Source organism: Thalia democratica, chromosome 3 (assembly GCF_965202585.1).
Source record: "Thalia democratica chromosome 3, ktThaDemo2.hap1.1, whole genome shotgun sequence".
Classification (NCBI taxonomy): domain Eukaryota; kingdom Metazoa; phylum Chordata; class Thaliacea; order Salpida; family Salpidae; genus Thalia; species Thalia democratica.
Window position 1 is genome coordinate 56,693,732 of NC_139167.1, and position 72,089 is coordinate 56,765,820.

A 72,089-nucleotide genomic window follows, 5' to 3' on the forward strand; every position below is an offset into this window, starting at 1 on the left:
AATTTCAGTATTTGTATAACAATTTAAGTATTGTTTGTAGTCGTTTAAATTTACAGTATAATTTTTGATTTAAACATGATTATTTTTTACGTATACATGTTTTAAAAGTTCACTGTCTAAAATCTTTTAATTTTTTATATTATTTTATTTTTAGGCATAAGTGTAGGTTACAATATTTTTTGTTTAAATTAGTACTTAAGAAAAACAATTTTCTTAGAAGTGCGATTTTAAACACTTTTAATATAAAAGTTTGTTTAGTTTAAAAAATTTTTTAAAAAAGTTTTAATTTTAAATGCAAAAAGTATATTTTTAAGTCGAGAATTTATTTTAGACTATTTGTTTATTAATTTGTTAATTTACAAAAAATGCTTCTTATTACTGATCTGATGACATGTTTTTGTTAAACTTTTTCAAAAATTTAAAACATTTTTCCGGAATATTTATTATAAAAACACTTAGCTTATTGTGTTTATTAGTATGCTATCTTTTTAGCTTTTTGTCTTTTACATTCTATGCTACTTAATAAGTTATTAAAATTTATTTAAAAGTTTAATCTTTCTTTTGAAGTTGAAGCTAATGGACCTAAAATTTGTGTAATAAAAATTCTTCAAATTTCAAACTTTAAAAAACATGTTTGAAACTGTAAAAACTTAAAGTTACTTTAGGGACTATTTAAAATAGCGGTATTTAAATAATTTAAACAATTTCTAATGTAACAATCCCTTTCCATGACTTTTAAACATATTTTTTCAGAACTTTAGTTAAAAAACTGGTGATTTATTGTAGCACAACATTTTTTGCGTTACAAAGTTTTGTAAAAATATTTATTTTTTTTATGGTATTTAAAATAGATATATCTAGTTGTTTTCGGAAACTACCAAAAGTATAATACTATATAATATTACGTAATAAATGTTTATATACCTAAACCACTAACGGTTTTAATGTTTATTCTAGCTAATACATTATATTTACAATAAGTTTTGTAAAGGCAATTATTACAACATACATAATAAAGAAATACATTTATTCTGCTATTAGTATGTCGATAACGCTGTATTTTAAGCTCTTGGTTTGGTTAGCAGTTAGCTTTTGTGTTTTAAGGTCCAGCAAAAAATATACTGTAACAAACATGCATATGCTAAATAGTTAAAATGATTTATAGTTTAGAAATTTTTAACTAAGCTTTCTTTTAGCATTTAAGAGCTAAAAATTAGATTAAAAACATAAAACAATTCTAACTTAAGGTCCAGCAAAAAATATACTGTAACAAATATGCATGTGCTAAATAGTTAAGTTAGAATTTTTTTATGTTTTTAATCTAGTTTTTAGTTCTTAAATGCTAAAAGAAAGCTTAGTTAAAAATTTCTAAACTATAAATCACAAAAATAATTGTTTACAGAACGGTATACGATTCCATGATAATTTAAATTCCTAAGATGTGTTAAAGAGGCCAATCACTCAAAAAGTAAAATGTATTAAGAAATAAAGCGGTACTAGGTTAAATTAATAAGGTTATAATATTAAGAAAAATAGCTAACAGTGATTAAATAAGAGTTTTAAAAACTCTTTTAAAATATTTATTTTTCTAATTTTCATAGCTATTTTTAAAAAATGTTTAAATTTTTCAAAAACAAAAATAAATATTCATATGAACTAATTAGACCTAAATCCGCTTTTTTTACTTTTTTTGAATTATACATTCCCTTAGAGTTTTGGCCTTACAAACCTTTTTTCAATAAATTGAATTGTCGAAATTTAAATTTTCCAAATTTGAGTATTCGTGAACAACATTATCCATATGTTTAATACCACAAAGGGTTTTCGCAAAGCTACGTGATCGGTCCACTTCTTTTTATAAAATCTTTGAATGATAAAACAACAGAAATTAATAATCACAATGACATAAGTTTCTTGCAGACAATGCCGAAATGTTTAGGAAGTCAATAAAAGTTTTACAATTACCCCTATATAACTTTTAAAAATGGCTAAAAAAAAAGAAAAGTAAAATAATGAAAATTTTAGATACTTAATATCAGCATAAGGAAACCTAACCCCACTTATTTCTTAATTAATAACACTAATTTACCCTCAACTACAGTATTTAAAGGCTTAGTGATACACGTTTCTAAAAACTTAATTTTGATCATGATATACTGAATTTAATCGATACCATCATTTTAAGTATTAGAAATGAAAGTAAAATAGATTCATTCACCATTCTCGCAAAGTTATTCGTACTATATGTTTTTATTAAGCTAAAGTTTAAAACTCTATTTTTTTAAAATGTGAACAAAATTGGAACGATAGAACGAAAATAAATACGTTCAATATCCAACCGTTATCACATATCTTAGATTAATATAAAGAAATATTAAGTAAAACTAGTTTAAAGTCTCTGGAATACAGGTGATAGGAATTTGGTTTAATAACTCTTTTAAAATGTGAATATGTTTATATTAAGTATATTTAGTACAATAGTTCAGTTTTTTTTACGATTAAATATGCATTAATCACAAATAATAAGCAAATAATATTCAAATTTAACTTGAATATTATCCAGTGGCGATTTGTTTTTTAACGGAACAATGATTTTGTGGAATAGATTAAAACAAGATGTAGTTTTATGTGAGAGGGTAGAGAACTATTGTTTAAGATTTAAGGATATGATTAAAGTAAATTTTTTTTAGTAAAATTCTGTAAAAGCCAAAACAAAAATTTTAAGAACAATAAAATACTCAACAAAAAACTTACGCTCATTCTTATTGAATACTGCTATTGTCAAAAACTCGCAAAATTTTTTTTTTATTCCTGCACCATTATAAACTTAATCGTTCTATTAATTTTATTTGTTGCAAGTTTAAAGCTTCTTAACAGTTTTTAGTAGCCGACCTTGGTTATTGATTCGGCTAAATGTATAAAATGCTTAAATAGTATCTTTGTTGAGCCTTTTGCCTTAAAATGTGACTTTAACTTTGTATATCAAGTTTTTGTTTCAATTTAGTTGCATTAAAAACGTATGTTTTGAGTATTTTTATTATATTCTTTTCTTTTCTCGACTCTTTTTATTTGTTTTTTTGTTCAATTGGCTAGAATTCTGATTATTTAGTGTAGTGCTTACAACATAAAGAAATGTTAGAGTTATAAAAAATAAAGTTGAATACTTTTTTTTTTCATTGTTTAATCGTTTGCATGGTTTAAAGCAAAATAAAAATATTTTCAACCATAAATATTTAAATTATTTTATAGCATTCAGTCTAAAAAAAATTCTAACTTCATGATTGTTTATTGTAGTAAAACCATCAAAAATTAAAAGAAAAATATTTTAAGCCTCATGAAATCATCTTTTTCTCTGAGCATTTTACTAAAATACAATATTCAAGCCTTTTTTGAAGCGTTTATGCTAAACTTGTTTTTTATACATTTTGTTTGAACAACACTCAAGTAAAAAAGCGATACATTAAAATATTGAGCCAATTTTTTTTACAATATTTTACGCTGTTTTTATAATTACTAGTAATTTTTTTTATAAATTATGATAACTTTCATTAGACTTCAATTAATAGAACAGTAATCTTTAAATAAATATCTTTGTGTATAAAAAGGACCTTATAAATAGAAATATGATGTTAAAAAAATCCTTTGAGAAATCTTTAATTAATTTAGTAGTTGTTTATTATTAAATGATGAATTACCTTGATGTTGTATAACCTATAAAAATAATTAAATAACAGGTTAAACTTGTGCTTTTTTGTTTTACAATAGTAACACTTAAAACAGATATCAAACCTCTCCAAAATTAAAAAATTATAGTTTATTAAAATAAAAAAAAATGACTACGATTAAATCTAAAGGAAATTATTCTTTTAGTCAGAGAAAACGACATCAAGCTTTCTATTACTGCAGTAGATAAAAATCTAGCGAAAAGCGATGAACTAGCTACAACCAGCCAGCCTTCATTCCCTTCTGAGAGAATAAAGTCTAAAATTCCAAAGTCGAGAAAATCAGGCGGATTGTTTTCCTTTTTTAAACCCTCTAGTAGTAGTAGAGCTCCAGTAGAAGAGGTTAAAACTTTGAAATATTTGTTTATAAACTATTTACGAGTTATTTTTTAAATTATACACATTGTTTAATCTAAGAAGTATAATACTGAGAACTAAACTAGCTCATTAGGAAAATATTTTACATGTTTTCTAAAAGTATTTTAACTTACATTAAAGCAAATATTTTTTCATAGGAAGCTTGTAAAGTACAGATAATAAAAGCAAGCGCTTTTGAAATAACCCAGCGTAACTATCAGAAGAACCGAATTAAAGTACCGAGTCAGAAAGTAACAACTCAGCATGTGATGTCTATTTCGCCTGAAACATGTTTAAACATATTTATTATTTATTATAAACTAAGTTATGTTTGATGAGGTGAAATTAAACTTTAAAAAAAATAATTTATTTTTTCACTAAAACTAACTTAACTTTAAATTCATATTTCTTTTTAGTAAATGCTTTAGTTCGATTTAATTTTGCTCTAATAACTTCAAATAATTCTTAGACGCCGCAAACCGACGGGAAGCAAATAGCTTTAAGGAAAATATTACCACAAGTAAAACTGAGGTAGTTTAGTTTAAAAAAAGTTTAAAGAATAATAATACTGTTTTACACAAAAAAATAAATAAGCAGTGTGAACTGGTTTTTGAAAATCTAATGCAACCGGCTAGCAATAAGTGTTTGATGTCTAAGCATTTTAAGTAGATTTAAGAGTTGAGCATAAACTTGTTTCAGCTTTTGGTTATAAAATCAAACAAGTAAACAATTGCAGATCAAAACAGATAAGCCATTCAAAAGGACCAGGCTTCTACCTGACCGAAAAGTTAAAGCGCCTGAAACTTCAAATTTAGATGTAAGTAAAATTCTGGTTATCTAAAAAAAGTTAAGATGAACAATAAAATATTAAAAATTGTTGAAAGTCAATAATATTACAGCTGTTTTAAGAATTAGTCATACTCTGTACTAATCTTATAAAAAAATAATAAGGTACTCACTGTTCATTGAAAACTTAACAAACTGAATCTAAAAGTAACAAGTTTGTAGTAAACTAAATATTTTTCTATTAATTGCAAGCTTTATAGCACCCATAAATCAACGACATATAATAACGTTTCTTTATTTAAACATAGTGTTACCTACTAGTCATTAAATTTAAAAAACAAGCTAAAGTTGTTGCCCAACAGAACAAGAGTGAAGAAAAATCGACTTCTTCAAATGAAGAAAAAGAAAATGTGGTGAAAAAGTTCCGCAGAAGAAACGATCAGCGTTTGTCGAAGAGAAAACTCAATTACGAAGAAGACGATGGCAGCCCGGAACGCAAACTTATGCCGCTTTTTTACGGTAAATAATTTAAATTTTCAAGTTTTTTTATACAAAAGAATTGTTAAATCAACTTTAACATTTATTTCATCAAACTATATAATTTAAAAATATATTTTGGTATAACTAATCTTTATGTTTGTTTTAAATTAAAGTTTAGTCAATTATTTTCATAAAAATTTAAAAATACACAAACATTTTTTAAACTTTAGCTTCGTTGTTATAATAAGTTTCAATTATTTAACATTAGTTTTTTAATTAGCGACAAATTTGTAAGAAACTAGTAAGTTTACTCTGATAAATAACTTCTTAATTGGGATCAAAAAACTAGTAATATATAATGTTTTTCAGCTAATATAAGTGCATTACAATAATAACGTAAATAGTATTATGAATTAGTTAAATATATTTTAATGAACATAAAACAAAAAAAAAAAAAAAGACGCTAGCTTTGGTACCTAAGTTTAAGTTTAAGTTACAAGTTCATTAAACTTTATTTAAGATAATTGGTATTAAATTTCAAAAATTTTTATAAATACATAATGTTTTTTTTTCTGTTTATGAAATCTTTCAACTTATACTTTGTTTCACTAAGACATTTCAACTGAGAGTCCAAGAAGAACATCTATTTTTTTAAAACTCAAGAAAGTTTTAAACCCAAAAGCAAGCTCAAGCCGAAAAGAAAAAGTCAGTTTAAGTAATTTAAAACCAAAAATTTGTATAGATATTTTAGACTGTGTTTTCAAAATATATTTATACCTTTTCTTTTTACGTAAATTTTCTCTTTTATCTTTGAGATTACTTTATAAGTTTAACAAACCTTAATAAAGATAAAACAAGTAAAACTATTTCTCTTTATATTTGTAATTTTTAACAAATAAAATCAGGGTGAAAAATAAAAACTCTACCAAAAGGAAGAACTCGGAAGAGAAGAAATATCTAGGTTTAACATTTTACTTATAGTATCTTCAGGTTCCACAATACATAGCAACTACTTAGTGCTTGTTAGTTTTAATTTAGTTGACAGCAATTAGTTAAAAAAAAACATGAAAAAAAAATTAAACAAACTTTTATAAATTGAACTTAATCTATTTTTATGTTTTATATGCAAAAACAGTCTTTGTTAAGTAAATTTTGTATTGAATTTTTATTTTTGAAAATATAGTCGATATATATAAATGTAAGTCGATAAATATATTTGTTGTGTTTTATTTTCTTTTTTTTCCAAAACTAAGATTAATAAAATTGGTATTTTATAAAAGATAAATTTTTGAGTTTAATGTATTCTGTGTTGCCAAAATTTTAATAAAAACTTTACTTAATACAATTTTAATTTAAACTACTTTTAAACACTTTTATTGTACTTAATGCAATTTTTTATGTATTAATGTTTATGTTCGTTTAAAAACTATCAACTTGATTAAGTAATAACTATAAAGTAAAACTATTTTGGTTGCTACTATTACATATTATAGTATACTTAATAAGTTTTAAATATTAAAAAAAGTTTATGATAACAATGTCTAAAATTATACTAGGATATGTTGATTTATATTGTCGATATTTTCTTAATACATTTTTAATTGTTTCCCATGACATTAAATGTGTTTTAATGTGTTTTTTGTTATATGGTATTCAAAAATTGTTCTATATTGTTCTACAAAATCAATTAAATTAGGTGTTTTTAATAGATCACACAATATTTTTTTCTGATTATTCACAAACGGTCATTTCTAAAATCAAATCGTGTTTGAATCAAGTATAACAAACTTTTCAAAACATTAACAAACGTTTTTGTTATTTTGCTTAAATTCTAAGACCAGTTTAATAATTTATGCTTTATATTAAAATAAAAATATGTCTTTAAACAATGAGGTTTTGTTTATTTTGAAACCGCGTGATCGTTTCTTTTAATTAAAAAAATAAATAAAAGATGTTTTACTTTTTAATTCTAAGTTTCCTATTTTTTTTACATTGTAAAAAAGTATCCAACAATAGTAAAGAGTATTAAATATTTCAAATAAAAAAGAATTTTGTAAGTTAACAGTGTTATTTGTTTTACTAGCATAACATACTTCCAAAAAATGTTTATTGTTGCAAGGGGTAGAGTTTGAGACTAATGGTTTTTAAACATTGAAAAATTTAACAAATTTTATGACAAATAACTTCAAACAAAATTATTTACAAAGTATCTTTAGTTATTTAATAGTCTATTAAAACCTTCATTATTGAAAATATAATAAATATTATTCAATCGAAGTAATTTTAATGTTTCATAAGACAGTATAAATTACCCATTTAAGCAATATTTGTGTTACAAATTTATCAAATTAAACTTTATAGTATAACAAGTTTTATTGATAGTACTTAAAATCTGCAATACATTTTTATTTATTCTTACAGCAAGGTTTACTTAGTAAACTTCAAATCTTTTATTAGGTTTTGTTTTGTTTAAATGAAAAATCAACAATGCTGAAACTTATTTACTTACTTTGATGGTACAGTAACCTCTCGCATCTTTACGCACTCGTGACTTTACGCACTCTCGTTTAGTTATGCATTTTAGAATTCTAAAAAATCAAAATATAAGAATTTCAATTTCAATTCGTCAAAGTTCTTATGGCATAAAATTTAATTCCTCACAAAAAATTCGTTAATATATCTTTTATACAATGCAGGACAAGTTTATCCTTACGTGGGCAAAAGTCAAATTAAAAAAAGTTGTTGTAACATAAACAATTTTTATTAAACATTTTTCGTATATTTTATGTATTTTTTTCATAAAAAGAAATCCATTGCAGCACCAAATGCATATTTTTGTAAAAGGCTAAAGAAAAAAAAATAATATAGACACCACACTATTAACTTATTGTAAACAAGTGCTTAACTGTAAATTAAATTTGCAAAGTATCAAATAAGTCACATATAAGTAAAGACATAGATAAAGTCTACTTATTTTAAAAATTATCAAATTGTTCTACAAGTATTATTATTTTATATAAATTTAAATCCTTTTGTTTTTTTGATGTATATGTATAGTTAGATTTTTTGTTTTCATACTAAAAATAAATAAAGTAAAAAAATTGTTATAAGTAAGAAAGTACCTGGTCTGCTTTTAACTAGAAGGAATATCAAAAACAGCCATTATAGCAAGTATATTTGGTACCTCTCGCATCTTCACGATCTCTCGTATATTTATGCATCTTTTCTGGGGACACAATGTGCGTAAATAAGCGAGAGGTTACTTGTTTAAAGTTTATGTAATAAGGCAAAATATTTAATTTATATAGACCATCATAATGTCGTAATGTTTTTTACGGCGTTTTTTATTATATTTCTATCCTTCAAAATTTTTAAACACAAGCATCCTTAAAGAAAATACATGATCAAAATTTAAATTTCTCAGATTTTAAAAAATCAAGATAGCTTTAACTTTTAATGATATAGTGTTTTAGGATTTAACAGATTAATTTACATCAAATTAGGAATTTTATCTTCGTTTTAGTGAAATTAAAAGTTAAAAGGTAGAAGTGTAATTCGAAAATGTATTTTAAAATTCAGAATAAACTATTTAATTTATAATCTAGTTGTTAGAATTTAACTAAAATAATGAAAGTTTATAAAGGTTTAAAAGTTATTGTTACATGCACTTACTTAAAACAAAATGTTGTAAAGTAGGTTTTCCATTTTATTAAGCATTTATTTACTTGATAATGGCATAAACTTTTATTAAGTGTGAAGTGCTCTGCTGGCATAGCAACCCTTTCTTTCTTGTAACCTCTATAAGGTACATATTTTCATAATTACACTTACCATTCATATAGTCTTATTTTAGATTGTGTACTTTAGCACAAATGAATGATTAATTCTATTGTAACTACAGGACATTTGTAAACTTGTTAATCAGCACAAAAGCAATTTCCGATTAATTAAAACTAAATTGCTCATATTTAGCTTGAAAGTATTTAGCATGTTTATGAATAAAAAAGTTCAACATAGTAGGTTAAGGGCCTAAAAAGTATGAAATTAACTAGATAGACTTTTTAGAAAAATAACACAGTTTAGAAAGTTGAATACTAACAGTATCTTTAAAAAGTTTACGTTCAAAAATTCTCATAACCGTAAAACAAAGTGTTTAAAAGACAAACTTGAAACTAAGTAGTTAAATTATCTTAAGTTAAAGATACAATAGTGTGAATTAATCAAACAACATCTTATTCAATTAGTAAAAATCAGAGGAAACAAATGTTGCACATTTTTTTAATATCTTCAATTATAAGTAATTTCTTGTTGAATTACGACATGTTAAAACATCACTAGATTTTGTATAATGAATAACTAAAATATGATAAAGTTTTTTTTATATTTTGAAGAAAAATAATTTTGTTAATTTATTAACTGCAGAGTTTTTTTGTTCAAAGCTATGTCAGAACATAAAAATATATGCTAAATGGACATAGTTTAGTCAGCAAACATAAAATCTTATTATTGATTTTGTTAGTTTGCTTATTGTTAGTTTACTTATTTTGCAAACAACTTAGTTAAGTCAGTAAATGGTTATCTTAACTTTTAAAATAGTAGAAAAAATTATTGCATTATATTACTTCTGATAATTTATGTGTTTTTAAGTACTCAATAAGTTGATTTAGAAAATTGTAATTAAATGTAACCCGTTTAAGAGCAATAGTATTTTTTACATCTCATAAGCGTTAGTTATTTTTTAACTGTTTTATTATGCCATTACTTTTAAGCAAAACATAAAAAAATATGCATTTACTGTGATAAATAGATATTGATAGTAAACGTAGATAATTAAAAAACTTGAGCTACTTTACTTTCACTTAAAATTATAAAACTTTTCTACTACTCTGTTATACTAGTTTATTTTAATCTAGTATTGTTGCAAAAACTGTTTTACTGTTACTTATAGACATAAGAACATAAGCTACTTTAATAACATTACTATAGTTTATTAAATATAAGTTGAACGTATCATAACAAACTTGTAATAGTTGTTATGTTTAAAAAATTATTTATTTCAGTATTCAGATAGATAGTATATTGTAGTTTAATAAAAGGATCAAAAAACTTATTTTATGTTCTTTCTGAAACAAAATATTAATTTTAACCTACCTTTTTGTATAAATTAAATTTTTAGTACAACTAAAATTACTACACTTTAGATAACGAAATAGTTAAACTTTTTTTCTATACAAAGCCAAATATTTTCAAAACATACTTGGAATTGATTGAAACATTGAAAAATAAAATTAACAATTCAGTCGAAATTAATCTGTAACATGAACTAGGGGTTGGTATTGGTACTCACGTGTTTATGCTAGAAAAATATTCCATAAATTTTCCCGCAGAGCTTTTTTACTCTTCATTACGAACGCCTGAGTATCTAGTCTAAGTATAAAAACACTAGTCAATTATCACTCCAACCATTATTTTATAAGACTTCATTACAAATTTACTGTAAATTAGTTGTGTCCACCTTGCTACTTGTCGCCTTTAACTCTCCGAAGTTTCAAATTGGTTATAAAGGATTTTCCTAGATGTGAAGCTCAACTTGAATGATATCTCTTTTATGCCTTACAGGAAAAAAAACGCTAAAATTATGTATGTCAACAAAAATCAAGCCAACCTAAAAACATTATAAAACAAATTCCTAAAATAATAAATCAACGCCTAAATAAACGATCAAGCAAAGAAGAAAATTTTCTAAAGACTAAAGATGGTTATGAAAAAACAATGAAAAAATGCGGATACGACAACAAACTTAAATTTGAAAAACCTGAGCAACAACCTAATAATCAAAAACACAAAAGAAAAATAAATGTAATCTGGTACAACCCTCCTTTTAGTAATTCTGTAAAAACCAATATTGGAAGAAAATTTATAAATCTAGTCAAAAAACACTTCAATAAACAAAATCCGATAACAAATATTTTCAACAAACATAATATGCAAATAAGTTATTCGTGTACGGAAAATTTAGAGAAAATCATTAAGGCACACAACCAAAAAATTTTAAATCAAAACTCAGGAATTCAAAGTCGATGTGGCTGCGCTGGTAGCTGTAAATATAATTTAAAGGGGGTAATTGCCGTTCAGAGAACATCGTCTACAAGGCCACAGTTAACTCTGGCGTTGAGACGAGGTTCTATGTCGGCTTGTGCTCGACTCAGTTTAGATTCAGGTATGCCAATCATAAAAAATATTTTAAAGGCGGCATATATGAAAATGACACTGAACTTTCGAAGTATGTTTGTGGCTTAAAGCGCAGCGGCATTGACTTCGAAATATCCTGGGAAGTTATAAAAAGAGCACAGCCTATAGCCGACGGCAATAGCCCAATATGTAGGCTGTGTCTCAAAGAAGCATCAGCCGTTGTATATGCACTGAAAGACAAGAGATGCCTAAACAAAAGAAGCGAGTTTGTATCGTCTTGTAGACATAAAAAAAAAGTCGCTTTTAAAGTTTAACAAGTTTTAATTTCATCTTAAAATAACCTAACTTTCAATTTGCATCTTAATTTTATCTTTATCTCTTTCAATTATCTGTTCTTATATATAGTTACTCACTGAAGTTATATGAATTTTTGCTAGTTTATTGTCTGTTGGTAGATTAGTTTTTGCACAAGCCGTTTTGCATGGTTTTTAATAGTTTCAAAATTACGTCATAATCTATTTATGCAAAAAATTTTTAACTTTCATTAGTGATTTTGTTTTGTGCTTTATTTTAAACTTGTTTTGAAGCTGATAAGTGAATAGTCACAAAACTCGAGTCCTTCGAGTTTTGCATCTTTAAATACACCTTTTTTAATAATAAAGCCCTCAAGGTAGGCTCAGTGTGAAAAATTTAATTTATTAAGTTAAATAACTTAATTCTATATATATATATATACAACTGTTCAAAATTTAGGTTTAAACAGCCGACTCCTACTTTACCAAATAATTATTTTATTAATTTTAAAATACAATATATATTTAATTTAGGTCATTATGATTTTATGTATGTCGCTGTAAATTAATTATCGGTCAGTACATCGTTAGCTCAATAACAATTATGTTTTTGGTGTTTTGTTTTTTCCTTAAAGTTTAATTTTTTCCTTAAAGTTAAATTTTTTCATTTTTGATTTTTACATTTGAACTAAATCTGCTTCCTAATTCTATATAACTTTGATTCAATCATTACAAACATTCAATATATAATATGCATGTTACATCGAGTTTCTGTGACTTTTATTGCCTTCAGCGTCGTAAGTTTTATTATATTTTATTGATTTACTAACTAATGGTTAATGTTTTATTTTTGTTCATAATAGATTACATAAAAACAAAATTAATGTTCTTTACAATACAAATTAAATAACTTAAATAACCTCATTTACATTGTGACGTAATTATTAGTTGTAACGAATGTATTTTTTTCGTTAGCTAACAACAGTAAATTTTGAATTAGTTATCTTTCCTATTAACGTGAGTTGTTTGTTTATATTATGTTTTGTTGTGTAATTTAGCTTACTTTACTTATTTTAGACTTAATAATTACAAATATCATATAGTTTTATAACAGCCGGATTTAATATTAAGTATTTCACCTATTAATAAGTATTATCTGTAGAAAATATCTTATTTCAATGAAAACATGTATACACCTACTTTATTCTGTGCTTCTATTCTCTCATTACAGTAATTATTTTTTTTTTACAGAACCCAGTTGAAGTGTGTTGATTCGTTGACACACAGAAACATATGTTGGTAGAATAAAGGAAGATTACTGTATAATTTGTTTATATATATATATTCAAGCGTAATAATATATATATATATATATATTCAAGCGTTTTGAAATTGAAATCCTTTTAACTCGGTATTTAAATAAGATATCAAGCTTAAGTTAAGCTAGTTTTACTTTTTTTAAATTAAAAAACCTTTGACTAAGTATTTTCAAACAAAATACTTGTTTTATATAGAATATAAAATTTTAGAGTACTATTTCAGAATTAAATATAACCAAAAAAATAAAAATGAAAAACTTAATTTATAATTCAGTAGTGATATGTTGGTTACAATGTAAGACTAATTTAAAACTTATTTTACTTTTACTTAGAATGTTAAGAAGTAAACACTAATTTTAATAAAACTAATAAAAAGAAAACAAAATTCACTTTCGTTACCATAAATATCAAACTTTAACCAGCTAAAAGTGGCACAAATTAAAACAAACAAACGTTTAGCATAGAAACACAGCATTCTGGCAACTTTACTTTTTAGTTTAAAATATTTTGCTAGAACTTTAAAACATAGAAATATAAACAAATGCTTTCAAAATAGTAGACTAAAGTAGGTTTAACATTAATTACTTAAAATGTTTTTAAAAGGCCTAAACAATTTTTACAATTCTTTATGTTTTTTTCATTAATTACAGAAAAATTCTTAAAGTAAACTTAACCTAATAATAGGAAAGCGTTAATTTTGTCAATGTTTTTAAGTTTCAAAGGTATTTAACCACATCTAGATTGTTTATAGCGTTTTCTTTTTTTTTTTTGGCGTAACAAAAAAAGTTTATTATACAAAGTTTAATATAACAAAGATATACTAGTGTTTTTTTATTTTACCTTATTTTTTTTGCATACAAAATAAACTGTTTGGTTTTGCTAAATGTTTTTTAAAGCACAAAGTCTTATAAAAAGGTTAGATATCGCTTACAATAGCTTACGCAACATATGCTTTTTAACAAAAATTTCAAGTTAGAGCAACAACAAAATTACTTTAAGTAAAGTAATGTATGATAAAGTTGACTTTTTTATAACTATAGAAAAATTTAGTCCTTTTAAATTTACAAATCCAAAAAGTTTGTTGAAAAGTTTAGTTTTAAAAACTTCAATTGATCAACTTACAATTATAAATGTCTTGGTAGTATCAATTTTAGGTCATAAAAGTTTGTGATTATAATTTTTTTAATGCTTTTATAGTGTAACAAATTTATAGGTTCATTAATCTAATTATAATTGTTGTACTATAAATTATTGTATTTTTACTTTTTAGCTTCATAAACTAAACAACACAATTTATTAAGAAGCTGTGTTTCCAGAAGTAAAATTGATATATATATACTAATTACGAAACAAAATCTGTGTTTTTAACGAGAACATAAAGACTACGATATAACGTTTCTTTTACTTCGTTGAACAATTTTTGTTTTTAAATTAGCTTTGACAAACTGTATTTTTGACGAAGTTGATCACATAATGCTAAAAAATAAGTTTTTGAATGAAGCCTGAAAATTAAAAAATCTCAGTAGTTGTTGAAATCTATTAGCTTTTCACTCAAAATTTAAGAAAAATAACATACAAATAGTATATTTGGTAATTAAATAACAAATCGTCCTAATGTTTAAGATTTAAGCTACAATTTTATGTGTAAAAAATTTCAAATTCGAGTGGTAAAATTAAAAAAAGACGCTCTTTAAAGGTTCAAATTCAACTGTTAAGTATTTTAAATGCTAAAATACAACTTTTTCCTTCTTGTAAAATATAAAACCAAACCATCAGTTTTGTCAACTAAAACCAGTTTAGATACAAAAAGTAAATTTTATATTTAAACTATTTTGTTAAAAAACATTTGTTTAAGCTTTCAAAACACGTTTTATAAAAACTAGCAAGAAGCTTGTATTTTTCTATTAAACATAACTTCAAGAACCATAAGCATTTAAGTTCTTGTTGTTATGCAACCAAAATTTCAAGTAAATTAATAAGTCCAGTAAAGAACGGATTGATTTTTAGGGGTTACGATTGAGCTCAAACTTCGGATAAGTTTATTAAAAGATGAGTAATAAGTTAAAACTTTTCTCGAGTAGGTTTTTATAAGTTATTGGCTAAGCAAAACTCATACTAAAACTTTAAACAACCGATTATAATTAGAGAATAATTAATGTATTCAAGTTCAAAGTTAGTTTTAAAAACTTGAAGCAAACACTAGGCAGTGTCTGCATGGAGTACAGTTTATCAGTTTTGTAAAATCTAAAATCACTTTTTATCAACTAGTGCGTGAAAGACAAAATAAATAATTTTTTTTCTGAATAAAACTTTTAAGTAATAATAAAATAATCTGAAAAAATCAAAAACTTTATTTTTTTATAATACAGAAATGTCTGCTACCTTTGTTGAACTTTTTAAGTTAAGACAATTGTAAAACGTGTCATTTAAATTAATAAAATATTTATCAAGATAAATTTTGCATAATACTGTTGCCTCGTTATTTTAAATCAGTAAGATCATCTAAAAAAAAGAACTTGGAATGCATTTTATTTTATGTAAGAGCGACTTAGAAAATATAAGCAAACTAAAACAAGAGAAGCAATTTTAAAGAAACTTGAAGAAGTTTAGTGGCGATGCGTGGTTTTTTTGTTAGGGGTGCGGAAAATTTACATGACTTAAAAATTAAGTTTAATTTAATTATTTTTAAAACTAATTTGTTAAGACAAAATTACTAGAACTATAACAGTTTTTTTTTTTAATAATACATTTAACAGGTTAGTAATTTTATTTAGAAACGTTTACGATTCAACCAAACGCGACACCGCTAAAAGGGCCTATATATTTATTTCAGCTTCAACCTTGCCAAGCTTCTCTCTGAGGCCGTCTATGACGTCATTTCAGCGGTCTTTGGTGTACCGCTGCGAACACTTCTTCCCCATCATCTATTTTGGCCTCATCGGGTAAATACGGACCTTGAATTTAGCTTTTTTTACTAAAATTACCAAAGCTTGTTTATGTTATCTGTCGCTTAAAAGTTAGTATGGCTTAGTTCATGAAAACTTAAAAAATCTTTAAGACTTCGCTTTTATAACTGAAATTATTATATCTTGTATGTATACTGTCTGTGAGTTTAAAAAATGTTAAAGTATATCAAAAAAAGTTAATGCTCTTGAGTACGTTTTTTTTAATTGTATTAATCGCTTTTTATCGTTTTAGGCTTTTATTTTGTATTTTAAGAACTGTTTTCCAGCGAAACGTTGTCAAATAAACAAGTTCAAACTTAAAAAAAAATAATGTACCAAACTCTAAACACGTACCATCGTGAGAAATGCGCGAAAACTCCACGATGTAGTCCGCATGCAAATAGGTGCCAAACTTCGGCTGGTAGGCCTGCACTATCAAGTACTTTGTATTCAGCAGTTCGTCCTTGAAGGAGGAAACTTTGTTGCAGTGCCAAGATTCGACCTTGTTGATGCAGCTCACGCAGTCGTTGGGATTTTTGGCGGGAAGAGACTTTGTTCGGTAGTACAGCTTGGAGTCAACCGTTATTTCATATGTGTTGACCATTTTATTATATATTATGCTGTTACAAAAAAAATTATTAATAACAAGGTTGGAAAAGTTGTGTGAAATAAATGATAAAATTCATCAACATAGCTTTAGTTATATCAGCATTAATTTTAATTTCACCTTACTGTAGTGATAGTAAAAAAACAGATATAATGTTTTGTTTCAAGTGATTGTATTGCGTAAAGCAGAATTACATGGTAAGTAAAAAAAACTTACAAAGCCTACAAGCAAAAAATTTCGCTCTTTTTCAGCTAAAGCCGACTTTTTAAAAACAATAAATAATAATTTTTTGCTGTAAAAACTAACATTTAGGCTGCAAAATTTAAGTATTTGTCTTTAACAGCGCTCTATTACTGCTTATATTATAACACAAATGATTTAAAATAGTATTTACATACATGTTACTTCAAAACAAAAAAACTTGTAATAGTATTTATATAGTGATAACTACACTTTTTTTTAAACTATTGCAGCCCGTAGTAGATATGCTATACATACTTTGTCTTACGAGCAGGTTTTTCTTGACAAATTTGCCTTCGACGTACAAAAAACTGCCAATTCCTACACTATTTGCTATATATATCAAAAATTTTTTTGTAGTAAAAATCAGTAAAACAACATTTTAGTTACATAAAAACTAATCTACTTAAAATTATATTCAGCATTCACATTCTTCTCTATAATAACAAACGTGGCCACAAACAGCCTGCGAGTCCAAACTGGCTACTAAAGCTTTTATTTAAGCAAGCTTATTGAACCGTAAACTCTTCTTAACAACAATTAAAGTTTATAAGAATTTAATTTCAAAAAAAATTAAGTGGTAATGACTTTGTTGAAGACTTCTTTATCACGATAACTAAGTTAGCCAAAGACTTAAGTTTAGTAACATGTCACTGCCCGTTAAAGTTTGTCTACTAAATCAGACGTATTTTCACAAAACTTCACATCGACTATAAATAGAAGCTTATTTTAGGTAAACAGGTACTAGAGAAATCACTTTAAATATAATTTATTTTGTTCGATATGTATCTAAAACGTATCATTTTAAAGTCAAATAAATTTTACCGTGGTAAGAAGTTTTATCAAGGCTTAAATTTAATTGTAAAAGATTTTGTTTCTTAATATTAAAGATAATAAGGTTTTTTTTAATTTTAAATCCATTAAAGCTCAATTTTTTTGTAGGTTGTAGTTTAAAGAAAATAAACAAAATTTTAAGTAAAATGCTTAAAAAAAAATCTAGAAGAAGACTGGTGTTGAATAAGTAATAAACAAAACAAAAATTTAATTTATAACGAACCAAAAAACAATGTTAAAAGTAAAATCTAAACTCTAAATGAAAGGAATTGTAATAAAGTTTCGTAAAAGAAAAAAAATCTAAACTAAATGTGCTAATCAATTTGTTAACAACTTTACATACTGAAGTATAAACTGTAACTGTTGAAAACTATGTGCTCAAAAAACAGATGTTAAAAACAAGAAAAAACAATGATCTATTTCCGGAATTTTTCTCATTTTGTTTCGAAAAAAAAATCAACACGGCAAAAAAGTATATTAAATTCTATGTAAAAAATATTAACAAGTATAGGCGAAAATATTTTTTACTTTATCATTATCAGTAATTACAACTATTTAACTATTAAATGACCTTTCATGACTAAAAAATACAACGACAATTTGTTACTAAACAAACTAGACCAATTCTTAAACTATAAGTTAAATGTAAGCTTTTTAATCATTGAATTTTGTTAAATATACTTTATTAAATATATAAATGTATTTTGCGTTAACTTTTGACCCTTTTGACTTTGAAAAATTAATAATTAAGGCTTTTAGAAACAAGTTAGTTTGAAATTAATATCTATGCTAATTTTTGTACAAAGGTACAAACATTAAAATATACAAATTCAATTTTTTTTATGATTCTATTGTTTTCAAATAATACTAGATTAAAAACTTAAAACTTAATTGAAGAGTAAAAACAATAAAGTATTTCTTGCTTTAAAAACCTGTAAAAAAAATTTATTCATAATTAAATTTTACCAATTCTACAACTTTATAAATTAGGAAAAAGTACTAACTCAATATGCGTACAAAGGTTATGTGAAAGAAATACAAATAAAAATTAAAGTTAATTAGGCATAAACAATCATTAAAAAAACATCGTTCATTATTTGTATTTTAGTAATATTTTAAAAAAGGTGTATTCATGTTCTAAGCAAAAATTAAAAAAAAAAAGTTAAAATAATTAAGTGCACTCAAGTATAAAATAAAGAAGAAGTTAAATAAACTGGAAAACTAAAAGAAAAACTAGATTTACTGTATACACTTTTAAATAAGTTAACTTTATGAAATAGATAAACACATAAAATGTTTTTTGTTTGGCTAATGTTGCTAGAGTCATATAGCTTAAGTTGTTAGCGTGCAAAATAACAACTGTAAAAACACTTTATTTATTGAGCAAAATTAGAATAATTATATTTAATTCTGCTTTTTAAAACATTTATATACCTGTGTAAATCTTTTAAACAAAAAAATGTTTGATTTTACCTTGTAATTTATTTCTAAATAAACTATAAGTATATTTTTTGAACAAATGAATATGTTTATTCAAAAACTAAATTATATTTATTTTCAATAATTTTTTTTTAATTACACCAACAAATTAACTTGTAATTTAAACAAGCTTGTACAATTAGTGATCTTAACTTTTTATATTTACTTGGAACTTATCAAGCTGATATGCTTACAGATTAATTTTGCTAAAGCTGCATAATTATTTAAAAAAATTATTTACTATAAGTATTACTTTTGAGCTCATCATTCTTATAAGGTTATGTTCATTTTAATTTTATTAGAAAGCTAACAACTGTAATCAATAGGTTATACTAAAAATAAACAAAAATTTAGTTCCTAAATAATATGTGAGAAAAAAACAAAACAAATTTATTGAAAATATCCTCCCTCTTTTTAATGTAAATCTAATGTAGGTATAGTTTTAGTTTAAAAATTGTTATCAAATAGCTTTTAACTTATTCAGAAACTAAAAAATTATAAAAAGGGTCAAACCAAACAAGTTTTATTCTAGAACTAAATCTAATTTAAAACTGACTTATTCTGCTGATATTAACATAAGGGAAACTTTAATAAAGTTAATATAGTTTTCATAGTAAAGAAAACTTACTATCAGCTTTTAAGCATTGTCTTATTATAAAACCTTAAACTAATATTTTGAAAAAGGTTGTTTTTAAATCTATTTAAGTTACCATGATTTATGTCTATTAATATACATAGTAACTTTTACAATTTGCTCACAAAGAGTCTGAAATAAAATACTAGTTTTCATTAAATGGTGTTACTACTTTTATAAAACCAAATATAAATAGTATTGAATTTATTATAACCTTAAATAAATCATGCTTAGAACTTGAAATATTACTCTTGTAAATGAGTTGCATATTGTTGTATTAAATACATAACACTGTTTTACATAACAACTAGTAAAAAAAAATTAAGATTGTAAGTTAATCTAACTTGAATCTTTTTTTAACTTACTCAAATATAAGTGTAAAATGGTAACTTTTGTCATGTATTTAAAAAACCTATATTCTAAAATAAATATTATTTGTTTTGATTCCACAATTTTTTGCACATTTATTTGATATGATTTATCTAGATACAACAAAAATTTCTTCAGGTTTAATAACTTATAATTTGTTGCTTAATATTATTTAAAATTAAACTATAAAATTCATTGAGAAAGTTGTTTATAAATTATATCAACTATTTCAATTAAAAAAATATATTTTATTTCTACTCTCTCACTTCAGCTTAGCTGTTATTTTTAACTTTCCTCTCTACAACTAATATGGTTAAATTAAAATGCACTAAATTCATTCTCTAAAAATCTTGACATGTTATATAAAATTCTAAAAAACTAAATCAGTTTAATTAACATTTTATTTTTAGTTTAGAATATACTTAAAATAGTACTTAGGTTTTTTTTGTTAGACTTACTAAAAAAAAACTATAGTTTGTATTAAATTCATTGCTTTTTCGGTATTCAAATATAAGATAAAACACTATTTTGTTTATAATTCAAATAACTGATTTCTGAATTTTTTAAAAGCTGAAAAAAATATATTTTTGTGAAAAAAGTTTATGCACATTCTAACATACTTTTTTTAACATCAATCTTTGTAGTATTAAAAAAAACCAGAAAATTATTACCTCTTTTTAATGATTAAAATTTTAAACAAAAAAACTTTTTTAAATTAAATTAATATTACTATGTTTTTCATAGTTTAATTCTTAAACTGCTTTGACTACTATGCAAAATACTAGTATCTAAAAAGAATCTTATTTACTTTAAATTAAAAACAAAAATTAGACCTTTCACTTTGCTTTACTTTTTTGAAGTTTGTATTATTAATGTTATTCTCACTAGTGCGTGTCACTACTGAAACCATAGTCATAAATGGGTGAATTGAAAAACATGCAACTGATTTGCATATATCAAAACAAGATCTATTTTATATATAGTATCTTTCAAGTTTTAATTCTAATTCTTTAATTTGTACTACACCCGTTACTAATATTTAAGAAATATATTGACTGAAAAAGTTATCAAAATAAAAAATAACATGATTAAAATATAGCTGTTTGTAATCGGCTAACATACTTAAAGGCCAATCTGGTTTGCATATTCGGTGAGTCAGAAAAAAAACAAGCTTATTTTTCATGTTACTTTTATTTCAACTTATCAAAACTTTTTGTATTGCTTTTTAATATGTTTAGGTAAGGTGTGTTAACGATAAGGGAATCTATTAGAAATTTATATAAACTCCTAACTCAGCAAGTATGATAATCAGAATGATCTTAAAATATACTTTCCTTTGTAGTCTTATATTGATATTTACAAAATAATTGCTTGTTTTTAATAAACTGAATAAAACTAAAACAAGACTGTGTATTGATAAAATACAACAGCAATAATTAAAAGCATGTTTTTTTTTTAAACAAGTTGGTAAAGATCATTAACACAACTTAAAGTATTTATGAAAAAAAGTAAGACAAGGACCGTAATGGATAATTGTCTATTTAAATTAAATTTTAAATAAAGTATGTTAGTATAATAATTAAATTGATTTAATCCTCTTGGCATCAAATTTATATACGTCACATTGGAATGAACGATAGTGTTTTGATATTAATTATTATTCATTTACTAGCCAAATTCACTTTAGTTATTACATTTAAATTAAGTAAAAAATAAGTATGACTGTTTTTTCATTTTTTTAGTTTAATTATTAACTTACACAGTCCCTTTATATTCAGACTAAATTTAAGTATATAATGTAAGGTATGTACTAAATTTTGAACGAATTTTTTTATTAAAGATAATTATACTTGAATCATACATTTTAAAAAGATAGAAAACATCTATATACGACAAATTATAAGTTAGAATTATTTAAAGTACCAAGAGAGTTTAGTAAAAAAAATATTTGTTGATTATTTAAAGACTTAAAGAGAGCATACTTGCTTAAAAAATGTTTGAAATCTCTTTGAAAACAAACGATTTAAGTGTTTTAGCATGACTCAAAAGACGCTACTTTAAAAATAAGTTTAGTATACTTTAAACATGTATTTAATCCATTAAAAAATTACCTAACATAAATGTATAGAAACAATATATTTAATCTTAAATCTGTTTTAGTTCAGCGATATTATGAAAAAATATACTGTGGTAAAAGTAGAAGCTTTTTCTATGTTTTTTAACATACAAAAAATAACTAATAGATCTTTAAATTTTTAAACTCTGTTGTCATAAGGAATTTTATTGTATTTGATTACTACTTGCAAATTAAAATAAAACTTATTTTAAAAATTTTATAAAACTTAAAACTTCTCGAATCTGTCACTGATTCTTTTTTAAAAGATAAATGAAATGTTAAATAGTCTTGTTAAACAGTTTGATTCAAACGTCATATATAAGTATGCATGCTCTGTAGACCAAAGCATCTCCCACAGTCCCACCTATATTGGGGAGACCTCGCGTCAAATGTTTAGAAAAATGGCTGACCACAAAGGTAAGGATAAACGCAGTGCTATTTTTTATTACTTTATCCATTGTATACATTGTCAAAGCTCAAATATCGATTTTACAAGCTTTTGTGAAGTCATTAAAGTTTGTGCCCGTCGTGAGCTTTATAGTTTGGAATCAATGGTCATGGAAATATAAAAACCAAAATTAGATACGCAAGTTTCTGGAAATGGAAAGATAGCCCTTCTAACAATATATTAATTCTATTATAGTTATTAATTTATTTTGCGATCATGTTTTTTTTTAAACTTTGTAAAATCACGTCCAGAGATGTTAAAATGCTAAAAGTTACTATGGTAATTCAGCAATGAAGTGTTTTATTTTTGGTTTGTTTTAAGTTAGTAATTTCACGCTTGAGTAAACAAAGCAGAGCTTTTTAACATGTCTGATCACGTCATAATTAGTTTAATTTTTTTTTTATATCAACTGTCAAAACTGTTCGACATTTTATATATGTTTTGAAAAACAATCAGTAATATATTCGAACAGCTTTATATTTTATAAAGTTTTTAAAACTAAAAGTATATTTATGTAAAATTTCAAGTAATATTTAATTTCTTTTTAAGTAGGTGAAAAGAATACTTAAATAATATAAGATAAATAGTTTTATTGGCAAAGAAATGTATGGATTTACAATACTGATCAACTCTAAAAAAATAATATCTAACAAATAAGCTTAGTATGGTACCTTTGAACACAGAACAAAAAGTGTTGATACAGCTCAAAAACTAATTTAGGTTTGATAATAGTCTTGAGATGGGGGAATCTTAAAACAACATACTACAAATGAATTTTTAAATGCTATAAGCTCTACAAAACTTGCACAATATTGTAAAATCAAACAGAAGTTGTCAATTAATATGTAGAATTTGTTGCAAACATATTGCTTTGTATTTGCTTCTTGTACATTGATTAAAATCTACAATAGCCTAAATTTGCTGCTGTACTTTTGTCATTTTCATAGGTTTCCATTAATGAAAGTGTTGTAAAATGAGTGGGCATATTTATTTCTTTGCAGTACTAACTTTTGATTTATAAGTTGGAAGAGTTCAATAGGATACTTAAAAAAGGGTCTAGTTTAAAAGTGAATTAAAGACTATTTCATTAAAAATCTAAGTTCTTCTACAATTTATAAGCAATCATTCTCAAACTTTTTGAGTAAAAGAGTAAAATCTTAACTTAATAATTATTAGTCCTGTTGTAAAATCAAAAAAACAAAAAAAAAAAAGATTTTTCTTGAGTCATTAAACTTGTGTAAAATTTGCAAATCACTGTAAAATGAAGTTGTCAATTAATCTTTAGAATTTGTAGCTAACAAACTACTTTGTATTTGCTTTCTTGTAAATAGATTAACATCTATTAAAACCAAAATTTGCTGCCTAACTTTAGAAATTTTCTTAAGTTTACATTTGGTTAAAGTGTGTTTAAGTGAGTAGGCATGTTCAGTTCTTTTAATTTATGTTTCAGTTTCTAGATTTTAAGTTTTTAAGTTAAAGAGTTCAATATGGTACTTAAACAGGACCTAGTAAAAAAGGCAAAAAATATATAAATCAGCAAAAATCTATCTTCTTCTGCAGCTTATAAGCAGTCACTCTTAAACCTTTTAGTACAATCCTAACTTAATAAATAACAGTTCTGTTTTATAAATTAGTAAACTTTTTGAGTAAGAATTAATATTTTTTTTAAAGCTTATAATCGTTTAGTTTTCATTTATTTTAGTAGAATTTTCTTATAATGGAAGAAACATTTCCTAAAAACTTGTGGTAAAAATGAAGTAGAAGATATGTTTTGAGTAATTTTTTTTTGTAGTAAATTGACCATGAAAAAGTTTTGGTTCATTCATTTGTATCAGTAATTTTTTACAGAAATGACTATATCTCAAAGTTAATTGAAATATTTGCATTTTATAAGAAACTGACTTTAATTTAAACTTACATCTTTCTTATAAGACCCAATATTATTTGTTGTAAACAAAAGCGTAATGCTCCCCTATGACCTTAAGTTATGTTTAGGTTTAGTTGCACATTAATATGCATCGTTTTATTTTATTGTGTGTGTTTCGAAAAGTGTAGGGGTCCTTACGAATGCTTTTAAAACTCAGTTGAACAACACAAGATTGAAACCCAGTGGTCAACACTTTACAAAAAAATAATATGACATTTTGATGATTGAACAATGTTATTTATATGTCAGTAAAATAATTTAGATACTAACAACTTTCATTTTTAACTTCTTTTAAGCATATACACTAAAAATTAATTAAAACTACTTGAAAAACATTTTGTTTTTACAGTTTTATTTTTGTGCTAAACATGTTGTTCATTGTAACATTACCACTTCTCCCTTCTTGTTTATTATTGAGTTGTTTTTTGCAATTTCGTAATTGCTCTTGTAGATAAGAAAACAAGAAAAATGTGAATGTAAATGGTCATAAAAGTTAAAATTAGGGTGGAGACGTAGTTTCGATGGTCAATATTTGCAGTAGTTGGTTTAAAAAAGAGTGCTTACCATATTTTGGTTTCAGTTTGTTAATAAAATAGTTTAAAATAAAATAAAATTGATGTTCAAATTTTTGTTTCTATAAAGATTGAAAAAGCTTAAAAAAGGGTTTATAAGCAAATTATGTGTGGCTAGATGACTAAAAGATGTTTTCTGATCAAATTTATTGACCGCAGCTGTAAGTGTTAACACTTTTCTTATAGTATTATTAGTATTTATTGAATATATAAAAAAAATATGTTAGACCAAGAAAGTTTTTTATCTGCTTAATTGCAGCAATGATATACATTGGTTTGCAACACTCAGAATAGTTGAATTAAAATAAAACTTGAATAAAACTTTGAACAAAAATCACAGAGAATACTAGAATTTTGTGCAACTTTTGTTTGTGAGATAATGAAGTGTTGATAAGATAAGAAGTAACATAAAAAAAAAAATATTATTCAAAATTTTATATATTTTTAAACACATATAAAAGTATTTATATACCATTAGCAACTTATTACTCATTTTGTTTTATACTTCACAAAACTTTAAACTGTTTGCGAACCAAAAAGTTTTTCAAATTCATTTAACATTTACCACTAAAAATAGAACTAGTATAGTTTTTAAGAGCCTTGTGAAATAAAATATAAAACAAAACGAGTAATCTTTAAATAATAAGTTGCAAATGGTATATAAATATGTATAAAAACCTTCCTATAATAGTAAATATAAAGAAGTATAACATAATTATTTAAAATTTTGCACATGAGTAAAAAAACAAAAATAAAAAATAAGATAAATAAGTAAAAAAAAAGTTACTGACCAAGGGTAAGGGTTAAGAGTAATAGTGTTTGGGTAAAAAAAAAAGCTAATAAGAAATATTATAAAAAAAATGGAAAATGAACAAGTAAAAATTAAAAAAATAATTAAAAACAAATCTACCAACTAAAGATAAGGGTTAGAGGTAACAGTGTTAGTAAAAAAAAGTTTAAAAAAATAAGTTACCAACTGAGGGTAAGGGTTATGGGTAACAGTGATAGAAAAATAAAATAAATAAAAAAACTAAATTAAATTAACAAAAAAAAAAAAATTAAATAAAAAATTTCACCTGTGCAAAATTGTCTGATAGTGTAAAAGTGTCTTCATGCAAAAGTGACACTTTATGCAGTTTTGTCTTTCTGCAATTAAGTATCTGTGTGCAAAAGTATCTTTGTGAAATTTTGTACGCTTGTGCAAATTTGACACCTACCCCTTTAAAACAGTTTATATGAAAGTAATTATAAAACTATTGAAGCATTCATATTATATTTTATTTATATAAGTTTTGTTACACATATCAGAATAATCATTAGTAAGAGATTATAGTTGTTTATAATCATTTTTAGAAAATAAGTACTAAGTTACAAAGATAACAAATTAAGACCTTTGCAGGCTTACAACAAAGTCAGTCTATTTTGAGTTGTTTAGAGACAAACTTGAAACTAAATATTATTTTGTTTTTTTTTGAGATATTTAAGCTAATTTAAAGAATTTTTCAATAACTAAAGCTAGATTATTGTTATATATTAAATGAGTTATAATGAATTGATTCTATACAAATAATTTGATTTTTTATGTATTTTATTTTTTTATGCTTGTGAGTTTGATTTTAACTATTCTTTAAAAGTTTTTGCCTTGTTCCTAGCTTTACCTGTATATATAAAAAAAAGATTTATGTAAACATAAAGTATGAAAGTAAGTATTTACAGGTTTGCTCTGAGTTAAAAAGTATACAAGTGTGCATATACAAAATCAGTTTTTCTCAACATCTAAAATATTTAAAACTTCTGATAGAAATTTAGTGCAGAGCAGTCAACTAGTTTTTTCTAAAAAAACCTTGTTTAAAGTTGTATTAAAAATTTCAAATCACTAATACCTATGAGGAGTAGAACAAAACTGTTTTGCTTTTGTTTTCATTTCAAATTATCTTCTTTGCAATTAAAAGTGTACTATATGCATACTAGCTTAAAAGTAATTGTTCCAAGGACTCAAAATAATTTTTAATGTATTGTGTTTACCAAGTTTTGTTAATAATCACTCAGGGTATTTTATGCCTCAAAGATTGACTATCCTACCATAAAAGTGTCCAACAATTTTATTTAATAATAATTAATGCTGGCTTTTAAATGAAAACTACAAGTGCAAACTGAAAGATACTTTTTATAGAAAAATAAACTTTCAGTAACTAATGAGACACAGTCAGTTTTGTAAAAAGTTTTTGAAACAAAAGTATAAGAAAAAAAATTAAATGACCAATTTTATCAGACGGTTGAAAATATTACTAACATCTAATTTTTAAATTTTTTGAAAGTTATGCTAAATACTAAATCAATAGTTTTAAATGAAAAAAAAGTATAATCAAATAATTTATTAAATTAATTGTTTTTTTAATCGTATTAATTATTTAGAAATTCATAAGTCTCTTAAATTACTTTTTTTTTAATGAAAAATCAGGCTGAGAAAGTTTCGAAATGAGTACTTAATACCGTAGGAGGAAATATTATTTATATGAAATAGCATGTTTATTTTTCTCCGCTTGTGCCTTTTAAAAAGAGAATCTCATAAATTATCAAACTTAGTTTCATATATCTAAAAACTTACTTTGAGTTTAAAATAACCATTTAAAACAATTGGTTGCTAAATTATTTATAAAAAAAAATATTTTCATTTAATTTAGTTTTTAGTCTGTAATTGATTAAAATAAAGTTTTTGCTTATACTATAAAAAAAAGTTTAACCTTTATTTATTTAATAACCTACTTTTACTATCAAAGTCCAATACTTATAATGTATAATTTTAAATAATAATACTAGTGCAAATTAAACATTTTACTCACTACCAGGTTTCAGTGGCTAAACAATTTACAACCGTGTGAAGTATAACAAAATAATAAACATTTCTAAGTTAAAAAAAATTGTTCAAAAAAGTAAGTTAATTTAAAACATATCACAAACTGTTTTTTTAATTTGATAAAATTTTGTAAAAATAATCTTAAAATTTAGTTATACTTATAGTAACAAAAATCAACACTTATATTTCAGACTTATGTTACAAAAGCTCTTATGATAATGGCATCACATACTTTGAACACAACATTTCTAAAAAGATTATGGAAATTGTTTAAAATAGTTTCAAACAGGAAATCTAACTTTGTTTTTGGATCTGTTGTTGCTTTATCAGTTATTTGTTAGTTTAAGTTGTTCAGTTTTTCATTATATATATTTTTATAATACGTATATTTTTATTAGTTTTAACTTTCTTGATGTATACTGTAAAATAACTTTGCTACTCTTTAAAAAGTTGAAACTTTTGATGAGAACAATAATAATAATTTTCTAGCTTATATGTTGTATAGTTTATTTAACAAAGTTTTTAGTAGTATTAATATTGCAAGCACAATAAAGTTAAAGTTTTAAGTAAATATTTCTATCAGTTTGATATTTTGTATAACCAAAATAAGTTTTGTCTAGATTGATCCAGTATTTCACAACTAATAACTGTCATTATTTTGGTATACTTTAAAAACTGGTTTTAAACTTTTAGTTTTCATTTGAAAAAAAGCTTCAAAATTTTTATTACACTATTTCTTGACAATAATATATTAGATTTATTTTAGGCAAATACCAAAGTCCTATAAAAATAATTAACAAAAATGAAAGTTCAGAACACTATAGATTATATCAGTAATTCATAAGTTAGTCATAGGTGGTTACAGTACATAAGCTAGCAAAAAATATGTGCTCCTTTGTTAGTTAGATAAAAATATTAATAATCAAATTACTAACACTATGATATAATTGTGTATTTTTATTCAGAATAATAAGTGTTTGTAAGAGCTATCAACAGACTACGTACTTTGAACATAAGTTAATTTTTACCCCTTTAAAAATGTTTCAACTACTCATCAAAGTTTTTTCGAAAACACTGGCTTAAACTATTAATCTATTTTAAATTAAAAAAACTACAATTATAATAAACTTTACTGTTGCTTTTTGAATGAAAAGCTTTAACAAAATATTTTTACAGTACAGTTTGTAGTGTACTATGTTGGTTTGGTGCCTGCGAAATTCATCGAAGTTTTAAGCGACAAGAACAACCGTCACAAGTTCAGCGGTCTTGCAATTTACGCCAGCTGCATCATTGTTCTCAATGCTCTGGTTTGTTTCATTTCGATATTTTTATGATTTTTTTACTAACTTTAAGGTTTAAAGTTAATTAAGAGACTATATTAAAAACAAACAAGGACTTTTATTTCACACAAATATATTTCAACAAACTTTCATCAGTGTGATACAATTATAAAAAAAAAAAACTTATGTAGCCTTATAATTGCATCAGAAATTAGTAAAACAAGCTAAAAACTAAACAGAAAAGTAATTAAAGTTCTAAATAAACATAATTAAGTATAACATGAGAGCACTAATAACTAAACAAGGATAATGAATAATCAAAATATTTCTGCTAACATAACTTTAGTTATTCAAATTAATGTATATGGCTTCAGTTTTGACTAGGTCAAAAATGTTTTTACAACTTCTTTATGTTTTAAATTTCGTTTTAGTAGAGCTTTTACCACAAATTGGATTTTTAACTAAGTGTTCTGATATTGAAGATCTATTTATTGCATTTGAAGTTGCTATACTAATTGTCTTTGGCTGAATTTTAATATGTTCACTTACACACTTTGGAATGTGTTCTTTAGTTTTGGTTTCTAGGTGCCTAGAGGTTTGACCAATATAACTGTTTGAGCAACAGCATTCAAACGTGTAAACCACGCAACTTTTATGTTTGTTAGATATGAGGTCTTTACCTTTACTTGTGTTAAATAAAAGATCTTGTTTGTTTTAATCCATACAATAGCAGACTAATGTTTAAAATTTTAAGAAACTTAATTTAAACTGTTTTTGACATTACAAGCAAGAATATTGTTAATTAGTTGGAAGATTCGTTCTATTGACTTAACTTTAATTTTTAAATTTTTATGTTTCCATTTTTTAAATTAAATATTTTCAAGTAGATTCTATACATCCATGTTTTGTAATACTTTTATGTTTATAATGTATTTTAATTAGTTTTCTTAGCTGAAATTAATTAAGATAAAAAGTGCATTTATATAATTTTTGTTGTATGTTTTAAATATTTTAAACGCCACTAATAATGAAAATTTATGTTGTAATTTGATCAATGTTTTTTATAAAGACAAACTTTATGATTGAAATACTGTAAATTTTTTATTTACTGAAATTGTTTTTGTTTGTACTATTACATGCTGTTTTTGCTATGTTGTTTGCAACTTAAAACCAAAAGTGTTGCATAAATGTGTTTCAACTAGGTAATATTTTTATTTTCAATGTTGTATTCTTAACACACACTGCTAAATATATTGAGTTTTACAAACCAGTGTTTTAAATTTAATAATGTGTAAGTTTAAGTTTTGTTTTGTAAATAATTTCATGGCAATTAATTGTTATATTATGAAATATAAGTTATTTTATCTTTTTTTAAAGACTATTTGCTAAAAAAATAGTCTTTCTATAGTATACTGCTTGTATACTACTTTAATTCTTTTTTATTAGCATACGTCATACATTTTTTTTTTAATAAAAGCATAATTAAAACATGCCAAAAACATTTAACATAGTCAGGTTATAGTCAAAAACTACTTTATTCTAGTTTTTTGTTTTAATAATTAAAAAAAAAAGTACAATGTAAATAACAAACTTAAATCAGGTTAATCTAAAATATTTAATGACAATTTTGACTTTCTTCTAATTTGTTTTTCTCAAAAGTATTCGTTTAACCGTTACTAATTGCTTTCTGTCAACTCTAATTTTGTTACTTAAATTACAACAAATACCTAAAAATGTGGCTTTAAGATTGATTTTCGGTTATAAAAATATATTTTTTTAAACATTGAAAAAAGTTTTTTATTAATTTACAAGCAGACTCTTAATCTAATAATTAATAATAGTGTTTTGTTATTGCATACTTTTTGACATATTTGGTTTAAAATAGTATGTTTTTATTGATTTTTACAATTGTTTTTATTAACTTTGGTCAGCAGAAGGTTTTTTTTGCTATAAAGTGCGGCCCGCTAAAAGTTTTTTATAGCAAACTTGGCAATTTACTTCTAACAGACTGCTGACCTCTGTCTAACCAAAAGTTAAAAGTTCCCAAGAAGTTTTTTTACACAAAAATTTTTTCAAGAACTTTTTCTTGTTGAAGAGCATCTTAATTTTTTTTTTTTTTTGCTTCAGCAAAGTTTGTATATTTTAATGAAATTATTAAACTTTAATTAATTTGAGATGAATTACATGATGACAATCTTGACTATCTACTAGTTGATCTCTCTTAAGTTCAGCCACAACTCTTTGTTTTCTGTAAACTGTAATTTGTAACATGTAGTGTTCCGACAGAGTTTTCTAAATAATGCAAGGAACATTTCCTAAAAATTTAAGGTAGTTACTCAAAAAACGTAGGAGGAGACAGATTTTTAATGATTTCTAATTATTTGCCGTTATAGTTTGCGCCTCCCATAAGGATCCTGTTGTTGCCTCCAACTTTGACCGGCTATATCTCAAAAATTATTTTGAATTTTTAAATCTGTTAAAAGCGAATTAGAGCTTAGTAAAAACTATATAAAATAAGATCAAAAACCAAAAAATTGTGTTTACCCCCCTATGCCCTTAATTTACAACATTTACCTAACAGCCCTTAATTCATATATACAAAAAAAATTCCAGTTGCAGATCATAACCAAAAATAAACGAAGTAAAGTTCAACCATAACTGATTGCTTTTTCTTAAACCTTAATTTGTAACTCAATCTACAACATTTACCCATTATTAAAAACAAATTTCCAGTTGCAGAGCATACTGACGTACGCGGGCAGAATGTTGTACTTGTGCTGGAGGAGGAACATAACGGTACATTTCCACCACTTGTACTACGGCCACTTGAGCTACTACAAGCTCAACGTTATCAACGCCGACATTGATAACTGGTTTGTGTTTAAATTAGCCACAATTTGTTTTGAAAATAATACAATGGGAAAAATAAAATCAAAAGAATTATTTTTTAAATAATACTGTATTTTGTTGACAGCTATAACAATGTATTGATAATTTATTTGTGTTTAGAGTTTTAAATAGCCTATATCTTATATAAGTATAGTATTGGAAAAATTAGGATAAATTGAAACCAAGTTACTAATAATTTCATATTAAAAACTTATTGTAGTTTGTTTGACTTTTATATTTAAAAATAACATTCTGATAGCTGGATTGTATTCGTTGTGTTTAAACTTTTAAGTTTTGAATTAAAATAAATTATCGTTTACACAACAGTTTAGCTTTTCTATAACAAAACACGCAAGCACCATTCCAGTGACCAGCGGCTGACCAAAGACGTCGACGAGTTCTGCCAGAAGTGGACCGACAACCTGAAAACGCTGGTGGTCCTGCCGTTCACCATCTCCTACTACTCGTACCAGTGCTTCAGCAAGACCACGTGGATAGGCCCGGTGTCGATATACGCGTACTTTGTGGGAGGGACGCTGGTAAACAAGTGCTTGATGAACCCCGTGGTCAGGTGCGAGATCAAGCAGCAGGTCAAGGAGGGCGACTTCAGGTTGTGCTCGTAGGAAATTAACTTTGCCATTTGTTGTGTTACTTACATGTTGTACTGTTAAGGAATTCCCATAGATTTTTTAAATTTTCCCACCATCTTTGTAAACTGAATTTTTGTTCATTAATAGAATATACTACGACAGTTCATTGCTTAACTTTATTTATTTATTTTTTACTCATGACGATGACTTGTAAACGTAAAAAAAAAAACAATTAATTCATTCGCTAAACAAATTTCATATTTTGGTTAACTCTGTTCTCATACGAAAAAAAGCAATTGTTTTTGTAACCTAACTTTTTGGTTGTTTATATTGTACTATGACAGTCCAAAGCTTCTAAGAATAGTTACTAAAAGTGATAAATTAAAAAAAATGACCGTATAATGTGTTACCTCGTGCAGCAGTGATGGTTTTAACAGTATTCCACAATATTTAATATATAAATAATTAGTATTGTTTGGTAGTTTATAGAACATACTATGACATTTGATTCTTTACATTTGAAAAAAGTTAAAGTAAATATAGCGAAAATTAACAATCAAATAATTTGTTAAGTTTTATATTTGGTAGTACACAGTACTAAGAAAGTCTGTTTTATGATCGACCAGCTTGTTCAACGGTACAGTAAGGTTATTTAAACTGTATAACGCCTTAAAGTCTTTTTATAATATTATGTATTTGATTGATAAACACAACTTATTAATAATTTATTATGACGTCACAGGTATCAGCACTTACAAGTTCGTAACAACGCTGAATCAATGGCATTCTTCAGAGCTTCAAAGTTTGAGCGAGAAAAAAGTAACAAACTTTTGGGTGCTTTGTTGAAGGTTGTTATTATTTACTACTTGTTTTAAAAGACTTTAGGCGCCTTATTTCCGTGATCTGCTATTTTTACATGTAAAGCTTTAAAGTTACCTTTTGATTTAATACTAATGCTATTCAATCATATTATAGCATTTCCTTTTATTTATCGTGCAAGTAAGTACGTATGCATCAGGGTTTCCAAAACTTTTTTCAAATGGTCCCCTCTGACAAAATTTCTCAAAAAACTACCATTAAAATTGCCTAAGACCTTTTTTTGCTCTTAATCATCAAATTCGGAGTTGATCAAATCATCTAGTTTAAGTTTTAAATTATGATCTCATTCCCCTTTAGCCCCCTAAATTTATGTAATGGCCTCCAAGGGGGCCACTTGGCCTACTTTGGGAACCCTGGTTTATATATTTAGTGTTGCGTTATTAGCTTTTTTAAAGAATCAACTTAGTACCTAAACTACTTTATAACTAGTAGTACTAGTAGAAATCTTAAGTTGTTTATAACTTTACTTTTTAAAACTATTTAATTATAATAGTAAAATAATAAAAGTTTTATAGTAAAATAAAATAAGTTAACTTATTTACTTTTATAATCCAAACATTTCTCTCTCAGGTACTCAACAAGCTGTACAACAGAAAATTTTTACTGGACAGCTCAGTGCAATTGTTCAATTATTTCGGCTCCATACTCTCATACCTCGTGCTCGCAATTCCCATCTTGAACGGCAAGTACGATCACCTCACATCAGCTGAGATGGCCTCAATTATCAGCCAGGTCGGTTGTTTGTTAAAAAAAAATCAAAAAGTTATTTTGAGTTTTACTTAAGAACTTTTGTTCTATGTCAGTAAAGAAAAACAAACAAAGTTTTTAAAACAAGTAAAACAGCTATTTTTTGTTACAATATATATTAATAAAAACCTTTAGCTTTGTTTTGAACTACTAAATACTTTCTCTGAAATTTAAACTTGAGGTATATTCATATTTAATTATAAAATAAATTGTTTGAATTAATCGATATATTATCTTTTTATCACTTTATTTTTATAACAGTTTGTACTACCAACAGACCTCTTTCTTATGCATGTATCTCATCTACTGCTTCTCCCAATTGATCGCTTTATCTTCAACTCTCACACAAATCGCCACTAACACTCACAGGTTTGTTACTATTATTTTATTAGAATAAACAAAATAAAATATCTATATAAGAGATTGGCATTATTTTTATGCTAAGTCTATGAAGATCAATTTAATGAAAGTATGTTGACAGTTTATTTTGTAGTTTTTAATTTAAATACTTACTTGTTATAGTTTATTTTAAGCAAATTTTGTAAGATTAAAAAATAAATAAAAGTAATATATTGCAAAACAACCTTGGCTCACATGAAATTTGTTTTTTAGAAGTTGAACTTTTTATTTAAATAATACATGAGATAAAAGGTAAAAGTTTACACAAGATTGCAAGGGATGATTTTGAAAATAAAAGATAGCTTCAACAATTTGATTTTTAGCAATATATATTTCAGAAAACTCGACTTTCGTTTGAATATTTTTTCTTAATAAATAGCTTTCTTAAAGGTCACAGGATTGTCATGGACTAAATAGCATGAGTAAAACATAGCGCCATTACATTAAACAAAGCACTTGTTAAAGTTTTAATTGTTTCCCAAATTTTAATAAGTGTATTTGTTTTACTTTTTTCCAAAACATTAGCTTTCTCAACTTTTGTATCAAATACGGCTGCGTGACAACTTGAGCTCTGTAAATTCAAATTATTGTAAAAACTTTTGTTTTGGCGAACACACTTTAGGTTTATTTCTAAAAATATTAATATATTAAGTACTTTAACATTTCAGGTTGGGCGAGCTGTTAGAAAGAGTCGAAGAGAACAGAAAGAGAGCGAAGAGGCACCACTCGTTTCCGTCCACTCCCACGAAGAGCGAGTGCTCGGATCCTCCCCCTCCTTCTTACGACGATCTCAACAAAGACGACTTGCTGCTGCCGTTGACCTGCGACAGCTTCGAAGACTTTTACGAAAATTACAAGTTAGTGTTTTTGAGTAAGATGAATTCGGTGGTTGTACTTGGTTGGAAATTGCAGTTCACAACTGTTGAGTGAAATAAATATTGCAATTCCATTAAATTGTTCAAAAAAAGTAGTAAATAGAACAATATAAAATTTAAGAAATTATTTAGAATGTTATAAAATAGTTATTGCAAATCTATTAATTATTTCCTTAAAACATTTTATTAGTAAATAAATTGATATAAAATTTAATGTCCTTCATAATTTTGATCTTACTTCTCTGTAACAGTGTAAAATTAGTCAAACAATTTTAAACTTCAGATTCGCAATAGCTGTTTTTTTTGACCATTAAGCAAATATTTTTTAATTTTTGAACAGACCTCATGAATTTTCAAGTCAAAACATAATGTTTGTAGTTGTTATCATTTTAAATTTATTTATTTACAGTGGAGTAGACGACTTTTACCCTTCAGCTGGTCATCCCGATTTATTGTGTTCTGCGACACAGGTAAATTTTATTAAAAATATTATAACATTATTGATATGTATTTAATCAGTATAAGTCAAAAACTGTCAAAAATTTTGAAAATAAATAACAGTACTTAAATTTTAGTAATTGTCTCTTGGATCTTATAGTGTTTTAACATATCTTAAGTTTTTTATAGTTAAACACTGTTGCCAATTTTTATTACTTGGAAAACATGTATAATGATTTTAAAGAATATATTTTTAAATTTCATTAACTAAAAATATTTGAGTGAAAATAATCTAGTGTCAAGCTTGAAATACAATTTCAGCATTTTTATTTAACAAGAAAAATTTTAAAAAGTATTAATGCAAACACAGAGAATAACTATTTTTTTCTAAGTTGGAAGGTTTTTCGCTAAAAAAACTGATCAAAAATTAAACCTAAATACAATACAAAAAAAAAACATTCAAAAGCTCACTGTCGGCCTGCCGAACAAAACGGAAGACAATTTCGCGCCAGAATCAGCGAACTGTGACGAGATTATCAGTCAACTAGACTTCACCGTGCGTCGCCATGACAACGTGCTGGTGAGCGGGGAGACAGGTGCTGGCAAGTCGTCGTTGCTGAGGGTGATGGCGGGGTTGTGGAGGCCCTCCAGTGGCGGTTTCCATGCCAACGTGCAGTTTGGGGCGAGGGGTGTCGTCTACCTGCCACAAAACACCCTCCTCACCCAGGGAACACTTCTTGATCAAGTTTGTTTTAATAAAAGTTTTGAAATGTTCATTATTTAGTTGTTTATCAGTTTTAATCTGTTGCAAATTAAAAATTACAAAGTAATGGTACTTTCCAACAACTAATTACTTATTTTGAAAAATGAAAAAAAAAAATTAAGTTATTTTACAGATACCAAAAAACTACACTAGGGTTGCCACTTTACCTGGAAAAACCTTGAAAAACCTGGAATTTGGCAATTTAAGAAAAAATAACCTGGAAAAACCTGGAGTTTGAGAAATTTTGAAAAAAAAACCTGAAAAAACTGGAATTTCGAACAAATTTCACTTAAAAAACCTGAAAAACCTGGAATTTTAACAATTTTCACATGTTCAGTAGTAAAATTTCGATTTGACTCAAAAATCTATCATACAAAATAAAATTGTTGTCATCATCAAATTTTTTTTTTATTAAAAAACATATTTAAAGTAGTTTTACATTATCTTTTCATTGTTTTTATACTATTTAACACAGTTTCTTACCTTAGACTTAACTTTAAACTAAAAATAGACCCAAAAATGTTTACTTTTAAAAACCTGGAAGAAATTTGGAAAACCTTGAAAAAAATTGGAAAAAACCTGCTACACAACCCTGCTACACACTGTTTTTTTACTTAATAAAAATACAGTACGCTTAACGAAACAGGTGATTTACCCGCTTTCGAAACCGTACGCGCAACAGTCTGAAGAGGCGAACTTCGAGTTGATACGGGAGTGCGTTGAGCTCGTCGGGTTGAAAGAATGCGTGGAAAGAAACGGTGGTCTTCAGCACAGGTAGTTTATATGAACGTTTGACAAATGCACGGAGTCACATTTGCACGAGCTGTAACTGTTACAATTAAGAGCTTTTTGTAATTTAAAGAATTTTCTCTTAAAATTGCTTTCCAACTCAAAGAAGATGTTATTTATTTTTTCGATTGGATTTTTTGATTAAAGTAAAGTACAAAACTGACGCTCAAGTATTTATCCTGTTAATAAACCGATTTCTGTGTAAGTTTATTTTTTCATGTGTGGTTGAGTTTTGTGTGTGAATTTTTTTATAAAATTTTTTCAACCATCAATGAGTTAAATGCCTTTTAAATGTATGTTTGATTTTACAAATAAAATATGACTGTTAATTTTTTTTTGTTGAACTTGTACATGGATTAAGAGTTTTTAATTATACAAATTACATATGATTTGTTAAAGTATGTAAAACTTGGAATAAAATAAGAAGTAAATTATCTTTATTTTAAACTAATAATTTTATATGATTGTTTAACTAAGGTTAGTTTGGTCTTTTTATTATTACAGACGTTTAAATTGTAATTAACACTTAGCGTTTAGTAGTATTTACATTTGTAAATAAACAACTTTCACATGCTAAATAAATTAATTTAAGCCATATTTTTTAAGTGAAAAATCTTATGACCAAAGTGTATTTAGTTTCTGTAAAAAATATATCTAAGCAATTTAAAAATAAGCTGTATAATCAACTGTTCGTAGATTTTACTAGACCATTGAACTTATTTTTTACAGTAACTAACTTTTATTGTAGCTGCTTAGTTGTTTTATCAAAATAAATATCAGTGAAATTGTTATGATTTTTTTATTTTATTCTAAAAACTTGAAAGTATAAACCGATTTTTGATAAAATCCATTTTTATATTAATTAATGTAATTTATATTAATGGTTTTAAAATTTACGTTTCTCACTTGAAATCTATTCACATGCACATTATTAATGATAACATTTAGATCTGAGTTGAATTGGAAGAATGTGCTGTCGCCAGGCGAAGTTCAAAGGTTGTCGTTTGCTAGACTCTTGTATCACTCTCCCCAGTTGGCTGGTTTGTTTTATTTCGTTAGATGACATAGCAAGCTTAGAATTATTATATTTAAATAGTAAATGTGAAGGATTTTTGATAAAGTTAAGCGTTGTTTTATAACGAGTTTATTAGAAACAAAATGTTTGTATTCATCTTGTTGTACCTGAGTTTAAAATTCTAACTGGTGCATTTGAGAACAATATTATAACTTATATGTTTTTTTTTGTTTATAATAAAAATAACTATTTATAATGTATTCAAATATGATTTTTAAGAGTAAATATGAGGTAAAGTAAAAAGATCTTGTGTTAAAATAAATTGCTTAAAATGACCAATACTTTATTCTAAAAACTAAACTTGAATAACCTTATTTAATATAGCTAAGTTAATTCTTTAATTTATTAAAAATCAATCTCAGTCTACCGAAATAATTTACTACCTTTACAAGTTGTAGTCAAAGTTTATATTTAAATTTTAATTATATTTTATCTACAAAGTGTGTCTTTAAGTTATTTTTTATTAATTATCCTACGAAAAAGTTAAACATATAAGTACTAACTTTATCAGTAATGGACGAACCAACGAGTGGTATCAGCAGTGAAATTGAAGACAAACTGTTTGACTTGTTACGTCATAAACAGATAACTTACATCACTGTTGCTCACGGGAGTAACCTGAAAAAGGTAAGTTTTTATGTTTCAAAGAATATGAAAAGTAAAATACACAACTTAAGAAAAATATTTTATCATACAAGAAAGTAAATAATACAATTATGATTTTTAGTAATACTGTACTACTTATGTAGTTTTTTTTAAATAATATATGCTATAATGAAAATATACTAACATGTGCAAGCAATTTATATAATAATAATAAATTGAAATTTAGCACCACGAAGTAGAATTGAAAATAGGAAAATATGGCAATTGGAGTTTAGAAAACATTCAAAAATAAAAAAACTCAACATTTTTGAAGAAATACACAAATATTTAAATTACACTAAATTGTTAAACTTTTATTTGTTCTGTCATCAAAATTTTCACACCATACTGTTTGTCTTTTAGTTTGATCTGTAAAATTTTTAATTATTTGTTTAGTTTCATGTTTTTAATGTTAGATAATGAATCAAGTTCTAGGAAAAATTTTAATTATATACCGTTTTTTAAAGATTGTGATTTTGTTAATATGTTATTTTAGTAGTCGATATATTATAATAATTCATTGTTTTTCTTAGCTTAGTATATTGCATGAATCATTACTCAAATGCAAGTTTTTATTAAGTGTTTAATGCTGCATAGTTTTTTTTTATGTCTGTTAAGTAAATAATTTCAAAATATTTGTTATGCTCTATGTGTGTTATTAGATCTAAATGTATGTTTATTTACTGTGTGGTTTTAGCTGATACTAATTAATTGTAAGGTTTTTTGCATGCTTTGTTTAAAATATTGCCAATAAAAGTATCAGAACTATCGCAACTTTAATTCAACCTTTCCATTAGTGTTAGTGTTAATAAATATTTTCATATGTTTTGTTGCTCTAGTAAATTTACGTTGTATGTATAGATATAAGTATATATAAATAGGTGAAATTTGTTTAAGTTGTTGGCACTATCAACATATTAAGTTTTTTATTTTGAATTAATTCTAAGTTGTGTCACAGCATTCATCATTCTTGCACCAAATTTACAATTCAATTCATCTGCTGTTTTCTGCGTAACTTATTAAAATATTAACCTAAAAGAATTACATAAAAAGTATGTTTGAATAAAAGTTTTAGCTAACAGTATTATTATAAAAACAAGCCTAAGTTTATTACAACATATACTGTGAAACTGAAATTTGAAAAAATGGACAACAGCAATATATTTTAAAAAGAAACTAGCTAATATACAATAATGATTTATTAACAACTTAACTAGTACAAATAAATATTGAAGCTAATATTAATTTAATATATTTATTTTTAAAGTTATTTATTTACTGTAATACTGTTACTATAGACCTTTATAACTTTTTTTTTATCAAGTAAAAAAAAAAGTTTTACATATTTTTATTTAATTAAATCCAGCAAAATTGATAAATTGTTTTGTGTTTAGTTTTCTTTTGTTTAGCGATAATTATTTGCTAACTTTCTATTTTCCAATTTTTTTATAAACTGAGTAGTTTATAAGTTTTGTTATTTTTCAGTTCGGCAAAGCATCTCTTATTTCAAGTCTATTTTTTTGTTTGTTTTTCCTAAGTTTCATAAATCTGCGTTATATCTATTTTGTTGTCAATGGTTGTTTTATGATTCCAATATCTAATTTTAATTGTTGTACTAGTTGAGCGATTTAGTTTATTTTTTCAATAAAAGGATATATAAAAAGATGTTTTCAGTCAAAGGATAGAAAATTAGTTAACAGGTGAGGACTAAAGTGAAAAACGAAGTTATAGCATTTTCAACTGAAATGTTTAAAATAAAGCTTTAAATTTTGTACAGTTGAGATATAACAACAAATGTTACATTAATGAATGCAGAAAATTAAATGGAAGAAGAAAAATAAAACTATATCTAAGAATTAAAACTGTTTATGGACATCCTGAGTTTTTTCAAACCCTTAAAAGTAATTTTTTTAAACTTATAAAGTCAATAAAAAATTTGCTTCTTCTATTGAATTGGTTATAAAATAACAAAAGGTTGAAACTAAATCTCATTCAAAATTCAGATATAAAAAGTACACCAACGGTTGATATAATCTAAAGCCTTATTCTGATAATATAATAAGTTATAAACACTAGATATCTGATAAAGTATAGTAAAAAATTCCTGTATACCAACATCTTGGTAGTTATTGTTTTTTTTTAACATGATTAACTATCATAAATTCCGCATTTTTGTTCCGAAAGATTTTGTTTATAAGTAAGACTTAAGTTAAGACGTTGACTTCTTGTTTGGGAGTACATGAAATTTACAGAAACCTTTAAAATGAGTTTTGCTTATGGATTTAATTTGTCAATTTAACAATTAAAAAAAAAAAAAACCTTAATCTTAATTTACAGCATTAAATTTACATTATAATAAAAAAATGATGCAAAGGATTATAATAAGTATTTGTAATATCAATTGATGTATATAAATATTATAAAAAACTAACGTGGTTGAACATAATCATCTAAAGCAGTGCTTCTGAAATGGGGTTCCGCGGAACCCTAGGGTTCCGTGACGCCTTTCAGGGGTTCCGCGAAGCCTTTCGAAATTTAAAAAAGAAGTTTTAAATTAGAAAAAAAAATTAAAAACTTCAAAAAAAAAATGGAACACATAAAATGGAAAACATATATAATTATAGCATTCATTGATCTGCTTAGTGTGTATCTAGCGGTAGGAGTTTTAATGGGTATTCATTGTTAATAGGTGTCCTGGTTGCGCAAACTTTTGCAAACTTTTTGAATTTCTATTTTTAGTAAAGTCATGAAAATACTGGTATTATCACTAAAGCAAACAATATAGAAGCAATCAAAACAAATTCTAAATGTTTATACAATAAAACTAAATAAAAAATCTTTATCAGAAACTTATTTCTGGTATATTATATTGTTTCAAATGCTGTAAAAATGTTTAAAGGATGTCTATCAGCTTGATTTTGAATTTAATATGTATCAAAGCTTATTTTTTACTTAAAGAATGCTACTATGATTTAAAAAAAATCTGGCCAGGCCTATAAAATTTTAACAGAATTGAATTTGAAATAGTTTTTTTATACTTATATGATAAAAAATGATACTCTAATTTTTAAAAGTTGTGGCAAGGTCTTTAAAATTTTAACAGAAATTGAGTTTGAAATAATTTTTAAAATTTACATGATAAAAATGTTTAAATGTCTATGTGTTAGCCAAGTTTTAAATTTTGTTCTATAAGTGTTAAATGCTTTTTCTGTTTAATTATTATAACTCAATGTTTTTTTTTGATATTAATTTTTTAAAAATATCTAAAGAAAATGAAAAAAAAACTGTTAATATTCAAAAAATTATATTATTTTTAAATTGATGATTTTAAAATAAAAAATATAAAATAATGATTTGGTTAACCAAGGTTGTTTTTTTATGTAATTTTAGTTGCAACATTTTTGTTTGTTGAAACATTACTGTTTGTTTAAATTAATGCAAAAAACACATCTTAAGGAAAGCACATAATTTTTACTATTAACATTATTAAAAGTTGTTATCTTTTTTAAAATTTAAGCTTCTGATATATATTTAGGCCATAGGGGGGAGGGGCGTCCATGATTATTTTTTTACAAAAAATAATATTGATTCTTATATGAAAGCTCCAAGTATAAACTACACGCCAGTTTTTATAGAATTTAAAAATTTCATTTAAGTTTTAAGATATTGTAATTTTTGTAAAAAGTTTCTAATGCAAACATATGGACCGTACATTTTTAAAATTCAATTTTCTCGGAAATTTAAAAATGTGTTTATGAACTTTTACGTTGTTTATTAAGGTTTACTTTTTCTTCCTTGGTCAAAACCATCTTTTAAAAATTTGATATTTTAAGTTTTATAATCAGTATTAGAAGTATTCTTATTTTGAAATAACCAAATGGAATGTTTTACTTTTTTCAGACTTTATTTTACATACTATTTTAGCATGGATATATTTTTAAAAAGAAAGTATGACAATAGTGCAGATGTTGGTAGTATTTCATCTAAATGTAAAACTAGAAAGTTTAATGATGAGTATCTGCAGTATGGTTTTGTGGTGATTGAAAGTGGGGGAGAACAGAAAGGTCAATGTGTTGAGGTTGGTTGTAGCAAAGTGTTGGCAAATTCATCATTAGCACCAGCAAAATTGAGAAGGCACCAAGATGCATTCCATAAGGACAGTAAGTCTAAAAAGTTGGACTACTTTAAAAAGAAGGCACATGCCTTGTTTTTTGCAAAAGAATGCTTTGAAATCATCCATCAACCCTTTCACCTCAATTTTAAAGGCAAGTTATAAGGGAGCATTGAGAATTGGGATATGCAAGAAGGCTTTCACTATTGCTTAGGAGTTTGCCCTTCCTTTCACTATTGATCTGTGAGAGGAGGTTGCATCAAAAGCAGTTGTTAAAAAACTTAGAACAATTCCTCTGTCTAATGACACCATCCAATCCAGGGTCATGGAGATGGCTAGCGATACAGAGGATCAACTACTGGAGAAATTAAAAGCCAGTCTATTTTATGCTGTGCAACTAGACGAGTCCACTGACGTAAGCGTCAAAGCCTTGTTACTCGTTTTTGTTAGATATTGTGGGCAGGAAGAGTTCAACGAAGATATACTATTTTATGGAGAATTACCCACAAAAACAACTTCTGTTGAAGTAATGAAATGTGTCGAAAATTATTTCATCAGCAAAGGTTTAGAGTGGAATAAATGTGATGACGGTGCAGCGTCTATGACTGGGTTCAAAAATGGTGTAGTGAGGAAAATGAAGGATAAAGCAGTTGAAGCTAAATGAATATATGTTTTTTACATAGAGAAAATTTGGCAACAAAACATCTTCCTTCTTGTTTACAAGAAGTTCTCTCAGCGTCGATTAAAACTATTAATTTTATGAAGAAAAGTGACACAAAGGCCAGATGTTTCAAAGACCTATGCGAAAGTTTAGATGCTGACCATCTGCGACTTCTTTATCACAACGAAGTTTGCTGGCTGTCGAAGGGGCGGACACTGGTTCGTCTCGTTAAATTAAAGAAGCAGGTGTTCACCTTTCTTAAAAATGAAGGCTCAGAATTAGCGAAGTTCTTTGAAAATGATGTTTTTTTGGCCAGGCTAGCATATCTCACCGATATTTTCGAGGAATTGAACGATTTGAACTTAAGCATGCAAGGGAAGCGAAATTCCATTTTTGTCATGATAGACAAGATTGAGGCGTTTAAAAATAAAATTAACTTTTGGAAGAAAAAGGTTAGCAATGGCAATTCTGCGATGTTTCACCAGTTTGATGAGACCCATGAAAAATGCATAGAATTCAACTTCTTTGAGGAAATATACAACCACCTTGATCTTTTGTCTATAAAGTTTCAACATTATTTTCCTGAAGATGTTCGCATCGGAAATTTATGGGTTTTGAATCCTTTTATGTGTGATATTGCTTCAGAAGAAGTGAATCTTTCTACAGATACAGAAAACGAATTGCTGCAACTATCTGAAGATAGCAATTTAAAATTGAGTTTCAAAGGGAAGGAGCTTTTAGATTTTTGGATATGGGCAATTTCAGAGTACCCCGTCTTAGCAAAGCGTGCAATAAAATTTCTTTTACCATTTACCACCACTTATCTTTGCGAGTCCGGCTTTTCGCATGTAACAAACATTAAAACGAAGCAAAGGAACTGTATGCTGACTCCAACCTTATCTGTTTGTCTCCGTCTCAGTCTATCCAAAATCCAGCCGCGCATTGACATGCTTATTGCTAAGAGACGAGTTCAAGTTTCGCACTAAATTTGTTTTATTTATTTTTCGTTAGGCATCTTACCCGTTTATTACAGTAATCTGTGAGTTCGATTAGGTTCATGTTCATTATTGTTTGTAGCTCTCATTTTGTTTTTACTATGCAAGGAAAGATTTTTATGACGTTGCGATTAATAATGTTTGTTTTTCGTTTATTTATTGTAGAATCATAAATTCCTATTGCCTTTGGCGCACTTTGAGTTTGACCCGACTTAATACTATTACAATTGGTATGATTTCTAACAATGATATAGTTTTGCTAAAAAAATTGTTTTTTCTGATATTCTTTTGTTTTTTGCAGAAAATATTATATTAAACATTTTATGTATAATTAAATTAGGGGTTCCGCAGAAAAGTTGAATTTTGGAAAAGGGTTCCGCCAAAAGAAAAAGGTTCCGAAGCACTGATCTAAAGTATTCAAAATTTTTCTATAAATTTTGTTTGTTGCTTTATCCTTACTTAATTTTGCAACGTTATAATTTGAATGCTGTGAGTATCAGCAGAATTTCTGCGAACTTTTTTAGCTTCACAAACACCAGTAGCTCTTATACCGGTTTCATTTGATGAATTTTGTTCATTGTAAAGATATTTATACTAGCTAAAAAATAATAAGTAAGTATATTTAGGTTTATTTAACAATTGTAATATTTGTATGGATTTACAACTATTTTTTTATCTCAATAAAACAGTTAAAATTATTTTAGCATACCATTATATATTTTTCTAACATTATCAATAAAATTTTTATAAAATTTAGATACTAAGGAAAGTAAACAGTGCAAAAATAATTAAATTAAAAACTGCAAACTACTGATTTAAATATACACAAGCTTTTTGTACGTACAAGTTTGAAGTATTTTAGTTTAAACAACTAATACTTGTAAATAAAAAAGAAGAACTTTAAGAAATTAAAAAGGAATGTTTGTTTTTATCTTTATAGTGTAGCAAAAAAATTCATAATAAACAAAAAAAAATTAAACTACGTTTTGTCATTTTACAGTAGCTTTGTAACTTAAAACTTTAATGTTAATAGCAAGAAGTAAAACGTCGCTATTTTTTCATCAGTATGTTTTTTTTTTGTACTTTTAATCACAAATTTGTAGTTTGTAACTTTGTTTCCCGGGACGTAGTAGTCTAGTTTTATGAAGTCTGTGCTACTTCTAAAAAATAAAAGAAAATTAGATAACTAAGTAATATTTAAGCAGATTTCCGTTTTTTTGTTATCAATTTTATTTCGTCTTATGAATCTCATAGTACTTTAAAATTCAAAGAGTTTCGATAAATTAATACAGTATACGTTCCAATGTTATTAATTGTTTTTAACTAAGTATCTTTTATGTTGCTTTATCTTATAGGTACAGTATGTTGTATCATTAAACATTAAATTCAAATGCAAAATACATTTTTACATAGGCAAAAATTATTAAAACTTAAAAATCACATAAACTAAACATATCTATATGTAATAAAGTTAGAATTCAAATTAAAAACTTAATGAAAAAGACTTATAAATAAATGTAGTAACATAAGAGCTACTTCATTTTAAAAAGTGTGTTTTTATAAGCTCTTTTAGAACTAAGCTGGTCTTGTTTATTTTCACCTAATTTTTCTTTTTTCTTTTCTAAGAGTATCTTTCAAAGTATGTGAGTTTATATGCAACAGTACTTAGTACTTTTCATTTTTAAAATACCCAAAACTCCTGATTTTTTTTTGTCAAGAAATAGCTTACATGAATTACACAAATACCTGATTTTTTCTTTTGAAAAAAAATTTAAAAAGAAAATGGTTTTAATTTTTTAAATATAATAGACAAAATGATTATTTTCTTACTCTGTATAAGATTAACCATCTACTTAAGAAATTATAGTTACAACTGTATCAATTCCTCATATATGTTAGGTATTAATTATCTTTATATATTTTTAAAGTATTATTTAAGGTATTTAATTTTTTTATTAGTTATAGTTTTAGTTCTTTTATATTTAAATATCTGATTTTAACAGGATTATTTAAAATCTACTCAAACTGTAAAAGTTGGAAAGTCAATTCAAAAAATTAATGATTTTTGCATAAAACCATAGACATAAAAAACATAAAAATTTTTAGTTAAATAAAATTTTGGAAAAGTATTTAGTGTACTTGAATAATCAAGACTTGAAAAGTCTAAAAATAGTGTCTAATACTTTTAGGAGATTTCATAACTTGTGGTGTAGGACTCGATAACTAAAAGGTTTCTTTATTCACCTGGTCCTTAGACCAAACTTTTTGAGCACCTTTTTTATCGTTCAATAAATAATAATAAAAGACTTAGGGAATCTGCTCTAATGTAATCCAATTTTTAATTGCTATATATTAAAATTAATACAAGTTTGCTTTGTATAAATTTGTCTTTTGCATGCACCTAAATGTAGTAAAACTTTAATAATTAACATTAAAAAACGTTTGAAGTAAAGTTTAACTTTCTCGTACATAAACAATGCATAATCATCATTTAATACTAGTTTAAACAGTAAAAATTAAATACTTAAAGCAACTTAAAAAAAAGTTTCATTAAGAAAGTGTGATCTTTTAAAACATGAATTGATTATGACATCACTATAAAATTTTCATTTCTCTTTCAGCTGATATTTAATAGTGCACAGGCCAGTTGTGAAACTCTCTTTATCTTTAAATTTTATAAGTTCAACAATAATTATTTAAAAGTCTAGCAAAAACGCACAACCAAACCTGTTAACTTATAAATAAAGATCCTAATTAACAACGTTTATGGTGATTTTTCTTCTTTTTTAGGGGATGTTATAGAGTACAAGAAACCAGTCAAAAAACGCAAAACACGCCCTTGAACACTACACTTAAACTTAAGAAAGAAAAATTCGTACTTTTAAGAAATAAAAATATTAATACTATGTATAAATAATATGCAAAAAACTTATAACTATATTGATAAAAACTGATAGTTCTGATAGAATTAAGTTTTAGCATGTATTACTTTTAAAAGTGAAAATAATAAGTTACTTCTTCTTCACATAAATAATAAGTAGCATAAGTTTACTATTTTTTATTATATATGCTTTTGAAGCAAATTAAATAAGCTTCATAATACTCACTCAAGGTTTTATTTATAATTAGAGTCTTAGTAATCGTTTGAATATAAGACAAGTTTAACTATGAAGTAATCCTTCTACTTTTATTCATGTGTTATAGAAAAACGTTTTTAGTTAAAATCTCCACTTTACTTTAGACTTTTCGTTGACAATTTTATTAGCATTCAAAGCCGAAAAATAAAAATATATGTACTACTTCTGGTGTAATTATCCTAAAATATACATAAAAGAAACATAAGTTTTTATTTGCAGTTTTGTAAAAGCCAAAAAAGCGAGTGGGCAAAATGATATTTTGGACATTTCGTAAAGAGAATACAATTATTATTATGATTTTAATATTACTAAAAAAGTTGTTAAAACGCCTAATTCACGTGCAATTTTGTCATTGTCTACTTTGCTAAATGTATAATATTTTGCATAAATATTTAAAATATACCTTATACGAATATTAAACTATAAAAAAAGTTATTCGATTTCAAAAACTGTGTTAAATACTATTAAAAATCTTTGTTAATACATTATAAGTGAAAGTAAAAAATTAGATAAAGACAAACTGTGATGTTTGCGAGAAAAAATTTTTTAGTTAAGAATTATCTTTTTCTAGAATAAAAACATTATTTTTGTAAGTAACTTACTTTTATTTTTATAAAGTTATAAATAAGAATTAAAAACTCAATGTTTTTTTTGCTTAATTTGATGTTTATTTTTTACTTTGATAAGTACTTTGTTTGTTATATATGCATACTAAAAAAAGAATCAAAATAAAATCTATTGGACTAAGTTATGTTCGTTATAATGTATATATATTTGTATTGAATTTTTTTAAAGATATGATACTATGCTAAGTCGTCTAACTCTGTTATTTTTTCAAAACCTTTAGATAGTTTTTCTGAAATATCTTTATTTTTTTTGTTTCTGTAAATTTAACACAATTTGGATAAAAACTTAACCCTAAGTAGTTATTTTATGTTCTATGTTTAAATTGTTTGAGATTATTTCAAACAATTTTTCTTAGTTGAACACAGTTTACTAAACCACAATAGTATTGCTTATCTACAATTACACCATCATTAATATTTAAAACACTTTTTAAAGTTTTTTAAGAATCATCGTTAACATTCTTCTATATACTTACAAGTTACGAAAATGTTTTTAAGTGTATCAAATAGGTAATGTGTTTTTTATTGCGCAATTAAAAATGTTCTTTTGTTCCAAAACTAAAAATACACCCGTGCTTCATCAAAGTTTCCGAATTAAATCATAAATACTAGTAGCTATAGTCAAAAACTATGTTTTTATTAGTTAAACATGCACAATTTTACAAACATTTGAGAGTTATCGCCTAATATAAACCAGTGTTCCAAAGTACAATTTTAGATATAGTAAAGATAAGTTTAGTTCATAATTATGTGAAAACGTAAATATATGGTAAAATACTTGTTGTTACCAAAGTTATTTTTAAACTATGCCTTAAATCATTTTCGTTCATAACTTTTTAAATAAAATAAACTGGAAATGATTACAAACTTTCATAAAATTTAATACGAATATTTTTTGAGTAACGTAAAATTAGTTTCTTTGTTACTTATGTTTTTTCATATAAAACCTCATAAAAAAAATTTCAAATGATAAAAATTTTGCTTCTTACCAAGTAAAATGGTTAAAGGTGAAACTTTCAAACGGCAAAGCTTTGTGCAAATTCGTTCCAAAAAAGCACGGTTTATCAGTTGTTTGTTAAAGCAATTTTACAACAACTTACTTACAAGAATGCAATAAATAAAAAAACTTTTCATTTTCATATAATTTCGCTTCATATCCGTTCTACATACTTAACGTTAGCATTCACTTACACTACTATAACTTTAGCGTTTAACCGTTTACAAAAAAAAAAAGGTATTTTTCTTGGAAAAGACTATAATATTTAAATATCAAATATATATGTACATATATACTTTTCTTATAAATTTGCCTCATTTCTCGGATGAATAATTAATTAGAGATTTCTTATTTTAAATATATTTTTAAGTATAGTAAATCGGTTTTGTAGTTTTGTTGCATAATTGAGAATGCTACTTTTCTCAAAACTAAAAATGCACCTGAACTTCCAAGTTAAACATGAAAAACTAGTAGTCATACTCAAGATATGTGTATGCACAATTTTCCGAACATTTTTGAATTATCGCTTCAGATATGCCAGTGGTCTAAGTGCAACATAAATAAGTAGTAAAGACAAAACTAGTTTCAATAAACAAACTAATTATTTGTTGTTACCAAAATTGGTTTTAATCTACGCATTGACTCATTTTTATTCCTAACTTTAAAACAAAACAGACTTAAAATTAATACAAATTTTCATATTTATTAAAAGCAAAATTAGCTAGTTTTATATTACTTTTAGCTTTTGTTTTAAAGCTTCATAAATTTGAAAAATTTATAGAAAAAAGTTCGTAGCATCAAATTTAGCTTCTAACCAAGTAAAATGGTTGTAGGTGAAACGTTCAAACGGGAAAGCTTTGTGCAAATTCGTTCCAAAAAAGCACGGCTTATCAGTTGTTTGTGTGTGCAATTTTACAACAATTTACTTGCAAGAACCGTCCCCAACAAAAAGATTGAAACACTTTTCATTTTAATATAATTTCGCCTCATATCCAGGATGAATAATTAATTGGAGATTTCTTTCTTTTTTGCTGTTCTATGCAGTGTACAAACTTTTTTGATAACGCTTTTGCTTTGTGCAGGAAAATAAACCTGCGACACGGATTACAGAAATTTTCGCCTGAAAAGAAGTTCATTAAAAGCATAAATGATTGATGTCTAGATTACGGTGTCGATTTTTCGACAAAAGATCGCAGGAAAATAAGAAAGTTTTCATAAATTTGCCGCCTAAATTACAGTAAATTTGCTGTTGATAGTTCGCAACAACTGAACTGTTTTTGCTCCAAACAAGCTCGAAACCACGGCACTCTTCCAACTCAATTTTTATCTAATTGCGCGTTTCCTAAAAGCCAGCTGATTAAAGTGTCAGTTTTTCGAAAAGTGCTTCAATTTTTCAAACAAATGTATTTTGTATTTGCCTTAAATTTAAGTAGAAGTTAAAACTTTTTACAACTTGAAAGTAGTTTAGTTTTCATAAGAGTTAAAATTTTATAGAGAAAATTTTAAAGTTTTTTATAAATGCATCAGACTTAGTCTTTTTCCTAATATCTTTATAAGATATACTTAAATATTAATTAAAGTTGTTAAAAAACTAAAAGTTTTGATTTCTAAAAGTTTTCGTAATGTTTCTAAATAACTAACTAAGTGCTTGTTTATAAACTTTGAAAAGTTTTAGCAATTACTTAAAATTGAATAGTTTATAGAACTTTACAATTAAGATAAATATATGATTGATAAACTTACTTTAGAAAAATATGTTTAAAACATTTGTATGTCTACACCGTATCTAAAATTAATTTCATGATGAATAACTAATTAATGTTAAAGTTTAAAAATTCTTAAAAAAAAAAAATAAGTTTTCATACATAATTTTAAAATTTTACTAAAATCTTCAGTTTTGCTTTCAAAATGTAGACTTTTGTTTTATAAACAAAAACTAAACATATTTTTCAAAATAATTTTCTTTCTACTTAAAGAAAAGTTAATTCGAAACATAAAATACTTACAACGCTATATATAGTTTAACATTATTAGTAACATATTTAACTTTAGTCTGCTAAAGTTGTATTTAACTTTTATAAATTATGTGCACACTAAATTACAAGAAATAAAATTCTGAGGATCCTAAACAATAAAAAATATAAATATTACTAAAAAGCTCTTTAATGTTTTTTAAATGTGGTATTATAAAATAAAAACGAGATTTTATTTGCTATTTATCAGCTTTTTAAAATTAAAAAAGACAAAAAACGTCACCCTTAATGTATTTTTTCACCTCAAAAGTTAACTGTGCACACTAAAACAAGTGCACACCGTAAAGACACCTGGTATACTGTATTATACTAAAATTTTTGAAAATTAAGTGTTAACTATGATTAAGGTTTTCAAAAAAAATTGCAATCAGTTTATAATATAAGTACAAAAAACGCGTCAAACTGATAAACATTATATTTCTAAACTGCGTTTGGAAGTTTTTTGTTCCAAAAATGTCTATAAAAGATTTAAAATTATTGTTTGAAGTACATGTTTAAGTTTCATCAAAAGTTTTTGAGTTAAAACTAGTATTAAATTTTAAAACAACAAATCTTTGTTTTAAAACTGATTGTAATGATAGCTTCAAATTTATAATATCCTGGACAAGACATTAATTTGTCCGTGGTGTACGACTCGATAACCGAAAGGTTTTTTCGTGCACCAGGTCCTAGGACCAAATATTTTGAGTACTTTTTGTGTTCAATAAATATTTTTTTTTTAAATAAACAAAAAAACATTACAAATAAACTCTAAAGATATTTTGATGATTTAAAAAAACTTAAAACGTAAATGTTTATAACGTTTATTTTAAAATCTGTCGAAATAATTTTTCAAAACCTTTAAATTAGTTCGGGTGGAAATTTTTACACAACTATTAATAATAAAACAACATTTGTCGCAATAAATAAAATGAATATACAATTAAATAATTAATTTGTGTGGTGTTAAAAAAGTACTTGTTCTGCTTAATTTATTAAATTGAATGCGGAAATCATTAATAAAGTGAAGCATTGTTGCTACATGGACAGATTAACATATGTTCGAGACTGTGAAGAATTTAAAAGGTAAGTATAACTTCAAATAAATCGTTTCTTAAATAAAAAGCAAGAATCTTAAGTTTACCTTTTTATTTCTAAAAAAGCTTGATTACCGTATTATGTACTTTAACAAGTAAAAGCTTTTGATTTACTTTTTCTTTTAATTTACTTTTGAAAATAATTATATAAAAATATTACAGATTTTAATAACACATTTTTATTGGTGTATAACTATTAAAATGTATATCAAAATGTTTTAAAATAGTTAAGCTTAAACAACTTAGACGTTAGCAAAGTTATATCTGAAAGTTTAGTAATTTTTAACTGAAACAAACCCGTTATGTAGAGTTTTGAAATGTTTCAAACAAAACATTCTGTACCAAATAATCAAACTGTAAATTACCAAAAAATTAATACATATATGTTGTTGTATAAGATTAAAACCTTTACAAAGATATAGCTTTAAATTAAATCGCTTTTAGCAGCTTTTATCTAAAGTATCTTTTTTTTGTAAATTTTTGAAGTATTTATCTAAAAAAAAACAATACGTTGTAAATAAGCATACAATTTACACAAATACCGTTACATAAGATTACGGATTATTTCACAGATTTTCAACATGAGCATAAGTGGTAATTGCGATTATAATTTATTAATGAATCACCACATAAGGGAAGTACGTGGGAAGTAATTTGTTTTGCTATTATTGCATTTTGATAAACAGTGGTTTAAAAATTATCCCACCACATACACACAATTTAAAAGCTTTTAAATTTAATCGCCGGCTAAAATTGGTTTCAGATTTTTTTTTGCTTTGTTTTAAACCTTCATTGAACGAGTGTGACAAGTGGGGTTTCTGATCACATGTTTTAATTTTTTTCCCTTTAATGTGACGCGTTTGATTTTGTACAAAAATAAAGCTTGTGTTTTCACGTGTTTAAAATGAATTTTCTTTAATCAAAGTTCAAGTTACGTAATTTAAATATATAAAATTTAAGTTTGGCATGTTTTGAGAGCATTGCTTTTAAAATTTTAAGTGTACCGATATCTAAAATTGTCGAACAAGAACCAAGTAAAGCACATACAGTTTTTACAGAGGACTGTCAATAAAATAAAACAAAAAAAACAGATTAGGGTGTTAGACATGTTAAATTTTAATCAACAAACTAATCGATACGTTTAAAGACTTATCTGTTGACCTTTATTTTTTATTTTTTCTATCTACGTTCTACTACAATTTTAATCAAACTAAATTAAGTCGTTTTACAACTGTTGATTTTAGTAGTTAAGACTGATTTTTCTGGTGTAAACTAGTATTTTTAAAAACACTTTAAGTAGTACTTTGTTAGTGTCAATTTTAAAATAAATAGAGTTACTTTTAGTAGCAGCTTACATAAAGGTTTATATTCACCATAAAAAATACAAATTGTTTCTAGACGAAAACTACATTTAAAGAAAAAAAATATATTAAGAAATTTAAGATATTTTTCGTTAATTTGGACTAGTGCGCTTTAAACAAAAACAAGTTCAAAAAGATACATATCATTGCTTGGTTAAAAAAAATATGTTACAAAAGAAGTTATAAATTAAGTATAAAATTTCTAAAAAAAAAGAGTTTTAGTTTGAAACTTTGAGTTAAAAATTTTTTCGAGCTTCTCCGTTCAAAATTTTAATAAAACAGAATACTTGTTTTTCTTTTTGTTTTGATTAATTCAAGTATCGACTTTGAGTTACAGAACTTCAAAAAAAAACAAACATGGAAAATAAGAGCTTTAATTAACAAATGCAAATTTATTTCAATATTTTAATATTTAATGAATTATTTTCTACAAAAGTTACTGAAAATTTTAGTTGGGTTTAATTTAGTCATTTATGCAGTATTTGCTTAAATTAGTTTAATAATACTCGTATAACTTTTTTGTAACCATCAAATTTTTAACTATTAACTTTTTTTTTAATCGTAAAGAACTTAATTGTATCAATGTAAAAAAAACATATAAATTTGTACAACTTATACAATATAATAATAAATGACATAAGATAAGAAATTATTTATCTTATTTTAGTTTTAACATTTTTACTTGAGCAATTCTAATAAAATTAACAATAGTTTTTGCTCGTTTTGTTCGCTCACTTATAGTTAAACTGTTTGTTTTTAGAGTATTTTAAATTTTATATTTAGAATAAAAACAACAAACAGCTTATGTAAATCTTAAATTAAAACGAGTCGCTTTATAAAAACTTGGTAGTATATTTTACTTGTAGGAAACAGATTTTTTACGGTCGTGTTATATTTAAAACTTTTCAAAGTGATATTCGATGCTTAAAAGCAATATAATATTTAAGCGAATAAAAGTAGGCATATTTTCCAAAAACTGGAATTAGTTCATAAATAAAGCTTTAGGTTTTATACTTTATTGGTTACAACAATCTAATAAAAATAAGCAACAATTTTTATTAATAGTAACAACGCATTAATAATTTTAAAAGGAGAAAAAAATATAAAAAGTAGTTAAGATAGGTGGTAAAAAAGAAAGCTAGGTTTCTAAACACAATTTTAAAAAAAGTTAAATAAAGATTTAATACAGTTATTTAATTCGTAGGGTTTTGAAACAACAATGATATACAATAAATCATCAGTACAATACTTACCAAAAACAAAATAGTTTTAGTTATAATAAAGCAACGATGAGGTTAAAAAATCTTTGGTTTTAGTAAATATAAAATCGATAAAATTTATTTTACTCAGGTTAAATTAAATTAAACGATGCAAATACGACAAATTTTCCGAACTGATTCACTAATAGTCTACTGTGCTTTTTTCAAATTGTATAAACATTAACAAAATCCCAGGCTTTGTTAAGAAATATGGTAATTATCTGATGTGCTTTTTTAAAAGCATTTCAAATTTAATAAAACCTGAGATTTTTATTATGAAAAGTTTGTATGTAAATAACAATATATTAAACAAATATTCAGTTTTACATGCTATTAGCAGCATATTCAAATTATAAATACGTTGTCAAGGATTAAAATAGACTTACAATTGAATTCAGCTTTGAAGCTTATTATAGATTTAAGTGTAGCCTAATGTAAAAAATACGTATTGCTTTAAATAAATTGATATTGCACCATTAAATATTGCTAATACAATGCTGTGGGACATACATACTTTAATTTTTTTTTGTTTTTCTAAGGTCTATGGAGTTTAAACTTTTAGTAAAACAGTTTTTCTTACAATATAGAAATAAATTACGCAAAGTTTTTGCTACTTAGTAAAAAAAGTAATTTTTAGAATTTAAAATATAATGTAACTTTTTTGTTCAATACTACCATAATGAAAACAGTTACGTATAAGTCTTTAAAAACTTTAAACAAAAGTCAATTACAATTTAACTTCAGTTTAAGCAAAGGTAAAAAACGTTAAACACAGATAAATTAACAACCAACACAATGCTTATAAACTTTTAGATAAGTGTCTTACAGAGCTGTTTAACTAAAACTTTAAAGCTAAATTATCAACCATCACAAAGCTCAATTAATTTTTACTTGCACTGCTATTTATTTGTTCAAGCACTAAGAGCTTTTATATTTTCAAATTGAATATCAATTAAACTTTATCTGAATGCGGAGGTAAAAAAGTTTTCACTGAACAATAAACCATGATCAAGCTTGTTTTTTTTTTTTTGATTAAAACACTTTACAGCTGAGCAGCGCCACCACCGACCGAGTGGTGGTTCTTGTGCTGGGCGTCCTTGTGCCTTCTCAGGTCCACCTTCCGCTGGAACGCCTTGTCGCACAGCTCGCAGGCGAACGGCTTGTACCCGGTGTGCTTGCGCATGTGAGTGATCAGGTTGCTCGACTGGCTGAACGCTTTCAGGCATATGCGGCACTTGTGCGGTTTTTCCCCTGTTGCGAGAAATAAATTAAGGATGACTTAACAGGGTTTAAAATAATGTTGTGAAATTATGTACAAGTAGCAGCCTAGTTTATAGGTTGTCTGAAAAGGGATTTTGAAAATGTTTTAAGTGTATCTGAATTTTGGGAAATACATTTTAAAGTTGTTCCGAAAAGGTTAGGTAAGTAACATTGAATTTACACTTTTCATTATTTTACTAATTTTTATGTATGACCATTGTAACTAAGGTTCTTAAAAGTGGACAAAACTGCCCCTTTGGCTACCAGAAAAGTTAAAAAGTAGGGCGGTGAAAAGGTAAAGGGTAACTAACTAGTATCTAAAAAAAACAGGAGCTATTATTTTTTAGATTTCGCCAAGGGAGCGTTTATGAAAATAAGTTTGGAAAAACCGAGTCTGAACCAACGAGATCTAACCGGTATAAATTGAGAAGTTTAACTAAATAAGTTTTAATTATAAAGATTAAAAATACTATCTAACTGCTTTTTATTATGTTTGTTTCCTTTCCATACATATAATTGTATATAGCGCAGCGCAAAAAATAAAACAAACGTTTTATTTTTACTTAACACGAATTATTAATTTTTATGTTACGGGTTAAAACTGTAGTTTATTTTTTTTATTTAACTTTTCACCGGGTTTGACGAACGTATAAACTAATGGAAAAAATGATAAAACAAATCACCATTGAAAACTAAAATGAATTTTAGTTTAAAGTAAACGATAAAACAACAAAAGCTTTATCTATTAAAAAACTGGTGTGAATGATTGTTTATTGTTTTATTTTTACTCAATCATACTCATCACCAACCGGTGTGTATGAACGTGTGCTTCTTCATGTCGGACTTCTGGTGGAAGCGCTTGCCGCAGTAGGGGCAGGGGTACGGCCGGGTGTCGCTGTGGATCATCAGGTGAGTGGACAGGGTGGACGACCTCTTGAAGTTCTTGTGGCAGATGTGGCACTCGAACGTCTGTTGCATCAATTGTTCAGATAAATTAATATTCGGAGGCTTATAAAGTTTATTTATCGATCTGATAAAAATGAAAGTTTTTATGTTGGTGTTGTGTAATGTCAAAAAATATAAACCGCTAAAACACTGCACACGTTTGTATCAACTAGCACGCAAAAAACTGCGTTTTGTTATATTTGTTACACGAGTGGCAATAGAACGTCTTTTGAGGGTAAAGTTGCTTGTTTTAAGTTCAGACGCTTACGCTTAAAATTTTTATTTCAGTTTTACCTGATAATGTAAAAAAAATAAATGTTTTATTGCTTGCATATCTTTATTTTACATTATTTAAAAGTATACACATATTGTTGTAGGCGTTCTAGAAGTTACTTTGGCTGAAGTGTCACTCGAGCTTCCGTTGGTAAGGCTACGTTGTAGCTTATTACAACTTGTACTACACAAGGTTAAATCAGATGATTAAGTTTTTGTTTTCGTAATCGGTTTATTAATAAATGCAGTTTTTACCCTGATTTTAAGCAGTTTATAAAAAATCCATTTGATGCTTGCCAAAGTTAGTTTCCAGTTTAAAAACGTGTGTAATTTTGTTTTGTAGCACTGTGGCATGTACGAAGGTAGTGATTTTAAAAATTTATTTTGGTTAAAAAACTTTGGTTTTGGATATCAATTAAGAAAAAAATTTTTTTTTAATTTTTCATTAATAAAAAGTACTTATAATAAACCGTTTTAGTACTTACACATGTTTTTATCATAGAAGAGAGAGAATATTGTTTTAACCAAGTGCTTGTTCTTAATTTGAAAAAAAAAAAAACACAAAGCAGCTCGTGACAGTAAGGTTTTACAGTAAAGTAAACATTTGCTAGTATGATTTACCGTAAGTACCTTTTTATTAAAATTTACATCTTCTGCCTTAAAAACAACCCTTGAAAAAATTACTTTGAAAGTACTTTTAGGCGGAATAAATTTTAATTTATATTGAAAAATTTTACCTTGAAGTAAGGGCTAAAATTTTTATTATTCTGTGAAAAATTCTAAAAACTCTACTCTTTACTTTGTGTTATATGTTGCCTTGTGAATAATTTTGTTATACTTAAAGCTGTCATAAGATTTACAAATGTTATTTTTGTTAAAGAAAATTTTATAATACAAAGAAAGTGCACTTTTCTCCTTGTTTAGTATCTTACTTAAGTATGTTCAGCTCGATTTTTTTAAGGCTTGTTAACAACTTTTGTACTTTTACTAAAGGCTAACGGTTTACTAATACTATTATTTCAAAGTTGGAAAACAAACTGATACTTTAATCTTTTTATCTTAGCATATGTATGAAACAACTCTTTGTTTACAGTGTTATAAAACAGACAACTTTTTAAATATGTACACACATATCTACCTTACTTACCTAAGAATAAAAATTATATTGTTATTTATACATTTTTGTTTTTAAAAAAAACATTATTTATTTAAGTAGTAAAGCTACAGTGTTTATTTCAACAATTTTAAACTATACAAACAAATTTACTATTAATGGCTAAACTGATTTTTGTTGTAAATTCGAACATAAAATTAGAGTGTAAACATAATAGAAATTATATTTTTTTATATCACAACTTTAATCAGTTTTTTAGATATATAGATATAAAATTGTTGTTAGCTTTATTGGTTATCCTTTTACATTTATGATAAAACAACTTGTTTTACTTTATTAAATTTTACTTAAGTGTTGGTAACAAAATAAACATTGTTAAATTACTTTACATAAACCAACTCGGATGAAGACTAGATTTGATAAACATAAACAAATAAAAAAATACAAAAAGTGGAAGTCGTGTTATCGTTGGATATAATCAATAAGTAACATTAATTAAACCTAAATTAATATTAAACCTCTAGCTCTTAATTTTCAATAATTTAAGTAAAACTAAAACTAAAAAAAAAAAACACACAAGCATAGGTAAAAAGCACTAACTTTTTGCTTTGATTGCATCAATTTAAATATTTTTTCGTATTAATATAAAAATAATTTTGCTAAAACTATTTATAAATACTAATGTTTTGTTTTAATAACGTTTTGGTATTAGTGCATAAATATTCCGTACCTTTTCCTTGCATGTTGCGCGCGAGTTGTTGAAACTTTTCACTGGCTTTCTTTCGGCTTGCTTGGCGAACGAAGGCTTGTTTGCATGCAGTTGAAACATGTCCTGAAACCATTGAAGTTTGTTTACATTTAAGAAGCAGTTTTACTACCGTAACTGTATTTTAAGTATTATAAATAAACATAAAATTCAAAAATTTTTTGAATTTTTTACGGTAAAATTAACATTACTTGCAGATTAATGATGAAAAGTAAAATGTTTAATAGTAAAAAATTATAATGCTTAAACAGTACTCGTTTTTTTTATGTAACATTTTAAAAACTTTTTTATTAATTAAATAGGTTCAAGTAATCATTGCAGCGGTTAAAAAAATCTATGATCAAAAACATTCAAGCTTTTTAATCTAATTTGCACTTACGAAACTGTTTTCGTATGCCATAAATTTAGCCGGTAGATTTCATATACGGGATGGGCTTAAAAGAAATCTCATCAATAATTAATTCTCAATGGACACTGCATGGCCGCTCTTTCGGTCATGATAAGCCACGGATTACAATCATGTTCGGATGATTTTAGGAGAGTAGCAATTTGGACGGGACATGTGTAAATTAAAGTGATTTGGAATAATCAAAATTTCATGAGAGCTTGTTGCACGACAATGGCTTGTAAACAATTTCGCTGAGTTTTACGTTACATTGTGTTTTGATACGGTGACCTGAATACTTTTTAAATATTTTTTTTGTAAAAAAAAAAAATTGAAGTTTGTTGAATCAAAGTTCAAAGAAATAGTTCGGTATAGTTAAGAAAAATAACTGTTTTAAACTTTTGTTTAGTTTGATTTTAACCTAATAACCAGAAGAGCGATTCGAATTTTTTTTTTTGTGAGTTTAAACAAAAAAATATTTTTTTAGGCTATGTTATAATGTTTTATTTTAAAAAGTATTGTTCAACTTTGTTTATTCACCTTTTAAACTATAGAGGTTTTTGCTCAGTAATGGCCGTCTTTTTGGTCATGGTAAGCCACTGATTATAATCATGTTTAGGAGAGTAGCAATTTGGACGGGACATGTGTAAATTAAAGTGATTTGGAATAATCAAAATTTCATGAGAGCTTGTTGCACGACAATGGCTTGTAAACAATTTCGCTGAGTTTTACGTTACATTGTGTTTTGATACGATGACCTGAATACTTTTTGAATATTTTTTTTGTAAAAAATAAAGTTGAACTTTTTTAATTAAAGTTTGGAGAAATAGTATTCTGTCGTTAAAAAAGGTTGTTTTGAACTTTTGTTATATTCGATTTTCAAGGTATTAACCAGAAAAGTGGTATTAATATTTTTTTGAGAATTTAAGCTTAAATAGATAAATTATATTCTTTAGTATTAAAATGTTTAAGTATAAAAAAATTCAACAACTTTACTTTTTTTAGATTAAACACTAACTAGGTTTTTGTTAAAAAATTTTAAACTGCAATTTTAAACCATTTAAATTATCAAAGTATTCATATATGGTTTAGAAGTCTTTTTAAGTTAAAACCATTCAAGAACTTAACTAGATTTTATTTGGTTCAAAAGCTGTAAAGTTATGTACGTTCGAATGGTAACACCCCCACATTTCTTTTAAAAAGTTACGAGAATCAAGTTACAGTAGAAACCAATATGTTTCCAACACGTCATAAAGTGATTAAAGTTTAGTGCTTTGAAAATATTTATTTTATTTTTATCACTTATACCTTTGAATGAAATAAAGTTAAACGTGTTGTACTTGTAAATTTTTGAACAAATGATAAGCAAAGAAAAAAGGATTTTACTGAACAAAGAATCATCAGTAACCATTAACAGTTGCAAGTTTTATTTAAGCCGTTGTATTTTTACCAACTCAAAAAAAATTATTAGAAAACAAATGTAATTTAATAATTCGAATTTCAGCTAAATTTAAAGAAGTCTTATACACGTAATTAAAACAATATTTGTACTATTAGCAAATTTAATTATAAACTTTGAGCTTGGTAATTAAAAAAGTTCATTTAATAAGACATACTTTTACAAAATAAAACAGCTTTTACTGCAAGCTTTAAACAAGCAAATCAAAAAAACATAAAAAAAAGCACTTACTTTATTCACGTTGCAGGAAAATCCTTTAAACGCGTGGTGCTGCCTAAACGCATTGCCATGGAAACTTGGTTGATTGCCATGGAAAAGCTCGTCTCTCTTCGAAGTTTGAGCGCCGACGCCATATTGCTTGCCGGCGAAATTGGCAGGAAAACCGTGCTGTTGACTTGGCGGGTAGAACATCTTCATGACATTGGGCCAGCCTTGAATTTTTTTTATGACGTCACAATTGAAACTAATTTGCATCAAATATTAACGCGCGCTCATTCAAATTACAGCTGTGTACAAATTGATTTCACTTTGCTGGGCAAATTGGCGAAAGTGTCAATTTACAGTGTTTGTTCGAAAAAATGACAATAAACTGTTGAGTTTTGTTTCGAGAATTTTAAAGCCGATGGAGTGCCAAAAAGGTTTGAAGACAAAATTGCAAGGAGCTAATAAAGTATTTTTTGAGCTTATTTGACCCGTTACAAGTTTGAAATTCACTGTTATACTAATTTGATAAAAGCATCGCTTTTCATCTATTTTAAAACCATACGCTTTGTATTACTTAATTAAATAGGTTTTAGTGAAACAAAACATATGAAAATAATAACTTTTTTTTTAAGAACATTATTTCAAAAACGTTTTTTTTTTGTAGTTTAGTTCGCTAAATCCGAACTTTATACAAAATGTTTAGTACCTGATTCAGTTTTTTTAAATACATACACTTAATTGCCTTAGTCGTGCAGTTTGACCTAGAAAAACTAAGAATAAAAAGTTCGATTGAATTTACTGTTAATGCTATTTAGTAAAAGAAACAGTTCCCTGTTTTACATCAAATTTAATTATGATTTTTCTTCACCTTGAAGGTGTAAAACAAAGCTGAATTAGAGTTTAACAGTAAGCTTTACAGCTCGTTTACTATAAACTTATATTAATAGTTTTATGCTGCCTAAAAGGTTTTGACTTACAAGCTACAAAACATTATTGCAACTTAACTTAAACAAAACGTGTGTGTTGTTGTTTCAATTTGAGTTTTATTATTTCTATGTAGTTGATAACTAAAAATGTATAAATATCTTCTGCTGCTTTCGTATGAAGCGTTTAAATTTCAATGAGTGTAATTTAAAAAAAATGACGTTGTTGCGAAACACTAGTGCAAGGTTTTTAATTCCTTGCTTAAGAAAAACACAGTTTTGTCGTTTTCAGCTGACTCAAGCAAACCTACCTTTAAAATATCACCGAGCTTGTTTTTGAACGGCGTTATTTTTTTTTTATGTTTACCACTTGAATTTGCAGCTCTAAAAATACCTTCCAGCTTGCCAATAAATCAGTGGGCAGCTACGTCGAGCAAAACTTATGAATATTAAATCCTGGCTTTGCTTTTCAAACGGGAAGGCATTAAAGTGTCAATCTTGATTTTATGGGGGAATCAAAGTGAAAATAAAATATTGATAGACTTTGTGCTCGCTAGTGATTTATGAAATAATGCTGTTTGCGAAATTTGATAAAGTTTTATTGGTCGAAAGTCGACTTTCGCCATTCGTATTTCGTATGTTCCCGTTGCAAATCACAATGACTGAATCGTTATGTTTATGAGAGTTTGGGTGGATTATAAGATTTTTTTAATTGCTGTAAAAAATTCAAAAGTACTGTGTTCGAATTGAATATAAACAATAAGTTTCAAGCAAAAAATTTTGACACGATTTTGTGCTTACAATGTAGCAGTCTGCTAAATAGTCTAAACGTTTTGTACATTTTCTTACCCATAATGTTTTCAACCGCTCATAAATAGTATATGCTTTTAATGTTTTGCTAAAACTGCTTATACGGTATCTTAACTTTTGTGTTAGGTGCAACTCTACAGATAAGAAATCACAACCAACAAAAAGTCAAAAATTAATGAGTTTTATCAAAGTTTATTTTTTTGAACTAATAGAATAATAGATCTAACTAACCAGAATACAAGTAGCACATGCATCGAATGACGGAAGCTATTTGAAAAGGCAGCATGTTGCCGAACGCAGTGTTCATGTTGCCTGGTGTAAAAAATAACATTTGTTTAATACTTTAATATCATGTATCTTTACAAATAGAAAAAATTCAAATCAGTTTTGTAACATTTTCATAATTATAACATTTTGAAGTGTAGTAGCTTTGAATCATAATGTATCCGAACGCAGTATGCATGTTCTCTACACTTTGTTTAATATTTTAGACACGAAGAGAAAATCAGTACGCGTCAAAAGTCAATATGCTGTATTTTTGTACTACTAGTCTGCTTAATTTTGTTTTAAACCTTTCAAAATTGTAACTTACAAACATACAAACTTTATGGTATATTAACTTTGAGTCATAAAACTGGTAATATTTAGAAAAGTTCTTTTTTTTATTACAAACTATTGATTCTAAACATCTATATGTCATAAATCTGAATTTTTGAAGGTAGTGATAAATTAGTTTTCTTATTTAATACTTTCATAGTTAAAACAAAAACATGTGCACCAACTCTGAGCAATGAAGCTGCCAATGTTTTGGGGATCGAAGTTTTGGTAGTTGTTCAATTGAAACGGCACTTGGAAATTTTTTCTTGGTGACGTCATAGAAGTGCTGTTGTTCGCAATGATGTTTTCAACTGTAAACGAGTTAAAACGTCGTTAGAACAATAACATACATACAAAATTTAATTAGAACTATAAGAAAGCTGTTTACTTTTTTTATTAGTCAAAAAGTTTTAATTAATTTTCGTACTTGAACGTTGGAGTTTCTGATGATGCAAAAATTGTTTAAAAATTTAATTGTTAGTCCATGCTTAAACGATGAAAAAAAGTCTCCTTATTACTTATTTTTGTTAGTTTTCACCGATATGTGGAATTTTAAACTTTACTTACTCTTTTTTTTTATGTCTAAAATACTAGTCGAAAAAGTTTAAACTCTGTATAATTTAAGAGAACTTAAAAAGTATTATAGAGGTTTTTAGTTGCAAAGATTAATTTTTAAATTAAAATTATGCAATTCTTGATTTTCCGTCGAGTTTATTGTTTTGTATTTAATTTAGAAAAAAATTGAGTATAAACGAAAAATATATAAATTAGATTAGGAGTTTGTTAATCGACAAGCTTGTTATTTTCAATATAAATATTAAAAAAAAATAAAAGAAAAAACAAGTTCTTTTTTAGTTTGTAGAAAACATTTTAGAAACTTATTAGTCAATTTTTTTTTAGTTACTTCGGCATAACTAATTTATCAGCTGAAACTAACTTTCTTAACTTTTATATAATCTATTTTTAAATTTTATTACTTACGTAACCTATCAAATTGAAAAATGTGTTTAAACAAAAACAAAAAAAAATGTTTTTTACATAACTAGAGATGTGTTATAAAACAGGCTTATTAGATATTTGACAATTTAATTAATATATCTGAGAAAATCCGCTTAAGAAAACTCAATTGATTTTAGTATGATAAATAACAATATCGGAGCAAAAAAAGCTTTTTTCAAGGTTGTTTTTTTTATACAAAAAATACTTGAAAAGTATTTGTTTAAATGTTGTAAAATCAAATTTAATCATTTATTTAGTATTTTTAACTTTACTTTATTCTATAAACCCCCAAAAATATTTTAAATTTAAGATGTAAAATATATTTCTATAACCGCTTGGTATTTTATGTGAGGCTTGACTAATTCATTTATATAATTTTATATAGATAAGTTAAAGAAAATTCACGGCCCGTGAATCATTTGTTTATTTTGATCATTCTACTTGTAACTGCTGGATTGTTTAAAAAGTATTTTCCTCACAATTACTCTTCATATAGCTTATTTTCGTTGCCGCACGTTTATACAGAAGATTCAAAAAAAATTATTGTAATATTAATAATATCTGCTTAGTGCTTCACCTGATGATTTTTCGTCTTTTTCGAGTGCGGCCACTGGCGGACGCCACAGGCTGCTCGTGTTTTGGGGGATTTTCTGCTCGTCTGTTAACAACTCTGAAACATGTTATTGTTGCCGTTGACAAAAGTTCAAACAATTATAACAACATTCACTTGCTACTTACTCAGCCATTGAAAATTTACGTTACTTTTATTTTCAGTACGCAAAAACAGGGTTGAAAAGAACCACAGTAAATCTGAATTAAAATCTAATGTTTTTTTTTCAAACGCACCACTCAACAAAACGCACCCGACTTGCAAATTTTGACGTTTGCCTTTCCGTTGTCATCACCGAAAGTTTTAAGCAACTGAACCGATCGGCTGATTGGCGGGTCACCCGGAGGCTCCTTCAAAACTTCAACCCAACTCGCCTTCGTTTCACCAACTTCGCCGAAACAAGGCTGACTTTTGTGCTGCCTGCCGGCTTCTTTCGTCAAGCACAAAGGTTTGTTTTGCGGTTCGCTTCCAACTTGGCGGCTCGTTGTTGACATTATTGAAACACAAATCTGGTGATAGAGTAATTTTTTTAAACTTGCTTTCAAACAAAAAAGTATCTTAGTTTAAAAACCACAAAAACAACGTTCTGAGCCGAATTTTTTTCAAATAACTAATATTTTTTTGATAATATAAAAAATCTGATAACAAAAGATAACAAAAAGTATATTTTTTTACCAGCCGACGAACCAACATATACGATGTTTTGAGCCGCGAACGTTCCGATACCCTGTTTATCAGCGTTCGCACAACAACGAAAAAAAAAGTAGCCTTTTTCGCCTTCTCGAAAATTTCAACGCCAAAGCGGTTTGAATCGCAACAGCCGATTTTTCTTCAACGCTAAGGATGCTCATCAATATTTAATGTCAATTAAGTGCGAATTGGAATTTGAAAGCGACGCAGATTGGTTTTCATTGTGAGCAGTGTTGCCCATACACCGCGGTCCTTTGTGCACTCGCAATTTGCTCGCGTGTGATTATCACGGTGCACAATGGAAGCTCGCAAAACATTTTGCAAACCCGTAATTTTGATGCTTTTTTGTTTTCTTACACTTTTTTGTTTAAATTACAAGCACACGTTATATCTAAGCAGTTAAAATTCATGTTCGTAGGTTGCACTTTGATTGTAAGTTTGATTGTAAAATTTAAAGTTTCAATGTTTTAACCAAAACGATCTAAGAAAAACTTGCGGTAACTAAAAAACATTTTAACCTTTTCTAACAGTTCATTGTTTTTTATGAACAGTTTCTTGCTTTTTAGTGGTACTTTATTTACATTTAAAGATTTCCAAAACAATTATGTTGGTATTTAGTTTAAGAATAAACATTATCACTGTTTGTAACTTTTTTATTTCCTTTATTCATATTATTATTTTTTAATTCAAGTTATTTTTTCTTTGGTCAGACTATTATAACATTATTTAAGATAGCTTGTACTTTTATATTGAAACGCTTACATCAAATGTTACTTTTATAAATGTACTTTTTTTGAGATTTTTTTTGCTCTGCTGTGTTAATAATCTAATAAATTACAACTTTGTTGAGTTTATACAGTTTTATGTTAACTTGTGTGTTACTTTAAAACCGAGTTTCAACTTTTAAAATATTTAAAAAGCTTTTAGTATTTTTGTTAATTTCTACCAACGTCTAAAAGTTGAATTAATTAGTAAAAAGTTTCCTAAAAAAAGTTAATTGAAACAATTAAGCCAGTTGTACGCTTCTTTATTTTAATTATGAAAAAATATTTAAACTATACAATAAATTTACTCTAAAGTTTTAAAAAACTGATTATGAACAATCGAGCTAAGCTTTTAAAACCAGGTTTGAACAAAGATTTTAAAGATTAATTTATTGTTTAATTGTTGTTTATTAAAAAAAAATATATTCATTTATAAAAACATAAAACTGTTTTTTTTTTGTTTTGTTATTTTTGTAAAAAAATATTAAATTACAAAACATATGTTGATCTTAAGTGTCTATTGCATCCGCTAATACTTAATCAAAATTTCTATAATAAGTAAACTTAGCTTTGCAATAAACAAAAAGGGTTTTTTATTATAAACAATTGATTGCCGTATCTAATGGACTTAAATTAATTCTAAATATTTTTATATTTAAATTCTAATCTATTCTCTTAGCCTTGAAGTTTATTTTAAAATAAACTGTTTGAAACAAAAAACTGCATTAATATTTCTTTATTTTATTTCAATCGTTTATAATAGATTTTTAGAATGTTTTTTTTTTATGTACAATTAAAAACCTGAATTTAATTTAAAATGTTAAATCTGAAGTTTGCGACGTTTAAAAAACCAAAAAACTCATTTTTTATTTGAAATCAAAGTTGAGTTCACTACCAATAGAATTATTAAAAACTGTTTTTTCATGAATCTTTTAACACTTTTCAGTTCTTTTGTAATGATAATAAAACAAAACACTGTACAAATTGCTTACGAAGACCAAGGACACTTCATAGATTCAACCGCAAATAAACGAGCAGACACCCTTAATCACCAAACCAAAACCTGAAATCAATGGCAAATCGGCGTGATCGCTCACAACGCGCTAATAGCCTCTTATCTCGCCGCTTCAGCAATAAAAATATCGCGCTCAAATCGAATCGGAAGATTCTTGCTACTTCAAAGTTTTTCACCCGACACCCCAACAACCCGCGTTCGCCGTGATTTATTGCCGCCATGGCAACAAGACGCGTTTCCCATAGCAACGCTGTAAACGTAAATAAAATGCTGTGTTGCAAAAAATATGTTTGGTGTGTTATGACGGTTAGCTTTTTATGGATCTTGCTGGGCTGCTGCTCTAAAAAATTACGTTCGTTCGAGTTTGGCGTGAAAAGTTAGATCATTTCTTAATATTCAAAATACTAAAATGGTTTAAGAAATATTTGAAATATATAAGAGATAAAAACTATATGTTGATTTAAGTGTTAAAAAAATTACTAAAACAACTCAACTTTTAACGTTTACTAATATTTATACATAAGTTAAAAATAAAGCTGCGAAACAAAATCTAAAAAAATTGAAATGCTCGTGCAAATTTTTTAAACACTGATTAAAAAATATAATAACTTACTTTTGCTATTACTACTAAAACAACAGGTAAACAAAACTATACTAGTGTCTTGATCACTTAACAACTTAAACAACAATATCTCGCTCGATAAAATAATTCAATCAAGTTGCTTTATATAAAAAACATCGAACTTTTAAACTTTCAAACCACCGATCTGCGTACACACGTAATCAGATGAAATGCAACGGTGGACTGCGAGTGTGACAAGTTGTGAGTGCGAGCTTGCGCAAACAATCTCCTTATCTGCTCGTTTGTGGGACAATCAGCAGCAAACAACATCTGCCGCGAAAACTCACGATTTTGCCATCAAACTTTGTGTGCTTTTAATAACAAGTTTAATAGATTCTTTCGAAAGCGAGCAGATTTCACCCGCAAGCTTAACATCGAACATGAGCGCACTTATTAAGAAATATCGAGTGGAAGGTTGACGGAAACAATCTGTTTGGCAGATACGTACGCGATGAGGTAACTTTTAATTGCAAACACTTTGTTTCATAAAAGAACGTTTAAAGCCTTGAGACCTCCATCCGAACCAAGTGTTAATTTAGAAGTTATCTCGCATATTGAAGAATTAAACATTAGTGCTTTGGTAGAGATATTACTTACTATGATTTTTTTCTAACTTTATTTCGTTTGCTTTAAATCAAAGTAAGTATCAATGTTGTATTCTTAAAAATAGTAACCAAAGTTAATTTTAATTTATATAGTTTAACTTTAACAGACTCATTTTTAAAAATAATAATTTACTTTTGTGTATAGATTAAAGTTAATTATATGGGCTTTGATTTTTAAGCTGATTATTGAAACTTTTGAACCTGTAAAAATAATCATATGTTTTACAACGACTACAATAACAATAATTGTATAATCTTTATACATAAATATAAATTTTTATTTCAAACAAATTTCCAATGTTGTAAAAGTACACAATAGTATTACTTTTTAAGAAATCTAATTTAACTCTAGTATATATATATATATATATGTATTTTTTTATTTAGATATATAATAAACAACAGTTTTGTACAGTTGTTTCGTATATGAGGTATTTCTATCTCATATACTTCTCAGTAAAGCTAAAGTTTATTAAATATTTTTTGCAGAAATTTAGAATTTAATTTTTTTTATAATTATTTTGACGTAGTAATAATGAAGGTTTTTGTGCAGCATGCTAAATTTGAAAATCATATATATACATATATACACATCATTAATTTGCAAAGAAACTGACAATTATAGCTATACATCTTTAAAACTCAATATCCAACACTAGATAAGGTGCCAAAAGTTATAAATCCATACTCGTAACCACCTTTATCATAAACTCAGCTCTTTACTTCTAACTAATTTCAGTGTAATCGCAAGTAATGAAGCTTTTCTGTCATTAAAAAAAAACATACAGCAGCATAACTTTGCAATCAATATCGAAAAAAAGCTATTGAGTAGTTTAACTGACAAGCGGGCTTCTCGAGTTCTTTATGCTTAAAAAATATCAAGACGGGCATTACACGGTATGTATGTTCAGTCGAAAAAAATTATCAAAAATAACTCACAGCACTGGAATTAGAATCTATTTCCGATAATATTTCATAAATCGGCGAGAAATCTATGGCGAGAAAACTTTCTTTTTGCCGCACACCTAAGCCGGCATAAGGCGTTCTTGCGCTCTTTCGCGGGCGAATCGCGAAGTATTTGGCGGGAACGAACTTCTGTTGCCATGGCGACGATTCGAACGAAAGCGTGAAACCGAGTCCAATCTGCCTTATTTCGATTTCACGCGTCAGCGATCCAGGGAAAAATATCTAAGTCATTAGCAGGTATTGGTACGTGACAAAATCAATCGAATTGAAAACACAAATGAGTTATGAGCTTTATTGACTTTGTTATGATAAAAAAAGCATTGAAACATAAAAAGCATTAAATCCGATAAATTCTGCTGTTTTACTTGAAAAAAAAAACGTTTTTTTTTGTTAAACTTCACAAACGTTTGTTTATGGTTTGTTGTTTATTATTTTAGTTTTTATGGTTTAAAAAACTTGAAACATTTTAATTACTGACATAAAAAATGGTTTATAAGTTTTATTGAATTTATATTGAGAAATACTTGGTTTTACGCCTAAAACAAACGGTATTTTATGGTTAAATTTTAGAATCAATTAATATATTTTGTTTGCATTTTTTAAGTAATTAAGTCACAATGATATCTTGTTGAACAGATTTAAAGCGTTTCAGTTACATACAAAAAGTTTATTTAAGTGTTACGAAACACTTAAACTTAATGCCTTATGTAAGAAGCAAGGTAGCATTTTTATTTGTGGTATAGTAGTTATCGTTTTTATAGGGTTCCGAGTACTTATTTAAAATTGATCTGAAAATATTTTAAGCATTGACTTTTAAAGCTTTTAGTTTTAGGTAAAACTAAATTTTAAAAAGTTTTCTTGAGCCTTAATTCAATAGCATTTTATAGTTTACAATAAAGTCATTAAAGTTTTTCTGAAATTTAAATAGGAATTATTACAAATTTATATCTGAAAAAATGGCTTAACTTTATGACAGTAGCAAATTATAACGCTTTTTTACAGTCCTACCACACTTTAAAAACTATCAGTGCTCAAAAAAACGTAAGGCAAACACTAGTTTAATAATAAATTTCTCGTAAAGTATCTCAGTAAATTGTTTGCTTATACATAAGAAAGCAAATAAAAATCCCTGCTTGCATATTTCACTCGACAGTGTTGTTGTTTGTCTTGACAAATCTTACCTAATCATTGCCACAATTTGTTTGCGAAACACAAGCACGCGACAGATGCAAAGTTTCCTTACTTGCTTACGTATTAAAGTTCAGTTTGAGAAAATAATA

The 72,089-nt window shown here is 26.0% G+C and overlaps 2 protein-coding genes across 2 annotated transcripts; both read left to right on the forward strand.

Annotated features, from left to right (window-relative positions):
* Nucleotides 1-28,381: 28,381 nt before the first annotated feature.
* LOC145832751 (lysosomal cobalamin transporter ABCD4-like) lies at nt 28,382-39,913 on the forward strand. The gene is made up of 14 exons (XM_082940089.1): nt 28,382-28,513; nt 29,354-29,484; nt 32,191-32,330; nt 32,714-32,956; nt 33,679-33,784; nt 34,386-34,547; nt 34,840-34,931; nt 35,630-35,818; nt 36,246-36,306; nt 36,741-37,019; nt 37,684-37,811; nt 38,775-38,866; nt 39,413-39,528; nt 39,734-39,913. Exons 1-14 carry the CDS (start codon nt 28,390-28,392, stop codon nt 39,797-39,799), a joined length of 1,929 nt encoding a protein of 642 aa, XP_082796215.1. The 5' UTR covers nt 28,382-28,389; the 3' UTR covers nt 39,800-39,913.
* A 4,075-nt stretch (nt 39,914-43,988) lies between these two features.
* On the forward strand, nt 43,989-44,321 carry LOC145832440 (SCAN domain-containing protein 3-like). Its single transcript, XM_082939754.1, has one exon. It carries the CDS (start codon nt 43,989-43,991, stop codon nt 44,319-44,321), a length of 333 nt encoding a protein of 110 aa, XP_082795880.1.
* The last annotated feature ends 27,768 nt before the right edge of the window (nt 44,322-72,089 follow it).

Coding starts and splice junctions, on each gene's coding strand:
- LOC145832440 (XM_082939754.1), top strand. CDS start 43,989: ATGGCTAGCGATACAGAGGATCAACTACTGGAGAAATTAAAAGCCAGT.
- LOC145832751 (XM_082940089.1), top strand. CDS start 28,390: ATGATAATGGCATCACATACTTTGAACACAACATTTCTAAAAAGATTA. Junction 32,957..33,678: donor GTCAAGGAGGGCGACTTCAG/GTTGTGCTCGTA, acceptor ATGACGTCACAG/GTATCAGCACTTACAAGTTC. Junction 38,867..39,412: donor TCACTCTCCCCAGTTGGCTG/GTTTGTTTTATT, acceptor TAACTTTATCAG/TAATGGACGAACCAACGAGT.